At 42.8% G+C, this 72,089-nt stretch overlaps 1 protein-coding gene, 2 long non-coding RNA genes and 1 other non-coding gene across 5 annotated transcripts; 2 read left to right on the forward strand and 2 right to left on the reverse strand.

Annotated features, from left to right (window-relative positions):
• The first annotated feature begins 4,729 nt into the window (after window positions 1-4,729).
• On the forward strand, window positions 4,730-17,643 carry LOC116666502. 2 transcript variants are annotated; one of them, XR_004323401.1, is made up of 4 exons: window positions 4,730-4,832; window positions 6,228-6,384; window positions 14,494-14,686; window positions 16,333-17,643. It is a non-coding gene; the product is annotated as an uncharacterized LOC116666502 (long non-coding RNA). The 2 variants fall into 2 exon arrangements; XR_004323397.1 differs by lacking the exon at window positions 4,730-4,832 and having other exon boundaries at window positions 5,859-6,384.
• On the reverse strand, window positions 5,644-14,404 carry LOC116666506. Its single transcript, XR_004323403.1, has 3 exons — window positions 14,393-14,404; window positions 8,664-8,667; window positions 5,644-5,722 (listed from the first exon to the last, which is right to left on the reverse strand). It is a non-coding gene; the product is annotated as an uncharacterized LOC116666506 (long non-coding RNA).
• Window positions 17,644-30,070: 12,427 nt separating the features above from the next.
• LOC116665352 (coiled-coil domain-containing protein 201-like) lies at window positions 30,071-45,256 on the reverse strand. Its single transcript, XM_032484789.1, has 3 exons — window positions 44,995-45,256; window positions 33,087-33,352; window positions 30,071-30,154 (listed from the first exon to the last, which is right to left on the reverse strand). The coding sequence occupies exons 1-3, from the start codon at window positions 45,254-45,256 to the stop codon at window positions 30,071-30,073; spliced, it is 612 nt and encodes a 203-aa protein (XP_032340680.1).
• TRNAI-AAU lies at window positions 32,075-32,146 on the forward strand. Its single transcript has one exon. It is a non-coding gene; the product is annotated as a tRNA-Ile (tRNA).
• Window positions 45,257-72,089: the final 26,833 nt, after the last annotated feature.

Consider the following 72,089-nt stretch of genomic DNA (forward strand, 5'->3'; position numbering starts at 1 on the left):
CTGCGTGGAATGAGACGTTATGTGGCACTTTGTGCCGGGCTTCTCTCTCTGGCTGTAGTGTCTTCCGGGCTCATTCACGTTGTAAAGGTGTCAGCGTTTCTCTCCTTTTTATGCCTCAACAATAGTCCGTGTGTGTATTTGCCACATTTTTTTTATCCATCATCTTTTGATGGACAGTTGTGTGGTCTCCACCCTTTGGCAAGTGTGAATATGCTGCAGGGAACACGGGTGTGTGTGTACTTGTTTTGAGTCTCTGTTCAGGATTCTTTGGGAGTCGAACTGCAAAGTCACATAGGAGTTCTTGGCTTAACTAAAATTGTCGTCTTGAATCTTGGAAAACTGTTCTGGGCAGCACATCCTCATGGGTGCAGTTGTGCTGTGAATACCACATGCACCCTTCCCTGAAAGCAGTAGATGAAATCATGTGCAAGGGCCCCAAACGCTGGCTGCTGTGAGAAGGAAACGGGGAAAACCCCACGGGTAGGGGCTCGTCCTTACACTGGAGGTTTAAAAAAGAATGACAAGCTCCCTGTGAAGTAGTGTTTTCAGTGCCACCTGCAAAGGGAGCCAGGGCATCAACGCTGAGACTGCGGGACCAGGCTTTGGAGGGTGACAGCCAAGGGGGATCTTGGCGGGTGGCACCAGGCAAACCGTGCCTGTGTGCCAGCCCGCCGCCCCCGCCGGGGAAGGGCTCTCACCCTGGTGCCACAACATATGTAATCGGTGAGAGAATAAAGATGTTAAGTTATGTTCTTTTTTGAAAAAAAAGTGGATTTACAGATCATTGACTCCATTTCTCTGCTGAAGCCTTTGCCATTTCCTGTTGCAAAAGCTGCCCCCCAGAGAGGGCTTTCATTGCTTGTGAAAATTGCTTTATGAAATGAAGACCAGAGGAGTCTGGTTGCCTGACATCCGTCAGACCACAGCTAGAGGCAACAGGAACCCAGGAGCCCAGGCCCCAAGGACGATGGAGCAACTGCTGCTCAGCTGAATCCATCATTCCAGTTAAGATGGAACCTGTGTGCAAGAGTCCCCAGGACCCAAGTGACCCACCCACTCCCCTACCCTCTGAGGGGTGGGCCCCCACCGCGGATGCTCCCAGCTCTTTGTCCATAGCCTTTCTGTCGGGCAGCAGTGAAGAGTTACAGGTGGGAGTGACAGCGTTCCTGCTTTCCCTGGGCATCCTGGGTTTACTCATGGACCCCCTGCTCTGCCCTGCTGCTCTGGGAAGCACAGATCCTGAGCTTCTGGGGAAATGGGTGAAAGAGGTGGTTGAAGGGAGTGCTTCAACATAGCCATCCTTGAACTTGAAACCCCCTTCCTCGACTCTCCCCCCCCCCCCCCGGCCCCTCAACCTGCCCCAGACCAGCAATGTTTCCATCCTTCCTCTGATGGTCCATCTCAGGACCTGCACAGAAGGCACTGTTTTGGTGGATTAGTGTGTTTGTTGGGCTCTCAGGAGGGGGCAGCATTGGCAGCAATTCCACCCAATTAACATCAAGGGAGAGGGAGGCTCAGGGCTGGAGGCAAGCATTTCTTCTGGGCACATGCATCAGTTGTGTGTGTCCTGGGAAATGTGCGTGCCCAGGACAGGGCCTGGGGGCTGCCTCCTGTATCCCAACCCTCCCGGAACACTGGACGGCCAGTGGGAAGGAAGCATCTCCACACAGAAGCAGAATAAGAGGGCCATTCGCTGCCCGCCTTATTCAGTCCCCAGTAATCTGTCTTGCATCACTCACTTTTGTTGGGATTGACTAATAAGCACCATGCTTTCGCCCAGCCTGGTGGATATAAGCTGGGTGCTGGGGGCTGGCTCCCTAACCCAGTGCAGGAGGCCAGGCATGGGGCGGGCTGGGCACCAGTTCCAAGCCCTGCTCTGGAAAAACTGGCTCTGCAGAATCAGACACCCCGTGAGTGAGTGCAGCGTGTCCCACAGAGGTTGGGGATGAGAGGCTGGTCCCCACACTGCCCACAGGGAACTTAGGGGAGCCCGGACAACTGAAAGCCAGAACCCCCCCTCAGGGCTGGAGTAGCTGAACAACCATCATGACCAGCTCGAAATCAGGGCTGTGGCATTGGGTCAGAATAGGGCTAATTTAGAAAACCTCTTAAAAAAAGGGGAATTTGAACTTTAATAGATGTTTTGGACATCTGTTGTAAAAACTGAAGTGTGGATCTTCTTGAGGGGACAGGGAATGAAATGCATTTAATACAGAACCACAGCCTCACGGGGTGAGTTCAGTCCGTGAGGCTGCACAGTGTCTGTAACCGGAGGTGGTGTGAAGCGTCACTCAGTGTAATTCTTTGATGTCAGATCTTGAGTGTTAATGCACTTCTTTTGGAAACCATATGCAAATTGCAAACCGTATCCTAAGTAGCTTGGACTTGCTCAAACCCAGTGTGCACTGATGCTATGTAAATATTCTGTAAGAGGGTGTCTTAATGAAGTAGAAATCTTACTACTATGATTGGCTAACCTTTATTCCTAATGCTACTAGGTTAATATGAACACTAGTAAACGTCCTTTTCAGTAGAAGTAGCTCTGTCATTTCTGATGTTAGGGTCCACGCTTAGCTTATGGAGTTTTTGTTTGTTTGTTTTTTCCTGCTGACCCATTCTTCTGTTGAAAGAAATTCAGTAATTGACATTGAATTTCATTTTGCTGATTCTCATATGCAGGCTGTTCTTTCATCTTCAAAGTAAGGGAAATGTAAAAATGTAAAAAAAAAAAGGTGTTTTCTCTCATGCAAAGCTCTTCAGGATTAGAAGAATTTCAGTTGGAGATTTGCACAGAAGTTGTAAAGTCAGAAACTAACAAGTGAGATTTCTGCTGTTGCTGGATTGTTAGTGTGTTGGTGTCTTAAGTGTTTTTTCAATTTATGAACAGCATAATTTATTGATATACTGTTGGTTTTGGGGAACTAAGCCTATTTTTCTATGAAAGAATTTTGCAGGTGGAATTTAGATACCCAGGCTCCACTCTTTCTGGTTTTTTTGGAGAGGGGTGTTGTGGGTTTTTTTTTTTTTTTTTTTTTTTTTTTTGGCAGGGCGGGGAGGGAGGTAATTTGGTTTATTTATTTATTTTTAGAGGAGGTACTTGGGATTGGACCCATGCTGTGCATGCACTCTACCACTTGAGCTATACTCTCCCCCTCTTTCTTGTTTTTGTTATCAACTCGTTTAAACCTCAAACCTGCTGAGTGGGAGAGGTACCAGGACTGTCTCTCCTTTGCTATTGGACACTTGAATTGTTTAAATGTTTTCATGGTTATTAATGCTGCTGAGATCAACACCCCATCAGAAATATTTTATGCATTTATGAATTTGATGACCACTTCGTTAAATGGTAGCTCAGGCATTGCATCATTCTTTGCCTTATTTTTCTTGTTGGTATTTATCACTTCTGACATCACATGGATTTACCTATTAGTTAATTTCCTCTGGAGCTTGGATTCCTTAGGGCAGAGTTTTTTCTGGTTTGTTTACTAACGTATTCCCCAACACCCAGAACAGTGTCTGGAACCTAAGAGGACAGATGTCCAGTAGATACTTGTTGAATGGGGGAGAAAGCAAAGAATACAAGATTTATTGCATCTCTGCTGTGTGCTTGATGCTGGGTGAGCCAGCCAAATGCCTGCCCAGAGCTCCAGGCGCTGTAACTCAGGACAGAGGAAAGCAATGGGGTGTACACGTTCGTACTTAATGAACCTGCTTCTGGGTGGGGGGGGGGGGTCTGTCCTATGTGCGTCTCTGCGCGTGTGCGAAATGGTGTTTGCACCGGTAATTCGTTACAGCAAGAGAGAGAAAACGACCCGGGGGTTTGATGCTGAGACCTGGGAGCCCGTCCCCGACTGGACTCACGTCCCAGTTTTGCCACTTCCTTGGTGACTCGTGTGGGCAAGTTTCTTAACTTGGTTTTCTTCCCTGTGCAGTAAGATCGCTGGTAAGGATTAAACGAGTCTGTCGTGCTTGTAGTGTGAGAGCTGTTTTCTTACTTGGCCTCTGGCAGAGATGGGAGTGGTAGAAACAGGTGGTCTTGGGCGTCCACAGGGGCAGGAGATGGCCCCATGGAATGCAAGGAGGGGGACAGAGCCAAGGATAACTTACGCCCGTACAGATGGGTTAGAATGGAGCCCAGTGGGTGCAGGGATACAGTGTGGCTTCACATCTCCTCACGCTATTGCCTTGGAAATACTGAGGCCGGACCCCTCTGGGTGATGTCTTTGAACTGACCTCTTTATCACAGGTTTCTCCTGCTCTCCAAAGAGAACCTGTCCATTCTTTGTTTCTGCACGGCTGCTTCCCAACTGTGTGTGAAACGGGGTGTAGTCATAACTGGGGGGATAATCAGTCTGACCATGAGATTAAATGGCCTCAAAGAAATGTTCATTTAGTAAGTAAAAATCAAGCAGCATTTGTCAGGTGAGTATACCATTGAGGGAAACATGTTTCATTTCATATTTAATTAAGAAAACTCCATGTTATTATATTTTATTCCTATAGTTCCTGTAGAAAACCTCTTATTATGGATGGGCATTTCAGACAGAATAGTATGAGTATTGTAGAATGAATGAACAGTAACCATCACACTTGTATTCATACTTACTTAGCTTTACAGATTGTTGAAATTCTCTTATTCTTGGAAAAAAATTAAAGTAGAAGCATTTAAATGTTTGGGGGAGGGCAGGAGAAGGTAATTAGGTTTTTTTTATTTATATACTTTTATTTTTATTTTCTTAATGAAGGTGCTGGGGGTTGAAGCCAGGACCTCGTGCGTGCTGAGCCCGTGCTCCACCACTGAGCTGCACCCTCCCCCCTAGAAGCACATTTTTGTAACTACTTAAAAACTGCTTGTTTTTTTCTCTTGAATTTTGTTTATTGCACAAACAGCACTAACAATAAGGAGCATTTAAAAAATCATCTAAAATTGCATTATCCTAATGTGCCTGCTATTTTTGTGCTTTTTTTCTTGCTATTTGTTCAACTTTCGGCATCTGAAAAAAATTAAGGATTGGTTAAGTAAATAAATAAAGTCTCACAAGAAATAATAGAAAAAAGTCTCCAGTAACAATTTTTTTTCTTGTTTCTTGCTATCAAGAAAAACTTGATATTTAAACTGGAAAGGTAGGAGAATTAGCAACAAAAAGAAAAAAAATAACACCTAAAATGTCAGAAAGAAATGAGAACCCAGGTTATATAAAAAATTGCATCCTTAAGAACATACCTGATGTATATTTAGTACTAAAGGATTAAGGTGAGGTCTCAGAATCCTGTTCCGTGTCTTGAGAAATTCCTGTAGCCTGCAGGTGGGGCCAGTTTCAAAGGGAGGAAAACCCCATAAATTGCAGAATAATTGTGAACAGGATGCTAATCTCCAACATTAAATCATTAAAATGGTATTGTTAACCTGAATAAAAGAATGGGCATTGTTTGACGCTTTTGTAGGTTTTACTAAAAAATGAATTATGCTCTTTAAGCCAATTTAACTTTTTTCTTAAAAAAAAAAAAAGACATGAAGACTGGGGCTGCCAAAATGTTTATTTGAACTAAGTATTTGAAAGGTCACTGATGAACATGTAAATACAAAGAAAACACCTCCATCTTATATGCTCTAAACTCATTTTCTTCATGCCTCAGTTACGGGGCGGATGTCTGCTGACAAGAGTTTCTAAAACCCTACTACACAGACATCATATCTTCTGATTTAAGAGGATATATCTTTCTACCCAGGGACAAGTACCATAGATCGTATAGGAAAGGAACTAGACTAAAACAAAGAACTCGATCCGGCATGGTGCCCGTGCAGAGGGCGCTTTCTGGTTTTATGTTTTTGTTTTTTTTTTAACATCTTTTTATATAGAGCTTTCTGCTGTTGATAGCTTTTCATTCTCACTCTCACAAACAGGTATTTCTCCTGCTTTATGGAGGGGAATCAAAGCAAAGGAGCGAGACTAGGCTTGCCCCTTGTCGGGGGACGGCGGGGCTGTGGGCTGACTCCAGATCACATTGCTGCAAGCCCCGTCCCGGCCTGGACCCTACCCCGGGCTCTGCCCCTTAGATTACAGCGTCTTCAGAAGCCCCTGAAAATGTGCTTTGTCTTGAGAAAATCCTGCAGGATTTATTCAGTAAAATGTGCTTCTGCTCACTGAGTGAGGAAAAATAACCAGATGAACAAACGCTTTATACCGCTGAAGAAGAGGAAGGTGATTTTTCACTCTACTTTTCAGGTATGCGACTTTTCCTTGGATGTACCTGATCTCCAGAATCTTCTCCAGTTCCAACATTGCTTTCACCTCCTACAAGTCCTTGGACTTCATCTTTGGCCTCCGCACCTTGCTGATGACCGTCATGCTCCGGCTGCTGGCCACCACCTCCAAAGTCCAGGTCAGTGAGTTTCAGTACTGCCGCCCCCAGGGCGCAGGGAGAAGAGAGTGCTGACTCATGCCTGGTCTGTTACTTTCCAACTGAGATTAAATGAAATGTGCTAGTATCCACTGCCTTCAACCTCCAGGAAGAGAAATTGGCTCTAAGTAACAGAAACGTCTGTGTCATGGTAAGAGCCTCCCCCAGGCTGGTGACCACAGCCAAAGCACGAGCATTTGGTGCTGTTCCCTTCGTGAGGCCAGACCCAGAGGCGTGCTCATGGCCGCATCCATGGGTGCGTTTGTGGATGAGTCACTGATTGATGGTTGAAGAGTGGATGTGGATGTGAAATGTGTCCTGGCGAGGTGTCATGGGAGAGGGGTCAGATCTTCGTCTCTTTGGGGTTGGATGCTCCAGGGTCATAGGTCCTCGGGGTCGGATGCTTCAGGGTCATCGGTCCTTGGGGTCAGATGCTTCAAAGTGGGATTGGCCACAGTGGCAAACCACACTGTTGGACCACAGCAGGTCCAGATTATCTGGGTGATTCTGCCCTTTCTCCTCTGACCCCTGGAACTTATTTGGATTTGCTGCTTTCAAAATGTTGGAGCAAAGGGCTGCCCTGAGAAATGTCTCCTAATTAAGGAATGTGTCTCCTGGTGGGGAGGATGCCCTTCTCAGAGAACCCTCTCTCCAGCAGGCCATTGGCATCAGCAGGCCAGTTTGGGTATTATCCCAGCAGGTGTCTAGATCAAGTGGAATCCACTTGTGCTGACACATCCTTCTTGTCCCCTCCAGGCTCCTTCCGCCCATCTCCTCCTGGGAGGCCTGCCTAGGTCTTGCCTGCTTCAACTCACCTTCCGTTTTCCATCTTCCGCAGCCTACCCTGCGCTGCTTGTGGAGTAGACTCAGAGTTCACCCTCTCCTTTGCGTTTATGTCAACTTCTCTTTTACTTTCTCCTCTTGGCTCTGAGCACACTGTGCTCTCCTGGCTCCCTACTGTACAGACCCCCATTCCTCATGTTACTGAACCAAACTCAGGTCCACTGCCCACGAGCAGTGAAGCCAGTCTTCTGACCCCTGGTGGTGTTGAAGGAAAGTGCAGAGTTTATTGCAGGTGCCCAGCAAGGAGTCCAGGCAGCCAGTGCTCAAAAGACCTGAACTCCCTGGAGGCTTTCAGGGAAAGATTGTCTTTTAAAGACAGGATGAGGGAGGGGGTCGCTGGGGGCATGATCAGCTCATCGACAGTCCTCTGACTGGTGGGTGGTGAGGTCACTGGGAGTCAACATCATCAACCTTCTGGTTCCAGCTGGTCTGGGGTCCACGTGCTTGTGGGCAGCATGCACCACAAGCTTCTTCCACCTGGTGGGGGTTTCAGTGTCTGCAAAACAGCTCAAAGCCCTTTGAGCTACAGCCCTTGAGGAGGAACTAAAGATGCTTGACTTTGTTTAGTGGCTAAACTAATATTATTTTGTCTTGCTAGACTGTTTTCTTTCCATTCTGCGTTTTCTCACTTCTCCGATTAAATGTGCTCTTTGGAACTCAGGGCAGGCCTAGCAGGCTGATGTTTTTCTACAGACAAGAGGCAGGTGGAGGACATGGAGGGGGGTCTTTTCCAGGAAGGCCCTGTGGGGTCCTCAGTAGTCCCGGTGTGTGATTGACTCACAGGCTGAGAAAACAGTGTGGGAAACGCCCAGCCCTCCCAGTTCTGGCGGATGTGCTGCTGGTCGTGTCTCAGAGGGGTCCGGGACTGAGGCCTGCGTAAGTGGGGCGGGCTCGCTTCCTGACGCCTGGACTTGCCAAGACTTGGTAGGCTCTCCACTGATGGCTCCTATTAATTTTTGTGGTTATGCCTCATGTTTGTTTAGAAGCAGTGAGTTATGTAAACATCCATTATGCATTCAGTAAAAGGAACGATTTATTTTGGTGATTTTTATAGATCTGCTATTGACACTAATCTGGATTAATGTGTCTAAACTTTAAATAGAAAACTCGCAAAACCATTAGTTGGTTTTAGGTTGAGGAGAACGTTGAAGTTAGCAGAGGCAGAACACAGATTTCCTCGTCCCCAGCAGGTCCCTAATGTCATGGATGGGGCAGAGCTGAAGCAGTTGGCCTCACCACTGATGGTGACACAAATGAGAAATCAGTGCTTGGTGTAGTAATAAGCACTGAGATTTGGGGGATGTTTGTTACTATAGCAAAGCTAACTTATACATCATTAAACTGAAACCAGCTGCTGTCTTTAATAACAACAACAAAAAATCATGGATGTCAGTCATGAACTAAGATGGGGAGGAAACCAGACTCAAGGTAGATGGACCTTATCGTGAGAACCTCGCAGCAGGATCTGCTCCAGGGGTCAGGATCTCAGATGGAAAAGGAGAGATCTTCCAGACCCAAAGAGGATCTAGCCAGGAACCTTTGTGTGGTGAGATCCTAATGCTTAGGTCGGTGGGAGGCATTGTTCCCTTCTGTTGTAAACAGAGTTGCTCACTTGGAGAGAAAATCAGCAGGTAATAGGTTGTTTGCAAAAAAAAGGGTCAAGCTCGATTGTTAACAGATAATAAAAGGCATTTTATTGCTGTTCCTCAGGACTTTCTTTTCCTTTGCTCTTTATTTTGATGTTGTTTGCTTTAAAAACTCAACGTTATAAATAGGTGGTTTCAAATATTCATTTGTAAGTGAATGGAGCAATTGATACACGTTCATGGCATCAATAGAAGAATCCAAGAAAGGTGACTGGAGTGTCAGATCAGTGCCAAAAGCCAGTACAACTGGTATTGACCATTGCGTACACAACCTATAATGTTAATAAGAGCATTTTAGTTTTTACCACATCACAATTTATAAGCCAATGTCTATAGGAAATACATTTTGGGTTCTAACTCAAGGGCTGGGGCATCTGTCTCTCCCACTGGTGAGGCTTCCTTTTAAGTGGAGAGGGAGACTCACAGTTTCAGTAATTTATTTCTCTGGATACTCAATCTCTAAGTATTGTAAGTCAGACACTTGTGAATTGCTGTTCGATGAATTTGTGTAGCTGCCCGCCTCCACGTGTGGATTACTTGTCAACTCAGTGTCCATGCATCATGGACAGCTTTGTTCATGGCGGGGTAGGTACCTGGGGGTTCGTCACATTCAGATCTGAAGTCCTTATGGTTATTTCCTGAATTGTCACTTCCTGAGTTAAAAGCTACAAAAGTCTACCGTTTCCATCTTACCACTAGTAAGACAAAAATCCTTTCATGTGGGACATTATTTGATCCAGAGACTTTGTTTTATGAAAAGTTGGATTAATAGACCCCTTTAGGACTGGTTGACATCTGTAAATAGTGTCAATCAAGACAGGAATTGAAGGGAAATTAAATGAACCTTTTGTGTTCTTCCCTTGTCTCTACGCGGAAGACGGTAAACCATCGTATAATAATACACGCCCCGAGAGGCTTCATTGAATTTTCTGTTGTCCCCAGTCACGTCAGTTGAGACTACTAATTGTGAACACCTGTGAGTGTGCATTACAAGGGAAAACTGGACCTTTTTGGGTGTGTAATATATAATTGACACCTTTAATATTTTATTCTTTAATTTTCATATAACATACCCTGCTGTGTGTGATTAGGTACACATGGTGAGGATTTGACTTCCCTATAGAATATTATTGTTTGAACCAATTACTGAGTTTGAACATAGGGAGAGAAGGGCTCTAAAATGTGAGTCTGATTCTCAGTGATACTTGCATAGCATCATTTGTTAGTTGTGGTTCACGTAGCCTTTCTGGGTTAAACTCTTTAGCTATACCGTATCTAAAAGTCAGTTCAACAAACCACGTTTTGGTGAATTTTCTCCAAATGTTGCGTTCCTTGGTGGAAAAACCTTATTCTTTGGACCCGACAGGTGGGGGTTGAGTCCTGGCCTTCCCACAGTGTGGTTTGGACACATTAATCAGCCACTTGAAACTGTGTTTGCGAATTCGTAACTGAATTTACTTCTTAGTACCTTGTACATTTATTGAGAGAATGAAATGCAGTAAAATTCAGTAAAGCGGGGAACATACAGTACTTCACAGAAAGCACCTAGTAGACAGTGATTAACAGAGCAATAACTTGAATTTCATTATAAAACACCAGATTCACAAAACATCAGGTGGTAGAAACAATAATGAAATTTATGGCAGATTCGTTTTATATATATATATATTCAATTTCAAATTGTATTTTTCAAATATCTTCATACTTTTTGGTTTCTCTGCAATTACATACTAATTGTTCTCTTTCCATCTCCTTGGCCTTGTAATACTATTTAATTTGAATGTTAATGACAACTACGTATATTTAATATCTACTCTATGCTAAGTGTGAGCTATTTTTCATGTTATGGAAATGTTCACAGTCACAGCTGTTGACGAAAATGATTGACCTAAGAAAGAAATGGAAAATTTTATTTGAGCCAGATTTGAGGATTGTAACCTGGGGAGAGCATCTCAGAAAGCTTTGAGAAGTGTTCCACCCATTACAAATCAAGGCGGTCATATACGTTTTTTGAGACAGAGGGCTGTGCATCAAATGATGTATTACTGATAGTTTACATCATCCAGATCTATGCGTCATCCTGGTGGGTCATGTGACCCCTAACAGAGTCAAGAAGGAATGTTATCTTTTAAGGATTTGTCTTGTTGGCACTAGGAGAATGTGGCTCTTTATGGTTGACCAGGTGTCCCGATCGATGCAGAATGCAGACACATGGTGCACAGTGCCAGGAGAGGAGGTCAGAGGGCAGAGAAGAATTTTTTATGTTTCAATTTTTGTTGTCTTGCCATAACATACGAATTTTATTTTACGCGCAATTTTCTTGTCTTGCCATAAAATGTGAACTTTAATATTATCCACTCATTTAGACACTCATGTCCTCCCACGAAATTAGCTACTCAAGTTCTTAGTCAGTTCGGGCTGCTCCAACACAATGCAATAGACTGAGTGCCCAAAACAACAGACTTATGTTTCTCATGGTTCTGGAGGCTGGGGTGTACCACGGTGCTGGCAGGTTCCTTCTCGCTGTGTCCTCGCACCGCAGAGGGAAAGGATGCTCTGGTGTCTCTTCCTCTTCCTGTAAGAACACCGATCGCATCAAGGGTTGTACCTCAGACTTCCTCTAAACCCAGTCATCTCCCAAAGCCCCATATCGTAATACCATCACATTGAGGGTTAGGTCTTCAACACGTGCATTTGGGTCGGGGGGCAAACAGTCTATCAGATTCCCCTCCTGGCCCCCCCAAATTATGTCCTTCACGTATGAAAAATACATTAATCTACCCCAGCAGCCCCCAAAGTCTAAACCCGTTCTAGTCCAAAGTTCCATCTAAATATCATCTACATCAGAGATGGGAGAGACTCGAGGTACATTCATCTTGAGGCAGAGTTCCCCTCGCCTTGTGAACCTGTGAAACCAGGTAAGTTACGCACTTCCAAAATACAGTGCTAGGACAGGCATAGGTGAGATGTTTACATTCCAAAAGGAAGACGTTGGAAGACAGAAAGAGGGGAGGGGTCCCAGCGGAGTCTAAAACCGCGCAGGGCTGAACCCTTAGGGCTTCAGGCTGGAGAATACTCGTCTTGGATTTGATGGCTGTCTGCAGGTATCCTTGAGTGGCTGGGATTGGGAGTTCCAACAAGGAGAAATGGGAATTATGAAGCACTTTTCATTTGATTTCTCTGTCTTTCACTGCACAGAATTTGCAGAATATCTGTGATGTCTTCAAGTGAGTGTTCACTATTTTCCCTCAATTCTGCCTGGGCCAAGGATTGATAGAACTCTGTTACAGTCAGATCAAATATGATTTGACCCACAACTTCAGCTTGGATTCCTACATGAGTCCCTTTGAGATGAACTTCTGGGCTGGATCTTTGTGCACCTGGCCTCACAAGGCACAGTTGTGCTCCTCTTGAGGATTCTGCTGCACTGGGGCCTTCTGCAGTGGTCTAGGTACATCCCACAGGGCGCATCCTTGAGTGGTACCCACTTCTGGATGAAGAGGGAGGGGAAACTCCATCCTGGAGGTTGCAAGATAAGACGTGTGTCTGATCAGTATTACACACTGCTCTAATAGTTCAGATTTTATGTTTTCTTGGTTTGTTTTGTTGGTTGGGAAGTTCAGTGCTGATAACTTATATTAGTAATAATGCATCCCCTCATGAGCAGTGGCCCATGGTCTGCTCCTGGTGTGGAGCGGAGTGCAGGCCCAGAGGCCACTGGGGTGCCACCCTCACGTCTCTTGCACTTGCTCCCATCCCGCGGCCCTGCTGGTTGTCCTCTCAGCTCTGGCCACATACCAGTGAGGTTGGGTGGGTTTGGGGAGGTGCCCTGTTTATTCTCTGTCTGGTCTGGAGCTGGACTTTGTGCTCTGTACCCCAGATGCCGGCTGGGTCTGGGCAGTCCCATGGCCCAGGGCCGCATGTGCCTTCTGACCTTAGGTGTACTGACCCTCTGGAAGGTTCAGCCACAGCTAGTACCCATCAGGTTGCTTCCTTTGTAGAACAGTGACATTTTTTTATGGTTGCCACTGGAAGATGACTAAGGGGCACATTTCTGAGTGCAGGTGAATGGACTGCGTGTTGGATCATTGCAAGCCCAGTAGAAGTGACCCCTCCCATTGTCCTTCACCCATCAGAGTAACTCGAGATGTGAAGAAGCGTGCGGGACCCTGATTTCAGAGGCTCTAGGGGTGGGACCCAGGGAGGATTTGTAAGTCTCCGAGGAGAGTGTAACGAGGAGAGGGTCAGAACTGCTGTTGTGGGTGCCTTGGGGTGGGTCCTGGAAACAGGAAGGAATAAGGGAGTATGGTTTCCTGGTAGAGTGAGAAAAGACCTCTGGAAGGCAGGCCAGGCTGAAGGGTCAAGGAGTGCACTCTCAGCGGGGGAAGGGGAAGGTAACTGTCAAGCAGAAATGAGTAAAACTTGATGATTTTCCACAGCTTGAACACACCTGTGCTCCCTTCTTCCAGACTGAGCACTCTCAGCATCTCCGCAGCCCCCTCACAACCTGCTCTAGTCAATGACCGCTCCGCGGAGGACTGCCTTTCTTATTTGTGCCCCCGTCGGTTCCTGTCTCATGCTTTTGGAAACTATGTAGATTACATGGTATAACATAGACGCCAGAGGGTCTCCCTGTATTTTCTCATCACCTCTGTTGTGTTGAAAACATCATCTGTTTGTCCAGTGGTGATTTCAGGTATGGAAAAGAATAGTACAAAGGAAAGATCTGGGGGCACCTGGCTCTGGCAGTGGATGTTTTATTTTATTTTTAATCCTTTTTATTTTAAAATAGTTTCACTCACAAGAAATAGCAAAATAAGTACAGAGTTCTTATGTCCCCTTCACCCAGCTTCTCTCAATGATGTCATGATAATGTAATAATACGTTACATGACAATATGACATTGAGAAAGCCAGGAAATTGATGTTGGCACAACACTCTCGGTGATCTGTACTCATTTAGTTATTAAAATATTGGCATATTACAGTTTGCAGAAATGGAGATTTATGTGAAAGCTCAAATGCACCGGAATGAAAAACACAAGGAAGATTGAAAAGTGAGCAGCTCAGATTTAGAGTAAATAAATTAGACTTGAAAATTAAATTTGTATTTGTCCAACAGACATGTAAGTCTGTTGGGCCAGGCATTGAGCACAGGGCTTGCCGTGCAATCCTTTTATACAATCCAGCATACGCTATAGGACTATATAGTGTTTGGGTCCTTTTGTGTGTAACCTACTTTATAACATTACTGTTTGCTAAAAGTGCTTACATGAGTTGATCTCTTTTTATTCTAATAAACTATTTGTCCCTCCAACACGAAAGTCTGGCATGACTTTATTATTCATCAAATTGAAGAGTCATTCTAGTTTGGTGTCCATCCACGTCGCTTTCAGGCACACGCACATTTCCTTCACGTTAAGGGATGAATACTGACTCTGTGGTTATCAGTCACCAGGATGGCAGAACTGGGGTGCATGCACCGCAGCTGATACTGCAGACTCGGAAGACCGTATCTTCTGTTTGGGTGACCTCTGAGCCGCCCCCTCTCTGGATTCTTCCAGCCCCATTTCCCAGGAGTGAATTAACTCTCACTTCTCCAGGCGTCCTTCTGCCATTCAGGGCACAGTCACATTTTCTAAGGACATAGATGTTGGAAAGGAGTAAATGAGGGTGTTGAAAGGAAGAACCTATGGAGACATTCTCATGTTGTACAACCTTAGTAAAAGTTACAGAAGCTTTTTCAAGAGAAGCACCGCTGTGCAAGACATAAGCTTGGGTGTAAGAAGAGGAGAGGTAAAAAAGCTGCTCTTTGTTACTTTTCTGCTGCAAACCCCTCTTCCTCTTAATTGTTGACCTGCTTGTGTAGTCTCAGAATACCTAAAATCAGCTAAGAGCAGCCTTCACATTTCAGAAATTTCTGCAGAATCCGAGTAGAGAGTCAGTCGGCTCTTTCCTAGTGAAAACTTTGCTGGTTGATGGGGTTCATTCCATTTCATAATTTTTTTTTAATGTAAGTGATTCAGGAGTTTCAATGATTGGGCTAGGGGATTTTTCTATTGAGTGCAAATATTTTATAAATGCAACTAATGAAGGAAACCACATCTAACTCTTGCTTGGGCATCAGTACTCTTTAAGTGGCCAGTTCAACCCACCTAGTGAAATGCTGTTCTGCAAAGGTAAAAACGCTCACACCCTATAATAATAACTCAGAACTTTTTTTCATGAATACGACACTAATTCTAGTAGAAATATTCAATCTGAATGGACAGGAGCCGTATGAATTGTTTCTGACTTGTGCTTCATGCGTGAAGGAAAATAGTTCTGGAAATAATTACCTTGAATTAACTTAAAAATAAGAGAGTACCTTGCAGTTGTATTGTTCCAAGCTTCTGAGAAATTCAAAGTAGGTTATATCATCACTCTGCTGTGAGTGGCAAACAGGCATTTCAGAGCTGAGTATTCTTAGGTGAAGAGAAGCCAAGAGATTGATCTGAGTCAATCCAGGAACCCCCTTACATCCAGCACTGAGGTGTGTGGTCAAATGGGAGAAGATGCTGAAATTTTTTTTTTAATAGTTTACTACCCAACTTTAAGACCAGCTACACAAACTTCACCATCTTACTGAGCTATATTTTTTTAATCTTCGCTTTAAAAAAATAATCTTTAGTTTTGCCGCTACCTCTCCATGGTAATTTTAGACTCAAGGGTAAGAGAAGAACTTGGAAACCTTCGTAAGAGAGGTGCTCCAGTATCTGAAATGATCCAAGATGTCATTTACATCTGGGTTCTCTTTGCTAGACGTTTTCCCAGCATCTCAGTTTAATTACTGAGTTGGAATGGAAGAATCCGCAGAAGAGACAGAGATGGCTCAGATACGTCCCTGTCCCTCCAGGAATGAATAACTGTGTAAGATCTACAAAGCAGAAACAGGTTCGCAGACGTAGTAAACAATCTTATTTTTTTTTCCATTAAAGGTTATTACAAAGTATTGAACATAGTTCCCTGTGCTATACAGTAGAAAATTTTTTTAAAGTCTATTTTTATATATAGTGGCCAACATTTGTAAATCTCAAACTCCCAAATTTATCACTTCCCACCCCCTTTCCCTGGTAACCATGAGTTTGTTTACTAAGTCTGTGAGTCTGTTTCTGTTCTGTAGATGGGTTCGTAATTGTCTCTTTTTTTGTTTGTTTAGATTCCACAGATAAGTGATATCATATGGTATTTTTCTTTCTGACTTACTTCGCTTAGAATGACTATCTCCAGGTCCATCCATGTTGCTGCAAATGGCATTATTTCGTTCTTTTTTATGGCTGAGTAGTATTCCATTGTATAAATATACCACAACTTCTTTATCCAGTCATCTGTTGATGAATATTTAGATTGCTTCCATGTGATGTATTTTGCTTATTATTGTTTACCTTGTTTTCCCCTCTCAGTTCTTTGGGCTCCTGGGGTGAACGGAGCTGGGAAGACCACCACGTTCAAAATGCTTGAATGGAGACATCCCTCTGACCTCCAGACACGCCGTCATCAGGACACCCATGGGTAAAGTCCAGATTTAATCATTTTTGCTGCTTATTGAGTAACTGTCGGTCCCCAGCATCCCCTCCCAGCATCCTGTGCACCAGAGTCTGTGGATGTCATTGTCCTCCAGATTTACCTTCTGGTGAGCACTCCTCGGAAGGGGGAAAAGAGCCTCCAGATGCGAATGAAATGAACTTGGTGTTTCTGGCCAAAGGGTTGAGGAGGTGTTGGCAAGAAGCAGCCAAGGGCTGACCCCTTTCAGAGGCACCAGGTGGGTTTTAGGTGTCCAGCTGCTCCCTGCCTTGGGTAGCTCAGGTGAGCAGGAAGCGGCTGGGGCTGGTTATTCCTGCTTTTTGCCATGGGGTGGAGCGTCAGGTCCCCTCGCTAATGTGGAGGTGCCGGGAGGGGCTGGGTGCTTTCATTTGTCTGGCCACCCGGACCTGACTTTTGGGTGGTACAGTAATTCTCCAGCTCCTCCTCCACAAGCCACCCATGTGAGTCCCAATACTTTATTTGTTCCTATATTCCATCCTATATCCCACTTTTCTTATTTTCAGTATGCTATGAGAAGTTCCTGGCATTTTTTTTTTTCTTTCTTTTTAAATTGAAGTAAAGTCAGTTTACAGTGTTATGTCGGTTTACAGTGTCTTGTCAGTTTCTGGTGTACAACATCATGTTTCGGTCACACATCCGGCATTACATCTTTTCTCTTTGTCCTACTGAGTGAATTCACGGTAACTTGATAACAGATTTCCAGAGTCTGTTGTTGAACTGAAACAGAGAACGCTCCATGCCTGCTGTCTGCTCTCTAAAGGTCATTGTAGAAACAGCCATCGAGTTCTCAGCACTGTATTTGAGTTCAGTCTCTCTACTGCAGATCTTAGAGCTATTCTGAAATAGACTTGGAAATGATTTGCTTGGGATTATCGTATATTGGTGCCAATATAGTCATTGGAAAGAGTTGTTCAAAAAAATCATAATTACTCATTAATTAGCCAAAGTTCTGCATCGACAAATACTAATTGTCCATCTCTGATGTGCCTGGTGCCAAGAAGACGAAAAACTTTCCTGTAATCCTAAAGTCCAGTGTTAATATTTATGCCTCCTACTAGTTTAAACAGACATACATATCTGTGTGCATAGATTTAATTTGATCTGTTATCTGCTGTGTATGTACATTGCAAAATCCTCTTCAACAATACTTATTAAAAGGTTAAATTTTTTGCGAGTCTGGTGGGCATGCGATCGCATTGTTAAATTCATCTGTGCTCCCTTAATCACTCATGAACTTGATTACATCGAGTGCCTTCTCCACGTTTATTTGCTGCCCAGGATTTCTTTTGCCAATTGTCTGCCACATCCACTGTCCTTTTCCTATAAGGTTGTCTTTTTGTCACTCATTATGTACGGGTTTTTAATACATTGAACTGGCAACAAATCCTTTGTGTGTGTTAAGTATTATCTTTCAGCGGTACCCTGTGTTTTAACTTTGTTTTAAAAGTGTACGTAGAGAAGTTCTCAGTTTTGATAGAACCAGTTGATCATTTTTCCCTTTCGTATTTCTTGCTTTTCGAATTCTTGCAAATTCTTCTTTTTCTAAGGAGACAGAACTATTCTTCATATTTTCTCTTCAAAGGCTTATTTTCTACATTCATGTCTTTAATTTATGTGGAATTCATATTTGAATATATTGTGTAGTACAAATACAGTTTTCTTTTTCTGTCCAGAATTCCAGTTTGCCTAGTGCTGGTTTCTCAACAAATTATCTTTCACCCATCAGTTGGGAACACTTCTGTTGCACACGGAGCTCTCAGATAGACTGGACCATCTTAACTCCTCTTCCTTCGGGGTGCATCCTAGTGGTTTCCAAAACCTTCAGTCTTTCCAGCTCTTCATTTTCAGAATTGTTTGGACTATTCTGGGCCTTTATTAAGTACTATTTCTGGAATCATTTTGCCAACCTGCATAAAAATGTCACAATATTTGAATATTGTTGTCTGCCTTATCCTTAATTTAAGCTTAACTTTATACAGGTCACTTTAAAAACATCATTCAGTTGCGTTGCACTTTTCTTTCTAGAGTCCTCCCACATCTTTTTTTTTTAATTGAAGTATAGTCAGTTACAATGTCAATTTCTGATGTACAGCCTCATGTCCCAGTCATGCATATATATACATATATTTGTTTTCATATTCTTTTTCACTAAAGATTATTATAAGATACTGAATATGGTTCCCTGTGCTATACAGAAGAAATTTGTTTTTTTTAATCTATTTTTATATATAGTAGTTAATATTTGCAAATCTCAAACTCCCAGATTTATTCCTTGCCACCCACTCTCCCCGGTAACCATTAGATTGTTTACTGTGTCTGTGAGCCTGTTTCTGGTTTGTAGATGAGTTCATTGGGGGTTTTTTTTGTTTTTTTTTTTTTTTTAGATTTATTCATCCAGATGAATTAGGAGGGAGGTTATTCATCTCTTAATTGTTTTTGTTTGTTTGCACTTTCTTCTTCTTTGATTTTTTCCACGGCTTTTAGATTTTGCTGGCTCACCTTGCAGGTGAGTTTATGTGCTTTTGCTGTCAGTCTGTCTTTTTCTATCTTTCCCCTTCTGTGTTTCAGTTTGTTGCTCCTTCTGCTTCTTATCCCGTGGTCCAGGGCCAGGTCTTAATATGGACAGTTCGGGGTTCCCTTTTCTGGTCACTGCGGGCGGGCCGTAGTCCTGGTCTTGCACCAGGACCTGGCCAGGAAGATGAGCATCTTGGAGGTAGCCTGAGCTCCAGGCAGCATCCCTAGCCTCCTTCCAGGAGAGGCAGGGCTGGAGACCAGGTACCACTCACTGAGCTTGCTTTTGGTCCCTCTCCACCCATGTATGAGTGCTTTTAGTTCCCACCACCTCTCAGGGGCCCAGTTCCTAGCTGCTGTATGTAATTCAGGACCAGAAGATGGCAGCCAGTGGCTATAGACCTGCTTCCTGCATCCCCTTGTTTCTGCACAAAGATGCTTATTTTGGCGTGTGTTTTCTTATTCTAGACACTAGTCACAAAGCAGTGAATGAGGCAGATGAAAATCTATTCATCATTTTTGCTTGGAGAGGGAGAGAAATGTAAAGCCTGGTGGCCACAATTCTCATTGGAATTTTAATTGGTTTTATGTTGCATTTATAGATTAACTTGAAAAGAGCTGACAGGTTAATGTGTTTTCTCATCTGCAGACCTTGAATATTTTTCACAAACTGAAATAAATCTAACTCATTTAGAAAAGTTTTAATCCATCTAGAATACAGTGCATGTCCCAGGAATTCATGAAACAAGCATCTCCTTCTTCTCTTATGGTTATGGTTATGAAACCTCTGATTTCAATTCTCCTTTTTTGTTCTCCCCAGAACTATCAAAACAGTGTAAAAGGCTAGTGCATCCTATTACTCAGTTAATGGTAGTATTGTTACTGAGTTCCAACTTGTTCTGCTCGCTGCACAACAGGCCAATAAATTAGAGAGGAGGTGTTGGGGCAAGGAAAAGCGACTTTATTCAGAAAGCGGGCAGACCAAGAGGACGGCGGACTAATGTCTTGGAGAACCATCCTCCAGTCAGAATACAGGCTCCTTTAATACAAAAAACAGGGGAGGGAGTGTGGTTTGTTGCTGCAAACTTCTTGCTGCAGGAATTCTTTGTTCTTGCAGCTGTCCATGTAGGTCAGGCCATGGTGTCCCTGCAAACCTCCAACAAAACAAAGGTTATTCTCTTATCTTGCAACTTGTGTTTCTATCTAAGTGCAGAAGTGCTAACATCCTTCAAGGTCAGAGCTCCCAGAATAGGCTCTCCTGTGTATTTCAGGCTAAAGGCAACATTGTTTCATAAAAGGTGCAGAGCTGGCAAGAGTAGAAAACAGGGCACAATGGTCAAAACTAAAGGAACAGATCCAGTATGGAGCCGGATCTGTTCTCTGTTACAAATGGACGCTGAGGGATATTTAGGAGAAGTTCGGGACAGCTCATTGATTTGATATGGGGGGTGGGGTGCAGGCAAAGAGACCAAGACGATCCCTGGGCTCCCTTCTGATTGGGAAGACAGCTTTGTCTGGACTGTTTGAATTTGAGGTGGCCTGTGCGACCTCCAGGAGGGGACCCTGGGCTGAGGGTACTTGGCATTCAGGGTCACTTGACATCTGCAATCTTTACCTTTTCTATTTGTTTCTTTTCTATATGTAAGAAATGAATTTTCCTAAACCTTGATACTTTTCAACCTAGTGTCCCACTGTTCTCTGTCTCATCAGAAGCTTCCTGAAAGAGTGCCAGCGCCCCTCTCTATCCTGTGCCCCATCACGCTCTGACACTAGCCGTGGGCTCTTGCCACAGCCTCCAGTGGCCTCCTCCTGTGCCTTCCCCCTCCCCCAATTATTTGAGAGTCCCAAGCTCACCCTCCCCCTGGCATTCACCTGCCAACCCACTCCAGCCTCCACATCCCCACCCCGTCCTGACTCCCGCCCTCCTTTTCAAACCCCCCATCCTCCTCCCCTAACAATCCTCACTCTGTCTCTAGAGAGCATTTCCAGTGATTTTCTTTGCAGAGGACATGCTCTCTCTGGTCCAGTCCCTCTGGGTGACCCCTGAGTCCCTGACACATATAAGAGCTGCCTGGCTGCCCTGGACCTCAAACCCACTGTGTCGCCGCTCTCCAGGGTCCAAGTTTGCCTTTGAAAAGCAAATGTCACTCGCGTGGTCACCACCATCTACACCCGTGCAGCCTTCATCCATTTCCTCAACCCCTGGGGCTGTGAAGTTGGGGCAGTTTCACAGAACAGTGCAGTGGAGAAAGGCCCCTGGGGGGCTGGACAGCCTTTGGAAAACAAGTTAACCCAGCGGCAGTCATGACCCTGCCCCACCTGCCTCAATGTACCTCCCCTGACCACTCAGAGGGAAACATCCTGATTGAACTATTGTCTTAATACTTCCTTCAACAGAGGCAGTCTGTGCCGACTGAGTCTCCCCAGATGCCTGCAGCTGCCAGAATCCCGTGACCCTGCAGGTGGTCTGGTCCTTCCTTGAGTCCAAGTACGCCTGTGACTAGACCTGAATTCACCTGCTACCTCTGGTCCTTCCACAACCCCTCTCTCCTCTGCGCTCTGTCTAGCTCTCCTGGGTAGATAGCTCAGAAGCAACAAGGTAGCTAGTCAGTGTTTGCAGTATCTTAACGTCAGAGAACATCCAGAAACCACACACACGTGCACCAGAATTAGGATTTGTTTTAGCAATTGAGAGACTGATTCTAAAATTCTAAAATGTGGAAGTGAAAATTTCAGGAAGAGCCAAGATGAACAAGAACCAGCAGTGGACATTGCCCTCCTAGGTATTAAGACTTTTTATAAAGCTGTGGGTGGTCACCTGATGTGGTACCATTGGAGGCCGAGAAACAAACCAGACAGGTCAATGTGTACGGCCTTTAGCACCTAGCATGAGGGCCCTGCAGATTGGGAGGAGAGGCAGAGGAAACTGTCCACATGTAGAACACTGGCTCGAAGTCTTTGCAAAATAATCTCAAGATGGACTCAAATTTAAGTTAATTATGATCAAATATAGGGAAACCCTATGTTATCAAGTTAGGGAGGGATCATCTAAACATTTCAAAGAGCAGAAATCATAAAAAGTGTGATAAATGTGATTATATTCAAATAAAAAAAATTTTGCATGTCCATAACATAAACCAAGTTAAAGCACAGCCCACACACGTGTGGGCATGTTTGCAGCATAACTGCCGCGCACAGATGATTCGCATCCAGTGGCTATAAGTACCAGGAGTTAAGCAAAGACTGGAGCTGAGAAAACCCAAGTGGCCCACGAGTGATGTCGATGTGGATGATCTCTGAGCACCCACATACTTTGTCCTGTTTTCTCCTCACACGACACTCAGTGTGGGCACACTAAAACCTTCCTTTATGCCTGTAAAGAGGCAGTGCTCTTTGGAGACACACAGGTGAGTTGCTTTTTTCCTAAGCAGCTTCTGTTTCCCTCCCTGGGCTGGCGTAGCGCTGCCTGGCAGCCCTGGGCCCTGGGGTGGAAGAATGTCCCAGCCAGGCGCTTTTACAGATTCCAGCGGTGAGCCTTGCCAAGCTGGCGCTGGTCTCTGCTGGTGTAACTGTCAGAGAAGCAGTGCTGAGCGGGGAGGGTCTGGAGAAATGGGAAGGAATTTGGGGGCAAGTGGAAAGGCAGAGGAAGAGACACGACTGAGGGTTGCAAAGGTGCAGGAATGAGGGGACTTGGTGGTTGGGCAAAGGATCCGAGGAGAATCTGGAAAAACACCACTGATAAAAATCAAAGTATTTATACCCCCGACAGATACAGGTCATTTCCTAAACCTGCATAAAAAGAGCAAAGACAAATGGGTCAGGAAAGGAAAAGGCCAACAGAAAAACAGGCAAAATGATGTGAGTCAAAACTAAAAACAAAACAAAAAACACATACGTCCCCCTTTCACTTAACCCGATGGGTCCAAATCCCAGATTTCCATGGTGCTTGCAGAAAGCAGTGCTCCCTCTGGCTCTGGGGGCCGGAAGTCTAGACAGGAAGCCGATTCCCTGAGAATCCCGAGGACACCGGCCACCATCTCCTGCTTCCCCATGTGCTGTGGAGAAGTAGGACCCCTAGGCTCCGTGGCGGGAAACTTTGTGGGGGAGTTTGTTCTCAGGAAGTTTCTAGGGTCGAGTCTCTGCAGTGAGCTGAGTATGTCCTGTGCGCCTGACAGGTCAGGCTCACCCACCCACCATGCGCAGCACACTGAAGCCTTTTAATGTGGGAACACACATCCTTCCATTCTGAGAAATACTCTTGAATGATTTTATTGATACATAACTCCTCTCCATTCCTCTGTCCACCACTGTCCTGTTGGAGAGGTGGCATTGCTCTTCCAATTTCATTTTTTTTTCCTTAGCTTTTCTTTTTATTCTCTTTTGGGCAGTGTTTTCTGGTGATGCAATGGAATTATTTCTGTTATATTTTTAATTTCTGAGGTATCTTTTATTTGCTGGGTGTTTTCTTTGTGAGGCATCCTAATATTTCATCATTATTCCCTGAAGACATATTTCAGGTTCTCTGATGTTTTCTTCTACCTTCACAACCTGTTTGCTGCATTTTGTGTGTGTTTCAGTCTCTCTCTTTCATGTGATATGAAATTTTGCTGTCGCCTAAGAACTCTGCATCTGTAGGTGGGGCTCATTTCCTGTGGGACAGACTGGGCTGTTAATAGGTCAGTGCCAAGTCTGATGCTCTGGGGAGGTGTCCTGTCTCCTCCTGGGGCGTGGTCCTGGCTGCAGCATTCACGGACTGCAGGGAGACACCTGGACTCTGTGTCCAGTATGTAAATCTCCCTGTACCCACCATGCATGTCAACAGTTAGAACATCCTAGCCCCTCAAAGCCCCTCACAAGCCTCCCATGAGTATCCCCACCCTCTTCAAGGGCCATCAGCTATCTTAAAAATATCCCATAACTGAGTTAAAAAAAAAGCTAATCAAGGAATTCAACACATTTATTTTGATTATGCTAAATTGAAACTTGAACTGTATCACTTTTAGACTATTATGTTTTTCTTTTATTTTCTTTTTATAAATTCAATTTATGCTGCTTTTATTGACTCACTTTATTGGAAATACTAAGACAGAGGGAAAAGACATTTCATTATTCACAATATGAATTATATGTGATCCCCCATTCATAACGAACATCACTTGCCCTGTCGTCATTGCCCCGCCCCCACAATGTGTTACTCTTCCCATCATCATAGTCCTGCGCTTTATAAAATCTCAGAAAAAGATGCTAGTGTGAGCACACCTTGGAGTCATTGCGGGTTTGGTTCCAGGCCACCACAGTGAAACAAATATTGCAATAAAGCATCGTGAATTTTTTGGTTTCCCAGTGCACATAAAAGTTATATTTACACTATAGTCTATTAAATGCACAGTAGCATTATGTCCAAAAAAAAATGTATATACCTTAATTAAAAATACTTTATTTCTAAAAAATGCTAATCATCTGAGCATTCAGTGAGTTGTAGCAGCAACAAAGATTACAGATTACAGATCACCAGAACAAATACAATAATCACAAAGTTAGATATGTTGTGAGACTTAACAAAATGAAGTCGGCACATGTTGGGAAAATTGTGCTGATAAACTTGCCCAGTGCAGGATTGCCACAAATCTTCAATTTGTTAAAAATTCATTATCTGTGAAGCACAATAAGTAACGTATAATAAAATGCAGTATGCCTGTTTTATTTCAATAACTTCAACATTTTAATTTATCCTCCCCATCTTATTTTTCACCAGTCCTTCATGCTTCTTAGACTGTCCTGCTGGAATAATATTTCTTGTTTCATCTTTTAGAATTTCCTTAACTCAGGCCTCAGCAATAAATACATTTTATGTTCATCTGTAAATTGCTTCATCTCCCTTCTTAAAAGATTTTTTAAAAAAACTGTGTACATAACTATCAGTTGACAGTTATTTTCTCTAAAATATTCAAAACTAGTATCCCACCCAAGTTTAATTGATGGTGAGAGATGGTTTCAATCATTGTTGAGAAATATTCTGTCAATCAAATTGTTTTTCTTCTGTGTGTTGTCTAAGGGTTCACCAGAGAAATAGACCTAATGGGGGGGGGTGAGAGAGAATGAGAGAGAGATTTTAAGAAATGGGCTCACATGAATGTGTCTGGCAAATCCAAATTCTGCAGGGTGGGTCAGCAGGCTGAAGAACCAGGGAAGAGTTAAGGCTGCATCTTGAATTTAAAGCCACCTGGAGGGAGAAGTTCTTATTCATGGGACTCCACAGTCTTTTCTCTTAAGATCTTCAACTGATTGGATGAGGCCCACCCACATAGAGGGCCATCTGCATTACTCAAAATCTACTGATTTAAATGTAGTTTTCATCTAAAGAAAACCTTCATAGTGACATCAAGATTGATGTTGGACCAAATAGGCACTGTGGCCCATCAAAGTTGACACATAAAATTAACTATCACATATGTGACATATAGTTTTTCTGATTGTCTTTAATTTGAAATGAAATCAGTTCCTAGAGAAGAGATTTTAAAAGCACACCATCCCAAGAGAAAACATTTACAGAATTCTCTGAGAAAGACAAACAACTGACTAGAAAACATAGGGACATATGTTCAACAGAACTATCAATGAAAGAAATGCACATTTAAAACAATGATTTTTCATATCACCTTTCAATTTGGTAGATACTTTAAAAGACAGTATAACACTAGCAAAGCCACAGTGAGATCCCACTTGGATACTTCGCTTGGGAATTTGTACCAAGCTTGGTAACACATAACAGGGACCATAAAGTGCTAACATCCTTCCATCCAGTAAAATAACTTCTAGAGCTCTACCTAACAAAACTGGCAGACGTGGGCACAGAGCATTTTGTACCAAGCTTATGATCACAGTGTCATTATAATGATGAAAAATTGGGAACACACTGGTGGACGGAATTCTAAAGCTGCTCCCTGAAGATTCCATGTCCCCTAATCTCCAAACCTGTGAATGGGATGAGATAGCACTCCCACCCCAAGTCATGCAATTGGTTATGTTACCTGGGACACTGGACCAAACAAAACCCCTTAAAAGTGGGCAACTGTCTCTCTGGCTGGTGGCAGAAGAGGAAGACAAAGGGGTTTGAAGCATGATTAGGTCCTGTTGCACTGTTGAAGGCTGAAGACGGAGGAGGCCACATAAACACACGTGGCCTTTGGGAACTGAGAGCAGCCCTCAGCCAATAGCCAGTGACGAAATGGGGCCCCGAGTCCTACAACCATAAGGAACGGGGTTCTTCCATTCTTCCATTCTTCTCAGGTGCCCCAGATGAGACCTGCTTTGTTCTCACTAGGAGAGATCCCGGGCAGACGCCCAGCTGAGCCACCAGAGCTGAGATAATAAATGCGTTGCTGTGAGCTGCTGAATTTGTGGTCATTTGTTATGCAGCAATAGAAAACTAAAACACAGAGGAACTAAGATACACTAGAACACAAAACAAACATCCAGCAATGGGGAAATTTGAACATGTACGTCCACACATTTTCATGAAACCATCGCAGGCAGTCTCCTCAGATCAGGTTTCTAATCCACACTTCACGATGGGTGGGAATCCTTGGGCTCTGTGGATGTAAAATACACACACTGCATAAATACAATCTTTATGTTAGGCAAATGATGTCTTATTTAAATAAAGATTACAGATAACTTTTCACTTTAAGTTAAATTGAAACTGCACCACTTAGGTGTAGATTGACACACTGTCTGTGCTATTTAAAAAAAAAAAGACAAATGAACTTATTTACAAAGCAGAAACAGTCACAGAAGTAGAAAACAAACTTACGGTTCCCGGGGGAGGGGGGGTGGGAAGGGGTCAACTGAGATTTTGAGATTTGCAGGTACTAATTATTATATAAAAATAGATGACAAGTTTATACTGTATAGCACAGGGAAATATAGGCAGTATCTTAGAGTAACCTATAATGAAAAAGAATACAAAAATGAATACATGGGTGTGTATGTATGACTGCACTGCTATGCTATACACAGAAATTGACATAACATTGTAAACTGAGTATACTTCAATAAAAAAACAAATATATATAAAATTGCAATGTGCTTGGTTGATTGGTTGAAAAAAATCTGTATAAAATGCTCTGGAAATAGTTGGAGAAATTTGGGGGGAGGGTATATAGTTCAGTGGTAGAGTGTGTGCTTAACATGCACAAGGTCCCAGGTTTGATCCCCAGTACTTTTGTTTAATAAGTAAATAAACAAAAATAAATCTAATTGCCTCTCTCCCCCACCAAAAAAAAGTTTCATACTTAAAAAAATAGTTGCAGAAATTTGAATGTGGAATATATATATATATCATATGGATATACATATGATAAAATTATTATTTTTTAGGTCTAAAGCTGATAGTACAATTATACAAAGTCTTCATTCTTGAGGGATGCCAAGTTGGAACTAAAAAAATTTAGACGTGAACTGCCATGTTTGTATTTATTTTCCAATGATGTAGCCAAAAAAAAATTACGTATTTTTATAGTGCTTTATATACACACATACAAAGAGAGAAGAGGGAAAAAACAAGTGTAGCAGAATATTAACAAGGGTTAATCTAGCTGAAAGGCGTACAGGTGTTCATGGAACACTTCTCTCATCTTCTCTGTAGATTTGGAAAACTTCATAATAAAAGTTGGAGAAATGAAAAAAAAAAAACAAACCTGCACCAGGAAAAAAATGCGTTTCCTTTCCTCAGATGTTTTAAAACTGTATTTTCTGCAAAACATACAGGTTTGCATACACACAAGTCAAGGAAATACTTTATTCCAAATGGTGGTACAAGTCACCCTTGTGCTGGCCTCTAAATAAGACCATTGTAATTTCCCCAGGGTATTGTTGCAGATTGATCATTTCCCCCAAAGACACCCGTTCATTTGGAAATCTTGCAGTTCATTTTCCAACCTGAGCTGGCAGTACCCGGTGTCCCGAGTGCCTCAGTCTGAGAGGGCCCCCTCAGGTTCATTCTCAGCTTCTCCGGGGCCAGCCCTTCTCTGAGGACACAGGCAGCTGCTGGCAGCCAGGTGGACTCTGTTCCCTGTGTGTGTCCCCGCGCACGGGCAGCAGACTCATCGGCACAGGCTTGTTCCTTCCCAGTCTGCTTCCTGCCAGCAGCGTCCCGTGCATGGAACAATCAGTGCTGTTTCATTTGTGAAATATTCTCAAGAATTACACTCTAAACTTCAATTAGATGGTGTATGGATACTTGCATATACTCCAGTTGTATGACTTTAAGAATCTCCTTTGTTAATGCACAGGAGAGAAAACAACATAAATGTCTAGGAAATTATCTCTAGCATAAAACCTTCTCCCGAGCACCTATAATTCCCACTCTTTCAGGAAGAAGCTTTCCCAAAGCCCCTACATTATTTTACTTTCTCCCTGGACTCATTCTGAATCTGAATTTTTGAAAGGGTGAAAACAAATAGAGATAAAAGTCACTAGATTACACCTCTGAATCACTTTGCATCAGTCTGTGGAAACAGTTCTCGTGAAAACAGTTTATTTTTAATAAAGATGAGAAAGAGTTACACTGAATTTGCGTCTCCATGTTATGCAATTATAGGCAGTTTTTCTGCGTCTTTATACTTTTATTTTTTATTTGAACAATTAAACTTATTTTTACAATTTGATAATTGTTACAAAGGAAAAAGAACAAGTTGAATAGTCAGCTTATAAAGGAGGAACTAGCTCATAAAACTTAAATGTTTAAACACACTACACAGTAAATCAGTTCTTTGCACATACATAAGAACATAAGCAGATGAAATCTGAAGCAACTATCCCAATAATTACAGCCCAGCCTGCACCTAACCCTTCTTGTGAGGAATCTCTTCATTCCTTCTTTATTCAAAACCTCCACACACATGCACGCTCTTCTGGGGGCAGCCAGCTCTGACCTTGAATGCCTTCCACCCACCCCGCAGCTTCAGAGTAAGACCTTCCCCTCCCCTAGACTTTGCCTTGACCTTGCCTGCCCTTGGGATCTGCCATGTCCTGTTGGTTCATTCCGGCCTGAGACTCTGTTTAGGGGGCCCTGTCTGATTCTCCTCTAGCCGTAGGCTTTATCTGCATCCCTGAGAAAAGCCAGGTCACCGGTGATGGGCCTGGAGGAGGGGCTGTGGAAGCACAGGATGGCACTGGGAACATAAGCATTCTTTGGTTTTTAGAAGAAGAAAATTAAACATCTTTTGATAAACTAGGAGGCGAAAGCATTTACAAGAATAATATCTAGCTCCGTGTTTATAACCATAACATGTCCACAAACAGACGTGTCCCAGAGATGTCGGGACCCGGGAGGTTGACGCTGGGTTTTTTTCATTGACTGAAGCACCTGGGCGCCCTGTTCCTTTTCCCTTACAGTATAAGGGTCATAGCTACCTCCTCCTCCTTTTTGGTGGGATACTTAAGCAGTGAGCTCAGCTCTGGAGACTGATGGGGCAGGAGAGTCCCATGACACCGCAGGGGGGTTCTCAGCCTCCCCAACCCCCCACTAAACAAACCAGCACCCACAAACTCCAAGAACAACCTCCAGTTGAGAGCCACTGTTTTGGCCTTCCTGGAGTGGCATTCTAAGCCTGCCTGGTGTGAAGGACCAGTCCTCTCCAGCTGGGGGGGGGGGCTGTCTAGCTCCCTGTGTCTACCTGCAGAACTCAGTCCTGCTGCCTATGCTGTATCATCCTAGCATCTCGGGCTCCGCTACCTGTGCTGGGGAAGAAGGCAAGGTGGGTGGAGTTACATCTCATCTCTGGGTACCCCCAGGGTGACACTGGGGCATCCACCTCACCTGTCTGCACCTGCTCCCTCCATCCCCTCCTCCCAGTTGGCCCCTCTGAGCCACATTTAGGATCTGAGTAACAAGATCATCAACCAGTTCTTTCCATCCAACCCAGGAGGCACAATGGAGGTCAAGGACAGACCCAGGGCAAGTCCTGAGGAAGAGGTAGGATGTACAGACAGATGGATGTATGGATGGACAAATGAGTAAGTCAGGCCATGGCAGAAGCTCCTGAGCACAGTGTTGTCCTGGTCCCAGGGCTGGGCATTCACTCAGTTGTCGATGGTGAGTTCATGTTGCGTGGCCTCCTCGATGTTCTGAAGCTGACGGATTTCCCACTCCCTCACTCGCTCCATCTGTTTAAAAGAAAGGCCTCTCTGAGGTCTGCTCTGCTGGAGCACCTGCCTTTGCCAGAGACAAGCTGCGTAGGAAGAGCAGACGCCCATCCAGGGCTGTAGACTCTCACACAGGTTGGCTCTTGGGCACCATCCAGGCCTCACAAACGAGAGTCCGCCTGGCCAGTCTCCAAGGCTCTGCCTCCTCGTGCCCCACCATGATCCCATGATGGGCCTGGCAGCTGCTCAGAGGGCCGGATGCTGGTGTGAGGACAGGCAGCTTTGTGAGCAGATGTAGTTAGGACCCCAGGATCTGGGTCTGACAAGGGCACGGAGAGGTCACTGGGGTGGGGAGAGGAACAAGGAGGGGCCAGCCAGGTGGCGGCTGGAAATGTGAGGGGTGGGGTGGGCACCTGCGGATGGAGTGTCTGCCTGAGGCTGTCTAGAGAGGGATTTTCCCACTGTGTCCTCCAGGGGCTCTTCCAGGGCTGCTCGGGGGCAGCCGAGGGAGGGACTAACGCAGGACAGCGTGGGGAGGGTGGGAGTGGGATGACTCAAGCTGGTGAACAAGGCAGAGGCTCATAGAGACTGGTGGGGGGTGGGGTTCAGGTGGCTTAGCCAGATCGGGTTGGCTCAGGTGTGGAGATGGAAGGAAAGGCGGCTGGGGTCTGCCGGCCACTGATGGCAGGCCTGCTGTGGAGCAGGGTCCACCAAACACCCCAAAAGTGTAAAAACAGAAGCAAGCCCCATCGCCCATCCAGGGGCAAGATGAGGAGCAGGAGAGCCTGGCACCGTGGAGGAGTCATGTGCCTGTCCCAGTGATAGAGAAAGATGGTATCTGCCTGCACGGAGGGGCCCTGCTGCCTCAGGGAACCCAGGCTCAGCTGAGGGCATGTGGGGTTTGTTGCAATCTCCCCTCCCCCCTAAAAAGCCCTACAGTGAGACCTGCAGTCCCATTCTCTTCTTCAGCTCCAGAATATTCCAGCCCGGCTCATGCCTCTCCTGGCAGCAGGTGGGAATGTTAGACCGTAGGGAAACTGACCAGAGAAAGGAAGCAAGTTCCTGTAAGAGGAGGCAGCTGAGGCCTCGGGCAGCCCCTGGCGGACAGGTCCCACCCGGCAATGCACAGGGAACTTCTGATCCGCTGGTGAGTCCTTGCTCCTAACTCTCACCAGGCACAGCCTCCAGCCCAGCGAGATGTGGAGGGTGGGATTAGAAAACCCACCCTATGAGCAATGGCCCCAGAAAGTCAAGAGAAGCCAAGCGAAGGGGGTCTAAAGGCCAGCAAAGCAAACTTATGGGAATGAGGGAGATCCCGGGGAGTCAGGCTGTCTGGCAGCAGGTAACCTTGCAGGTAGAACGTGCTCTGAAGAAGCAGGGAGAAAAAGTAAGAGAGGAAAGAGAAAGCCACTAGGTGTTGGAGATGACACAAATCAATGGAAAGATATTCTGTGCTCATGGATTGGAAGAATTAATGCTATTAAAATGTCCATGCTACCGAAAGCCATCTACAGACTCAGTGCAATCCCTACCGAAATTCCAATGGCAAAGTTTTTTAAAACAAAAACAGATCCTAAAATTACAAACAATCCTAAAATTCATATGGAACCCAAATAGCCAAAGCAATCTTGAGAAAGAACAAAGCTGGAGGCATGATGAGTCCTCATTTCAAAGAATATTACAAAGCTACAGTAATCAAAACAGTCTGGTATTGACATAAAGAGACCCACAGAGCAAAGGAACAGAATAGAGAAGCCAGAAATAAACCCATGCGTATATTATCAATTAATTTATAACAAAGGGACCTAAAATATACAATGAGGAAAGGACAGTCTCTTCAATAAATGCTGTTGAGAAAACTGAATAGGCACATGCAAAATAATCTAACTGAACCACTATTTTACACCAGACACAGAAATTCACTCAAAAATGGAGGGTGTCGGGGATATAGCTCAGTGGTAGAGCATATGCTTAATGTGCATGAGGTCCTGGGTTCAATCCCCAGTCACTTCATAGGAAAAAAAAAAAAAGGATTAAAAACATAAGACCTAAAATCATAAAACTCCTAGAAGAAAATATGTGAGTAAGCTCCTTGACAGTGGTCTTTCTGATGATTTTTGTTTTTAATTTGACACCAAAGCAAAGGTAACAAAAGTAAAAATAAACATAAAACTAAAATGCTTCTGCTCAGCACAGGAAACCACCAACAAAATGAAAGGCAGCCTATGAAATGGGGGAGAGTATTTGCAAATCACATGTTGGATAAACAGTTAATATCCAAAATAGATAAGAATTCATATGACTCAATAGCCAAAAAGCACACAAAACAATTTAGAAGTGGGCAGAGGGTCTAGATAGACCTATGTGAGAGGCAAGGCAGAAGTGTCCCCAGTAGTGCCTGTTCCTGAGAAGCTCCTGGAACATGAGGTCACCAGAAAGACTGGCGGAGGGGCTGGGAAGCAGAGCCCGCAGCAGGAAGGGGCCGGGGTCCTCCACCCCCTGGGACTCCGAGCCAGCCAGAACAGGGGGGCAGGTGGACACCACAGGGGCTTGGACCTGAGAAATGAGGACAAAGCAAGGGGCTTTCCAGGGACTCCCTTCCACGTCCTGCCCATCCCTAGAGCACCGGGAAGGTTTACAGAGTATGCTAAGGGGTCTGGGGAGCTCATGGGAACTTGGGAGGCACATATTTTATGGCACAAGCAAAGGTCTCTCACATGGGGTCACAGGGACCCCTCAGAGATGGGGAAGGGTGGGGTAGAGACAGGGCCCCGAGCTGGATGATGTGCTCCAGTCCCAGCGACACCATGATGCCCAGGCCAAGGGCCCACCAGTGAGGAAAGGGCAGCTCTTGGTCTCTCAGTTGTCACTAGGCTACTTCCTGACAGGGCCTTGGGCAGGGACCCAGAGCTCCAGAGGGACAGGACAGGTCAGGGTCAGGGTCAGGTCCTACCGCAGCAGCCAGCTTCTTCAGGTCCCGTCGCCTCCTCCTGGCCGTGTTTGGGATCCCGGGCAATCCCAGGTTTGGTCCTTGTCTCCTTGTCCTGGGGGCCTTGCCCTGCTGCTGCTTCTGCTTTTGCCCGGTGGTCGAGGCTGGCATGGGCGGGTCTTCCTTAGGAGGCCAGGGGTCTGAGTAGGACCCTTGCTGTTCACTGGACACCTCAGAGTCCTGGATGGTGGAGAGCTGCCTCTTCCTTATGGGGCCCATGGGGCTGAGCCCTGCCAGGGAAGATGAGAGGTCCCAGGAGGAGTGTGCAGGCAGTGGGGACCCACCAGCAGGGCCCTCTTCCTGGTGGGAGGGGACATGGCCTGGTGTTTCCATGCGCCAGCTGAGGGTAGCTCCCTCTGGGGTGCTGTGCTTTGGGACATTTCTCAAGGATGGCCGTCTGGTCACTGAAGAAATGCTCTCATCTTCAGAGGAGCTCAACCTAGGAACCTGTCAAAACAAAGCACAGAGGTTGGTGTCCTAGAAGGTCACAGCAAGCTGAGCCTCAAGATGGGCACCACACCCAACTGGGCACATTGTCCTGGAGGTACAATCACCACGAGGCAGACCCTCCAGTCTGCCCCCTCGAGGGGCGCCTGCAGCACCAGGATGAGACCCAGCACGGAACAAGACCACACTCATCTTGGGCCTGTCTTTTCCCTGGTTGTCTTCCCTTGGTCAAAATTTTAACTTTTTGTCATCAATCAAAATGTTTAAGGATAGGACTGAAAAACAGATAACTTTCAGGTAACATTTTTTAAGAAAAAAAGTTTACAATGTTAATGAAATCATCTTAACATTGAAACTCAACATGAAATAGCAAAACCATGGATTAACACTGAAGTTTTTTTGCACAGAAGTAAACTGTGTTGGGCAGGTGAGGGTTCTGAGGGTGGGGTGGGGTGTGATGTTTTCGAAAAGCTGGATAATGTCCCAATCCCAAACCCGATGACAGATGGTAGCAACTCCATCATAGACAATTTTGTTTTCTTCTTTCAAAATAAATCCTTGATTAACCCATCAGAGGTGCTGAAAATACAGTCTAGGGAGGGTTCCCAGGGATACATTCATTCCATGGAGTGTGCTGGAATATTCAAAATCTGTTCACCTTAATTTCTCACAGCATTCTCGTGAGGTGAGTGTGATCATCATCAATGATCTGAGGGGAAGTTGAAGCCCAGGTGGGGTGAGTGACAGGAAGCAGGTGAGCAGAAGGGACAAGCTACAGACCAGGGTGGGTGGAGCTGACATCTGTGCAGGTCTGGCTTCACACACCAGGACGCCTCATGCTCGGTCAGAAAGCCAGGAGGAAGTGTCCCCTCCTCCTGGGAGGAGAGCTGATCTTCACCGTCTACACAGCTTCTACTGTGTAGCCCTCTGGGTCTTTTTTGAACATGTTTCCTTTGGCAAAAACTCTTTGAAATGAATTAATGTAACTATAAATAACCTGAAAAATAGGATTTACTTCAGAGGATGAGTTGGTATCAGAAACTGCCAAACCATTTTCCAAAGCGGCTGTGCCATTCCTCCATCCCACCAGCAGTGTAGGAGAGTTCTAGTTCCTCCACATTCTCATGCATTTAGTATTGTCAGATTTTAATTTTTTTAAATTTTAGTTTTCCAATAGGAGTGTAGTTGTATCACATTTGTATAATGGTTTTAATTTGAATTTTGGTAATGATTAATGCTATTCAATATCTTTTTGTTTATTTATCATCTATTTACCATTTATATATCCTGTTTGGTGAAGTAAAGCTCAAACAGCTGCCACGTCAAAGGTAAACAGAATAAACTCACCTATTAAAAGACTCTCAGATTGGATTAGAAGGAAATCCAGCCCCACACTGTACATAGTAGGATGCACTGAAGACTAAGTGCTCAGAAGTTTTCAAAGTAGATGATGGCAAAGACAGCCAGGGAATTACAAGTGAAAAAATGTAGGGACTTTACTATTTATATGGGGAAAAGGTGAATTTATGGCAAAATACATTAAGACTAAAAAACAAAAGTGCAGTGTAATAAAAAATAGAAGGCAAAATGCTTTTCTGTTATAATTATCTTTGTACCAGATAGTACAACATCAACATTCAGAGAGCAAAATCCAAGGAGAAATAAGAAGAAACAGAAACACATTAGTGAGGATAATTTACTTAAAAAAAAAAAAAATCCCCTAATAGATCAAGGAGAAAAATAAATGATCCAAATCCCATGGGAGGTGATCAGCACTTGTTAAAGGAGACTAAGTCGTTCTACTTCAGATAGAGACCAAGATCTCAGAGTAAAGAAGTAGGGGGAGGGGAAGACTGGGGCTTTTACAGAGAAGAAACTTCAAGGTAAATATATTCTCTCAGGAACAGGAGCTATTTTAACTAATGTGTTTATGAAAGGGAAGAACAATGAATTCAGTGTTGGAAATTTGATTTGTTTTTAAATAAAATAAAATGATATTATAGCATATTGAAAGCTTACAGATAAAACAATTTATATATTGTTTTGCAAATATGTATACAAAACTTACAGATGAAAAGTGCAGTACTGTTTTACAGAAGGTGAGCACTAGACACAGACATGGGGATGTCCTGCGGGAAAAGATGGGTTTTCAAACGGGAAGGGAAGAGAGGTTTTTTCTTTCTCATTACGTGTTGTTCTGAGTGGTAGGTCATTTGGAAAAAACCAAAAACAATCCTAAAACCATCTCCCTACCTCATGCCTTATGTAAAATGAATTACAAGAGACTGAATTGTATATTCTTTAAAAACTCACATGTTACTACAACAAAACAGAGTAATTTTTTAAAATTTGAAACAAAGTTGGATTCTTATTCACACTATTGGCCAAGATAAATTTTGAATGGATATAAGATTTAAATGTAGAAAAACAAAGCTATAAAAGTATTGGAAGGAAATAGTGATGAGCTCCTCTGTAAACTTGTCAGAAGGCAGGCTTTCTAATGCTAACTCACAACACAGAAGCCATAAAAGGAAAAAAATATGTTAAACTGACTATAATTTTTTTGTAAAAAAAAAAAAAGAAAAAGATGATGTACTAAGTGAAAAAAGAGAACCCACAAGTTCTAGAAAAGGTAAATAAGGGCCTCCTAACATCCAGGAAGAATCCGACTACCTTATGGATAAACGTGTACGGACCCTTAACAGTGTTTTATGTACAATTTTTAAAAATACACTGATAAGGGAATATCTCTATATTTTAGGTAGAATCTTTTTGTGCAAACTGAGAAAAAAATAAGAATCTAAAGAACTTCTAGAAGTGAACAAACATGGTTTACTCATGGTGCGGGCTGGACAGAGGGCGGCAGGGGGCCCTGTGTACCTGCTCGTGCTTTTTTATATTTTCAGTATAAAATCTAATTTGTAGATTACCTGTCTACAAATGAAAAAGAGAAAAAGGAACCTGTACTTGTCTGGTGAAGAGACCCAGGCACACGGAGACTCAGAAATCACCCAGGACCCCCTGGTTGGGGAAGTGTTTGGAGAGTCCTGAGCCAGCTCGTGCTACTGGAGCCAAAACGCCAGGTTATGAAGAGCAGGTTTTAAACTTCACCTGAGGCCTGTTATCTAATTAGTAGCCAGGATTTTCATTTCACGTCTGGAGCAGGGAGTCAGATGGGTTCCCCCAGCCTCTGGCTCTGGGCCCCTGGTCCCCTGGCCTCCTGGCTTTCCCCAGAAGGGCTGAGACCCAGGACAGAGGCCTAAGATGATAAGGACGTGTGGAAGGCAGAGGACAGAGGGCAGGAGTGTCAGGTGTCCGGGCAGCAGAACAAGGGAACCCCCTGGTGTCCCTGGGGTGGCGCATTGGGTTTGATGCCAGGCCAGTGGGGCCTTTGAGCACAGGTCGCCGGAAGGGGAGAAAAGTGGGCAGGGGGCTCCGGAGGAGGGGAGCTGTGTAGCGACCTGGGGCCAGGACCCAGATGCCAGAGCTGGGCCTGTCTGACAGGGAGCTCAGGAGGGACTCAGCTGCTGCTTTGGGCCCTGGCCGGAGGTGGGGGGTAGGGGGATACTCAGACCTGGGCTCCTGGAACACCCCTCCCCTCCTTTCCCTTCCTACTTGGGTCCCAGCGCCCCTTGCCCCATCCTGCCCTGGCCTTCCTGTGCCCCACACACACCCCGATGCTTCCCTCTCCACTGCCCCACCTCGACCCTCCCTGCCTGCCCAGAACCACCCCTGGGCACCCCCGACCTGCCCTAGCCTACCTGCACCCCACATACACCCCGATGCTTCTCTCTCCACTGCCCCACCTCGACCCTCCCTGCCTGCCCAGAACCACCCCTGGGCACCCCCGTCCTGCCCTGGCCTACCTGTGCCTGGGGCTCCATCCTGCTTCCCTGCTGGGGACTGGACGCCTTGGATAGCTGCAGCTCTCAGCAAGCCCCGGAGCCCTGAAGTACCTGTGGAGTCCGCACCACAGGCCCAGGCAGGTGTGTAGGAGCTCACCTGTGTGTGGTCTTCATCTGATGACCTCGTGGTTGCACAGGCGCAGGGTGGCTCAGTGTGGGGGTGGGGAGCTTGGCCTCCAGCCTTGAGGGTCTCCACCTGGCCGGTTCCTCTGTGTGCATGTTCTAGAAGTCAGGGACCCCCAAACAATGAACCAGTGGGGTGCTCTCACTGTGTGCCAGGTGGTTTACGGACATCACCACAACATCATAAAGGATTGGAGATCATCACCCCAAATTAGTCCCTATGGCATCCGAGACCAGAGACATTACATGTCTTGACTGGAGCACGGAGTCAAAAGGTAGGAGACCTAAGAGTGACCACAACAATTGGACTCTGAAGTCCCTTTTGATGTGAGAACTCCTTATCAGCCTTCATGCAGTGTTCCTTAAACTTGAGCTGATTGGAACCTCTGCAGGGCCTGTGGGAGCCCTGAGCTGGGCCCGGCCCAGATTCAGTCTGCATGGGGACCCATATTTGGTATTTCCAGTGACTCCCAGGTGACACTGAGTTAAAATGGTGATACCACCACAGAGTACTGGTAACTTAACCCACTAATATTCCATCTTGCCTTAAGCATCTGCGGGGAGTGGGACCAAAATGAGGAAGCAACAGCTGCCACCTGAGCCCCACTGTCTGAGAATGTCTTTATGTGAAGGAAAAGCCTGGTTGGGCTAACTCGTAAATCTAAGTGTAACAAGTGTCGGATTACTGATCTGAGCTCTGCTGGGCTAACTCCTAAATCTAAGTTAATAAGCGTCAGTTTGCTGATTCCCTGCTCACATTTTCTTTGCTAGCCAGTTGGATTTTCAGAGACATATCTGGCCTTAGAATGTCGGTTTGCTGCCTCCCTGCCTCTGCTTTTGTGATAATGATGCTGCTAAAGCTGTTCCATACCTATTGGCCGAATACCCCAGGCTTGTAATTAACCCCATAAAACCTGATGCGCACGTCTTGGAGGTGCTCAGAGCTTCGGAGCAGAAGCCCCTCTGACCCCGCCGGCGTAATACATCTGAGTACTCCAACCCTCCGAGTGGTGCTTGTTTCTTGGCTGGCCTGTCATTTCCGTAACATTTCGACTTAGAGTACTTAGTGGCTCACTTGGCTAGCATGGAAGGAAATCACAGAGAAATAGGAAAGACGTCACCTAATGTATTCTGGAAAAAGATGGCTTTTTGTACAAGTATATACTCTATCCCCCAAATTCTTACATGCTGCTTTTATGGAATAAAAAATCGAATGTAAAGAGATAAATATATATATAGAGAGAATGGAACATATATATATTCCATTCAGTATATCACAGTAATTAATGACCATGGAGAAAATTAGTATTCTTAAATAAAGATAGCCTATGAATAGCTTTCTTTTTGGAATAAAATGTTGAAAATGTTTAACCTTAATTATGTCACTAAGTGTGGACTGATTGATGATTACAGAAATCTTACCAGCAATGATATAGACCAATATCAAAAAGGCTAATTGCCTTGTATTCATTCTAGATCAGATAATTTGGTCCTTTCACAGTTTATCAGTTCCTAGGATCTTTCCTAAAAATTAGTAAATTAACTTTCTCAATGAGGTATTATGCTTGAGTGTCCTGAGGGTAAAACAAAACATTGATGAACTATTTTCCCATGGCAAGAATATGCTGTAGGAGTCACATTTGAAAAATTAGTTGAAGTTCAGCTTTTCTTTATCGTTCTATCTCCTTTTCGGATTCGAAGGACTTTTGCAATTCCCAGTGGGATAGTATAGGAAATAAAGATAGAGGAAGGGTCAAGTGTGATTATGGACATTCGAATCTTCAGTGACTTTGAAAATTATAGGCAGGCACCTGGGGGGACCCATGCTAGATAGGACCTTGGCATCCTTCTGCAGTTGTGCCTTTTTGTAAATCACTATCCGTCTGACTGGCTTCCCTCACGTGGGGAAGCACCAAGGTAGGTCAGGAGGCAGAGGGAGCGGGGAGATCATGAGCAAGAACCTTTACTGCCCATGGGCAGCACAGCTGAGGCAGTGTCAGCAGGTTTAGGATGGGCTAGTTTGAACAATTTCAGCAGCATCGGGGGCACAGGGCTTCATTACCTCGTACCCAGCCTTTGGGGTGATTGGGACAAGGGAATAAGGTGTGGCATGTAAGAGCCCAAAAGGAGGTGATTGGAGGTATGGGCTCTGGATCACTTGGTTTACATTTGAAAGACACACATAAGGGGGAGTTCTTTATTATCTCTAAGAATTGGCTGACACTGGCAGGGGCAGTTCTTTCAAGCTAGCAAGTTCTCAGATGTCAGAGGGTCAGGATACAAAAAATAAGATGGTGAATACAATCATATGATGCTGCAGGTGTGCAGTAAGGAGCTGTGACTACCTAGTGTATAGCTCTGGTCTGCTAACTAAGGACAAGAAAATCTTAAGATGTTATAAATAAACATGAAAGGAGGCCCCAAACATCAAAAATCTGCCCAGGGAGGGAACTGTTTATAAGGCGGGGAGCAGACTTAGCCTTGAAGCCTTGGGACTGACTCTGAGATTCCCGATACCCATGCCGATCAAGCTCTGGGTGAGTGATATAAACCTCTTTCTCTAAGTGAGTAGCTCCTGGGGATTAGATGGGGTAAGGGGAAAAGCATTAAATGAGAATGGCAAGGGCAGAGAAAGAACTTTGAAAAAATCTTTTCAAGATGAGCCATCAAACTAAAACAAAATATATGAGAGATATGAAGACAGTGAAAAAATGATGAGTTTTTTTCATTTTTCAGTCAAGTGAAAAAATGACCAGTCAAGAGATGAGTTTGTTTCAGATAAAAATGAAAAAAAAAAAATCAGCAGTCTTAAAATGACTTTAAGTCTGTTTAAAATCCTGTCTTTGTCAGCTTGAGCTGCCATAGTGAAATAACGTAGTGTGGGTGGCTTAACAACAGAAATTTGTTTTCTCTCAGTTCTGGAGGCTGGGGTGTCCAAGATCAAGGTGCTGGCAGTCTGCTTCTGGTGAGGGCTCTCTTCCTCCCTGGCAGAGGGCCATTTTCTCACTTAGTCCTCACTTGTCAGGGAGAGAGAGAGCTCTGATGTCTCTTCTTCTTTATAGGGACACCGGTTCTAACATATCAGATTACCACACTTCTGACTTCATTTAACCTTCATCATTTTCTTAAAGGATCTTTCTCCAATATAATCACGTAGTAGATTAGGGACTCAACATTCAAACTTGGAGTGGGGGACACAATTCAGTCTAAAGCAATATGACTCTAGCTGCCCCAAATTCATGTCCTTATCATGTGCAAAATACACTCATTCTATCCCAAAAGCCCCCAAAGCCTTAACTCATTCTAGCCTCAACTCTAAGTCTACAGTTCAGAGTCTAAGTATCATCTAAATGAGATATGGCTGAGACTCAAGGTACAATTCATCCTGAAACAAAATTCCTCTCCAGCTGCGAACCTGTGAAATTAGAAAATTCATATGCTTCTGAAATTCAGTGGTGGGACAGGCATAGACATTTCCATTCCAAAAGAAATAAATAGGAAGGAAAAGATGAGGTGACAGTTAAGAAGCAAGTCCAAAACCTAGTAAAGCAGATTGTATTAGATTTTAAGGTTTGGGAATAATCCCTTTTGGCTCCATGCCCCACCTTCTGGACCCACACAGGTGGCAGTCCTCTTGCTCTGCCAGGTTGAGGGTTTATCCCCAAGGCTTCAGTTGGAGGTGGTATTGAGACAGGATGGAAGGGGGCATGGCACAGCCATTCAAGGAATGCCACAGCAATTAACATAAAAATGGTGGAAGATTCAACACCCAGTAGACCTTGAGGCTCAAGATGAAGAGAGATTTAACTTCTAGTAGACCTTGAGCTTCATTATACGCTCATTGTAATATATTAACATGGTGAATAACATGCCCACAGGCACCATGGCAGTCCCAAGGCTAGCCACGAAAGGTCAAAGGGTAGGAAATAGCCAACTTCCTGGGAATCCCAGCCCCTTCCCCAGGCTACCTAGACTGGCCCTTCCATTTATTAGCATATGAAGCTACCAAGCCCATAAAAACTGGCAACAAGGTGCCTCGAGGCTGCCTCTCTCTCCCCCTCTTCGGAAGCGGCCCACATTCTGTCTATGGAATGTGTACCTACTTTTAATCTGAGCACCCAACCCCCACAGCTCCTGGCCTTTCTCTTGCCTTTCAATCTATCTGAATAAATCTACCTTTACTCAACTGTGGCTCCCTCTTGAATTCTTTCCTGTGTGAAGCCAAGGACCCACACTTGGCGAGGCACGTCCCAGGGGCTCAACTGAACCCTGGGACACAGCTCTTCTCACACCCCACATCTATTTTCCTGCATCAGTATGGCCTGTTGAAACTGAGATCATGGTCCCACTCCCTTGAAGCTGAAGAGGCAGACCTGATGGTCTCTCAGTGGCCTTTGGAGTCATTCTTCCCTTTTCTTAAAATATGGTGTATATTGGCAGCCAAACAGCTCTGTGGTCTCATCCTGCAGAATGTAAGATATTTGACAGCTTTGATTTCATCCTGTCTCAGTCTCCTTAACTGGCAGTGTTTCTGACAGTATAATCCCATCTGTGTTCCTGGCTTTTGTGGAGGTGGCTGATTACATTTGTGGTTCTAATCCTTGTTAATGTTTCTTAATATTATTCTAAAATGTATTTATTAAAGCAGGGATAGAATGTCATATACACAAAGATTAAACCTAGCACTGTAGTGTACCTTAATTCACCATGATGAGTACAGTTACATTAGATAGTATTAATGTTTATTTTCACATGCTCAGATTTATCATTTTATTTACTATATAAAAAAATGAAATGATATGCTATGATTGGTTACTTGCTTAAGCCAGCTGGAAAAGTTTGAGGACCAGGCTCCAGATGAGAAACATAGGTAACTTTGCCTGTCATAGCACACTCAGGAGCCCACACTCTGAGTAGCTGAAACACACAGGTAAGAAATGACTTTGAAAACATGAACACTTTTGTGACCTCAGAATAACTCAGTAAAGAAGCAAGTTGTGAAACTGGATGCAAAATGTGATCCTGTATTTGTTAAAACAAAATCATATGTCTACATATGCATTCAATAACTTCTAGAATGATACATTCACACATTTGACAATGGAATTCTTTTTCTCTCTTTCCTTTTTTTAACTGAAGTATATTTGATTTACAATGCTAATTTCTGGTGTACAGTATAGTGATTCAGTTATACATATCTATTTCTTTTCATGTTCTTTTTCATTATAGGTAACTACAGGTATTGAACAGTTCCTTATGCTATGTAGTAGGACCTTGTTGTTCAGCTATTTTTTTCTGTTCAGCTAGCTTTTTTTAAAGCTATTTTATATACAGAAGTTAGTGTGTACAAATCCCCATCTCCAAATTTATCCCTCCCCACCCCCTTTCACCCATGTGAGTCTGTCCCTGTTTTGTAAAAAAGAAATAGAGATATGCCAGGTGTCGACTGAAATAAATGTGCAGCCTAAAAGTTGAGAGTTATGTTTTATTTGGGGGGAGGACTTGACCTGGGATGACAGCCTCTCAGATCGCTCTGAGGGACTGCTCCGAAGAGGTAGGGGAGGAACTAGGATATATAGGAGCTTTACAACAAAGACCAGGTAGTTGGAACAATAAAAGATTACTTGTTATCTAAAGAAAGCCAGGTATCTCAAGTTCAAGAGTTTAGTGCTTTTCTATGTATGGGAGGGAGCAAACACTTGGGCTCACTGAATTCATTCCTTTGACAAGCACCTAGCTATCTAGCGTGAGTATCCAGTCCCTTCTTATTCTGAGTCCCCTCAGAGGGCACCATTGTGAGTGGCTGCAGAGGCCAGGCTTCAGGCTTGTCTGCACTGTGGGGGGTGGCAGCAGCCACTGATGACTTGATGGTTTCAACATTCTTTGTTTACTGATATAGTTGGCAGTATTTTTCGGGTTCACACAGGCATATATGGAGCAAAAAAGTGCTGGTGTCACAGTATCCATCAAAATAGAATATGAAGCAGAAGCATTAACATGAATAAAGCATATAAGCCGCAGTCTATGAAAAGATAAAAACTATAAATTTATGTATACTTAACAATAGAAACTTAAACTGTAAAACATCAAAAAACAATTATCAAAATCTCAGAATTATAAAATAAAATTGAAATACTCATAATCCTAATGGCAGAATTTAGCACCTCCCTTAGAAAGTACTTATTTGGAGAATATACAGAGAGGATTTGAGTAACACACATAACATGATTGTAAATATATATATTTCTGTACCCAAAAGAGAACCCAACATAGAATCCACATTCTTCTAAGGCATGCATGCTACATTTTAAGTGTTTACATAACTTACTGTATACTTTCAGTCATAAAGAATCACCATAATTCAAAACATTATCTGATCACTATGCAATTAGAAATTAACTATTAAAAATGGTAATGAAAATCATACAGGTTGGAACACCTGAAAATACAAAAAGGCTAAGGAATGAATGGGTTAAAGTATAATTCACAAATAATATTATAAAATGTTAATCACTGAGTTATAATTTGAACTAAAATAATAAAAAATAAAAATGTGTGAGATATAACTAAAGCAGTGCTTAGAAATAATGAATAGTCTTAAATATATTCATTACAAATAAGTGAGCTAGCATTTAATCCAGGAAACTAAACGAAGAAATCAAAAGAACAGTGGGAATGCTGAAGCAACAAAATCATAAAAACAACACACAAATTAATAATCTAGGAAAAATATTAATAGAGAAAATAAAACTCCTTTTAAAGCTAGTAACCTCGGCAAGCCTCTAGAAAGTTTGATCAAAATAGATATAGTGGAATATAATACAGAAATTAGAATCAGGCCTACATGTATCAATATATGGAAATTTTAAAACATACGTTAAGGAAAAGAATAAAGTTGCTGAATGATAACAAATTGTATAATTTTAATTCATTGAATAATGTTTTATGTGCTTATATATAAAAATATGTATATCTGTGCATATGTATGAGTATATTGTGGGTATTTATGGAATAAAATTACCTATTAACGTTTTATCTTAAAGTTTGAAGCACTGTGGTAAAATGCTAGCATTTAAAAATCTAAGAAATAAAATAATACACAAACGCTTGAAATTTTTCACCTTTCCTTTATCCATCCCATTCCCTTCCTTCCTTCCAAAGACATAACCATTATCCCAAAGTCAGTGTTTTATTTTACTTTCCCAACTTTTTTTTTCCCAGGCCCACGGCCTGGGGAGGGGCTCCGGCGAACGGGCCCGGGGCGGGTTCCCCTCCCCTCCCAGGTTTTGGAAAACCTCCAAACACCTCGGCGGCAACTCCACTAGCCGGGCGCGCAGGTGCCGCCGTGGCCATCCTCCCGCCTCAGGCGGCCCGGGAACAGGCCACCGCGCCCTCACCCGGCGCTCGGGATGGGCTGAGCGGGGCCAGCGCCCGCGGCGGGGACCCAGCCCACAGGCAGCGGCCGTTTTCCCGCGCCGCTAGTGCGCGGGCGCGCAGTCCCCACAGGAAGGCGGGTGCGCGCTTACCCGCCGCGGCCCCCGGCGAGCGCGTCAGCTGGGAACGCTTCGGGAAGGCAGGCCCCTCCTGGCAGCGACGCAGTAGGCTCCGCGGCCAGCAGAAGGCGGTGCGGACCCGAGGCCGCTGCGGTGCTACTGGCATGTGGACTGTGCCAGCCCCCCGGGGGCAGCTTAGGATTGCAGCTCCGGTGAAGGCCAGCCCCACCCCCACCCCCGGCTCCTACCTCCCCTGCCACCACCCTGTAACCGCTCCCTCCCCCGACGTAGGGAATAATAGGATGGAGACGTCTGGGGGAGACTAGGCCGACAGCCGGCGGCGCCGGGTGGACAGCCGAGGTGAGTGCAGGTGATGACAGCGGAGGGGGCGGGGAAGGAGGGGGAATGCGGCCGCCGCCACCGCGCGGGGCCTGGAAGCCCCGAACTAAAGAGGAGGCGGGGAGAGAGCGAGGGAGCGAGTGCTGGGAGCGGGCGGGCGGGCGGGCGCGGGGCCCCGCGGGGGAGGGAGGCCGCGCGGGCGCCGGGGCGAGGGCTGTGGGCGCGGTGAGCACTCTCCTCGCTCCCAACCCCACCCGCAGCCTGGAAAGTTGTGCCACCGCTGCTCCGGCGCTCCAGCGACGGCGCGGAAACCTGTGAGGCGCTCAGGCCGCCGCGCCCCCGCCCCGGTCCCCGCGCCCCCCACTCCTCCGCACCCTGCCCAGACGCTCGGACTCGCCCGCGCCCCGCAGGGCCCCGGAGCAGGCAGGTGCCAGTGCCTCCCGCAGCCCCCCAACTGATCTTATTCCTTTACAATGTGGAAAAACTCCCCATTCTCACAAAGGAGTTTCTTTTTTCCATTTTAGGAAATTATAATGCTCCTTTGACAATTTTGTTTTCTAGTGGTTTCTTTCACGTGACAAAGGTATAATTTTATTCTTTGGAAGGACTAAGGCAACCAAATGAATACTGACTTTTACGTCCAAGGCCAAAAAGAAATCTAGTGGCTTTATTCCTTCCCTGCCATTCTCAGATTGATGGAATCACTTCACTGATCTGTTCCAAGTTGAGGTGCAGGAAATTGTGTATGACTCTACAAGGCCCTGTCTTTCTTAGAGATGTCATGTCGCTGTTCTGTGAAGGTTTCCTGATTCCTCTTGTTTTTTGTTTTGTTTGTTTTGTTTCCTTTTTTTTTTTTAAATTGAGTTATAGTCAGTTTACAATGTTTTGTTGTTTTCTGTTCAGGAAATGGTGCCCATGTCCCATACACCTCATTGTTTTGGGCTTTTCCCCTGAGATTCCCACCTAAATTTTATGCCATGAATTGTTTTTGTTTACTAGGAAACTGAATTTTTAAAACTCATAAACAGCAAACAGCTCTCTTTTTCCTCATATTCTTCTGTAATTTCTGTTCCCTGAGGAAATGATCTGTCTCTTAGGACAGATTGAGACAGGGAGAAAGATTGAGGCAAGAAATACCTGGGGAAAACAATGATTATTTCAAAGATATTCCCCACCAGACTTAATACCCTATGGAAAATGCTGGTCTAAAGAAAGGAGGGATAGCAACTCAGGAAGAAAAGTAGGTGTGTGGTAGGAATGCTGTCTCGAGTTTTGAGCATCACGTGTGCTCGGTGACAATCATAGCCGTCAGTAAATCATGAAAACATTGTCTTTGTTGTCCTTTGTGCAGTCCTCTCCTACATGGACTCTTGAAAAGCCTCTTGCTGTTGGGAAGTCTTCCTCCAGCGTATGAAGAAGGCCGGGCTCGCTTGTTGAAGAGATGGGATCAACCTAGAGCCAGCGCCAAGCAACAGACATGTAAGTCAGCCCCAGCTGAGCTGCCGGTTGACTGCAGGTGCAGAAGTGACCTTAGCTGAGACCCAGACTGCCCCGATGAGCCTCCACCAAGGTGTTAATATGGACCATAAGCAACTAAAGTGGTTATCTAGCCCGTTTTTATTGAATCAATGTAAAAATGCAGAATACAATAGGAACGAATGTTTAACTATAGGAGGAATGGAAGATAGAAGAGAGGAAGGGTCAAATGTGATTATGGCGATTTCTAATCTTCAGGGACTTCAAAAATTGTGGACAGGCATCTGTGTAGACACATGGTAGATGGGGCCTCAGCCTCATTCTGTCCTTGTGCCTTTTTCAAAATTATTTATCACTGTCACTGGCTTGGATTCCAGGGGTTGTTTTGAGGTCTGATGAATTGAAAGACAGTTATCTTAGTAAAGCACATTTTCAGGTATTAGACTCATCTAAATTCCTGATTGAGTAGATTTTCCTAAAGATTTCCTCAAAGCAGTGAGATAAATGTCATAAAACCAAAGTGTCAAAAATGCAAAGAGGTTGGGAGACTGTTATAGCTCAGTGGTTCAGCACGTGCTTACTACACATGAGGTCCTGGGTTCAATCCCCAGTACCGCCATTAAAAATAAATAAAATAAAAATAAATAAACCTAATTACGCTCCCTCCTAAATACAGAGTCTCATGATACATGTCCCCAGGTTCTTAATCTAAACTCTGCCTTATAAAATGGACTGCTGCAAGTTAGCTGTGATTCCTTATGCTCAAAAAATACTAGCTCTAGTCTCAGAAGAAATTCTAGTAGCCCTAATAATTACTTTTTTTTTTACAAATTAGTTTACATGCATTATTAATCTTTACAATAATCCTAAAATTTAAATATTGCTTTTATTCACACTTTAGAGAGGAAGAAACTGAAACTGAGCTAAAATAATTGGCCAAAGTTAGAACAGCTACTGAATAGTGGCCCAGGAGTTCATAGTCTGGAAAGGTGGTTTGATGTCAAGTCAAATCCTTTTTTCCTCAATGACACTGCTTCTTTTCAGCCTGTTTCAAAGGCACTGGAAACCTGTGGTGCCTCAGGGACCACAGAGCAGGAAAAAAAAAGGGGGGGGGGGATAAACCAGGCAGTGCTCTGGGCCCCTCAGTCTAGTTTCAACCAGAGCACATCTGATATATATGAGTCCCATTTAAAGTTTTGTTTAAAAGAATTCCCAAACACTGTATTTTTTTAAAAACATTTCCCAAACACTATATTATACCATAATATCTCCTAATGCTATACTAGCAACTTCTTGAAGTCAGACCTGTCTTATCCTTTCTTTGGTCTCTCAGTACTGTGAACCCTCCCCTGACCTGGAGCATCATTGCTCTTGGGATGTGATTTGGGCTCCAGAACTGCACTGACTAAGGATCTCCCATGACCCCTGGCAGCCTTGCTGTCTTTGTCACCAAAGGCAGTTAAATTATTCACATGGCCTGTAGACTTTTCAGTGTTTTTAGTGACATCACCTTTATCAGAACTTACTGAGCTCTATCCCAGAAGGGAAGTGATATTTTCTCCCAATAGCTGGAGGCAGTTTTCCAGGAAAAATTGTACAAAAGCAGTCTGCAACACAAAAGGGCAAAACAGGGTGCTATTTTACATATGGCATTGTTACAAATCACATTTCCTATCTAATTCTTTGATCTAAAAATTTGAAGAGAATTCTGAGAAAAATTCAGAGTTGATTTAGAAAATGTGTATACAGATCAGTTTTCTCTAAGAAATAAGTGATACTTTCAAGAGTACTTTGGGTACAGATTTTAAAATTCGTTTCATCAGTGAGCTATAGTTATAATTTGTGGCGTAGTTCAGTAGCTAACATTTTTGTAATGTTGGTTACATCTTCAAAACTAGGATGCAAGTCACTCATGAAGGATACTTGGGGTGAAGATGTATATTCCCTTACTAAATTTCATTTATTTGTTTTTATTTTATTTTTTCCAGTTTTATTGAGATAAATTGGCACATAACATCTTATGAAAATTAGTAAGGCATCCAATTGACAAAACTTGTGAAATTCACTTCTTAAATGAAGAAATGTGTGAACTTGAGAGGTAGAGATTTCTGTGTTTTTGTTGTTGTTGTTAAGGAAGGAAGCAGCTGGAGAGAAAATGTGTTTGTTTAAGTGCATTGCCGTGTCTCCCGTTTGCTGTCTGGGTGAGCTTGGGGCAGAGCTGTGAACTTATCAGGCCTGTTGTGGCTCTGTTAGGATGTTCTGGACACTTTTACTAGCCCCCTCACCCTGCAGTGGGGGTGACACAGGAACTGAGTATCCTACTGAGGGACCACAGCTGGCAGAGGAAGGCCAGTGTGTGTGGAGTGTGGGTGCTCATACTGCCCAAGCCACCGAGATGAGCCAGCAGTGACCAGAGGAGCTGGGTGGTGTTGTCACTGTGTGATGATGAAACCATGGGAACTTCACCCTAGTTCACACTCCCTCAGTGATTAGGCTGAGAGTTGAACCCTGGCTGCCAGACCCCAAAGCTCAGGTTCTCTTCTGTCCCATCATCCTGCTCTTATCTCTCTGTGGTTCAGTCTCCTGGATGGGAAAGCAGAAATGCCTCCACTGCTCTCAGTTTCCCACTTGATAACCCACCTTCCCACCCGCCAGATCAATGACTCTGCCACTCCAGGGGAGTGTATTTAAAATGTGCACTTGAAAAAACTGGTCCATCACGGTTAGTACCACAGATTTTAGGTTCAGAGTGGGGACTGGGCTCCACAAGGCATAAAAACGAGAGGTCTCATTACCTCTTTTGTGAAGTCCTTTTCTTATTCTGAGCTGGTGGCATGAGGTGGACCAAGAAGACTTGGGGCTGTACACAGTGATAAATTGTAAGCTGTCATCTGATTGGTTGAGGAATGTTGTTCAGTGTTGTGCAGCACTGCAAAAAGGTACTGCAGGAGAACAATGTTGGCTCTTGGCAGCTGGTCTGAGAGCCTACAGACAAAAAAATGCACTTCAGAATAAAGCAAGTCATTTCTCATAGGAAGAGGAAATACAGAGACAGAGAACAGAGTACTTTGTAAACCATGTACACAGTCTCCTCTCACAGAGTTCTAAGCATGAATGCATACAGAAATGTTTCATTGATTTTAATTCCTGAACCAGATAAGAACTTCTCTTGTTGATTAAGTGTTTGACAAAGTTAAGATCATATCACTGGCAGATTCATTTTCTGGCATCTCTTATTAGGCCAGTGGATTGCATCTCCAGCAGTCCCATGTCTTCAGCAGGTGTAAAATGGTCATGGATTCCATATTAATAAGATTAGGAGAAAAACAGAATTCAGTAACAGCAGTAATGCATGCTGCTCTTTTTCATCTGGCCTCTATGGGTAGCAAATGAAACCCTTTGACATTGGTCATTAGTGTAGTGGACAAAGTGGTAAACTATAAGCTGATCTTTTCCTAAGAGGATGTTGGTTGTATTTTTGAGGTGTGACCAGAGTAGAGGAATTAACTGCATCATTACCTCTGGGTTGCAGTTATTTTTTCCTCCTCATTCCCTTGATCAAGAACACAGAGCCATTTATCGTAGAGACTGGCTGGAAATACACTTCCTTGGATATTTCGAAGAAAATCCTTACATAGGTAAAAAAAGATACATATATATCTTTTTAAAAAGATAAAAAAGATATACACACACATATATACACACATACATATATATATAATTACGATAAATATATATTGGAGAAATAACAGAGAAAACATTTAGTTGAAAAATTCAGTTCAGGCCCCACTTCCTTCACAACTGCCAAACTGGTAGAGCCTGGCTCTGACTTTGCAGACTTGCACACCCAGAAGCAGGAGCTTGGATTTTCTCTGTCTAAAATGAGAAGCATCAAAGTGGAGTCTAGACCGCAGTGAGAATGACGAGAAAGCCCCTACCAGCACCTGGACCTTACTCTTTGTGTCCATTTTAGCACAACAGTGCAGACTGACCAGGTCTGGTGACAACTCGTCCTAAATCCTGTTAGTGTCTTGAAAAGCAATGCGCACACCCATGTTACTTGTTTACGTTAGACACGGTGCTTGCTCTTAATTCAAGTAAGAGAGGTTCTGAAACAGAACACACCCCCCTCCACTCTTGCACACATACTAAGAGAGAACTGGGCCTTCTGACTTGAGGTATGTGTGCTTCATGGGGAAAAATACTCATAATAGCTTCAGTCTTCCTTTTTAAAACTGTATAAAAGTTCATTTTGCAGACTTTTAAGCTGCAGGTGTTAGAAACATATCAAAACCCCCAATGGGTACCTACCTGTTAACCCTTATAATTCCTTGAATGAATCATATCCTCTGAAATGGGAAACTTAAAATTTAGATATATTGCAACTTCAGGCCTCTGAGTGTCAGGGCTAGAGGTACGCAAATGTAAGCTTCCTAAGAGGAGGCCTGGAAAATTCCTCACTTCAGAGGGCTGATGAACAAGTCGTTTTTTTTTTTTTTTTTTTTAACTAAAGTATAGTCAGAGACAATATGTCAGTTTCTGGGGTACAAGCCTTTATATCACAGAATTGGAACTATTAAAATTTATGAAGTCGTAGTTTTCTTCCCTGGGGGATAAGGTGGTAATTGGGTTTATTTATTATTTATTGATGGAGGTTCTGGGGAATGAACCCAGGACCTCATGCATGCTAAACATGCCCTCTACCATTGAGCTATACCCTCCCCACCCCCAAAGTTGTCATGTTTTGTGCAAGACTGAGGGGGAATTTTTGCACCACCTTGCTAGTTTCAAAGGCACACCATGCTTCCACTGGTCTCACTCCATAGCCCCAGGCTTCTCTTAATGGTAGCTTGTTCAGGAAATGCCTCTAGGTAACTGTCATGATTATAGTCCTGTAAGTGTTCACTTGTTCCAGTACTTACTGAGCTGCTGTGTGTGCCAGCCTCTCCTGAGCTCTGCAGATAGAGCAGTGACGGCAGTGGACAAGGTCTCCATCCTCTCGTACCTCTACTATGTTCTTGGTGTGCAGCACCCTCTCTTGTCATTGGGGTTTTTCACCGTGTTTCCAGTGTGTGTGGAGGGAGGAAGCGTTCCAGCTGTGGCTGGTTCCGGGAGTCTGGGAAGGGACAGCAGGGCCTGTGCCTCATGTGTACAAACTCCATACCCTGGGAGCATGTGTCTCGGCTTTCCTGGACCCTGTGCTGTGGAGCCCATGGGTGAGGCTGAGTGTGGTTGAGCCAGAACGTGACTCAAGTCAGCCTCTTGCTATTCTGTGCTTATAATGGGAAATAGGCAAGAGCCTCTTACTAGATGATCAAATTAATTCCATGTGCATTTACATAGGGCAACGCTCACCTTGCTATTTGCATACCTTGTGTGTATTATTATGGTGCGAGTGTGGTAGGCATCATCTCTGAGTCATTTCTGAACTGTTGCTATTTATCCCACAATTGAATTATGATCAAACATTATTAGTGGACAAGGAAAGACCAAATGTAATGGAGTTTCTAAGATAACTTTAAAACCTGTTTGTAGTCATTACTACATGAACAGATTTTTGTTCAGAGCTGCTAACAAGTACCAAGATGGATTGAGTAAATTATTTTTCTGGTCTATGATTCCCTTTGTAGAAATGTAACTGGATACCTGACTTAGCTGTATCATTTCAAAATCAATCTGTTTCTTAAATAAATCCAATGAATTTTCAGAATTCCAAACTAATTTTGACTGCTGTGTCCACTTTAAAAGACAGATTTATAAGAAGAGGCCTGTGGTAGGAGCTGGTTACCATGTAACTCTAACCCTGGGTGGTGGGTGAAACATAACAGACATTAACAAGGGAAGCCAAGGTGGGAAAGGAGGTGAAAGGAAGCACACATGGTGCAGCCCTCCCTACGCTAGCTTTAAAGTAAAAGGCATTAAGAGATGGGGAAGGGAGGGTGATGAAATGATGACAGATTTCGATGGCCTTCCTGAGCAGGTTTTGATTCATTGTAAGGCAAATGTTTACTTACTTTGGTAAGCTGCCATAACTATTTCCAAAAGCTTAATATGAATTTTCTTTTGGAAACTTTGCCTTCATTAGGAAGACAGTAAGGAAGTCCTCAAAAGCAGAAAGCTTGTTTAGGTACACTTTGTACAGGTGTGTGTGTGTTTTGAAATTTATTATTTATTTATTTATTTATTTGCATGGAATGTTCAGGAGTGAACTTGGGGAGAGGGTTGTGATGAAAAAGGAAACTATACCTAACATATGGGACTTTAACACCCAAAGGACTTCCTTAAAGTTGACTGTGAGGTATTTTCCAGTTTTTCAGCTCCTTCATCTATTACATCTGTTGCTCTGGGCAGCCATGACCAAGGAGCAGTCACAGAGCTCCAGAGTCACTCTGTGTGCGGATAAGGCTAGAACTTTCCCTGCCTTTAAGACAGATGCCACCACAAGAACACACTCATTCTCCAAGTTCACTTTGTTCCCCAGAGTTCAGCTTCTCCTTTAGGGCTCTGCATGATTTTGTACTGGCTGATTTTCTGAAGATGCCTTCTGTCAGTGGCCCTTTTTTATGGATAAACTTAAGCATCTCCTCAAGGGAAGAAAAGAAAAGAGTATGGCATTTCACATCTCCCAGCCCGGAGCACAAGCTTGTCTTCTTTTTGAGAGACCTAGAGCTGGAGGGACTAAAGCCAATTTGGAATTTTTTTTTTTTTTTTTTTTTTAGTGTCTCTAAGTGTATTTTCTACCCAGCAATCCATTTTAAATTGATACACTGAAATATTTTAAACATTTTGTGTAATCCCACTTGAGGGAGAGAGGGACAAGTACTCTGACCTAGGGAACAAATCAGATACGGAAAACAATCTCTCCCAGCAGAATCACTGCCTAGAAATACTGGAGATTTCACTTGAAACAAGTTTAACTTAGAAGGACTGCTGCATTATTTTAGAGTCCTCCAGGAGAAGATAAAGCAAAAAATGTTTGAAATAGTGTTGCTACTGGCAGGTACTATGCTTGCACTTGACTCCTGGTTCCATGGAGGAGGCAGGGTCCCAGGTATGTAAACACACACACACACACACACACACACACACACACACACACACACACACACACCACACACACACACCACACACACACACACACGGAGCTAAATCTGTTCAAAATTGTATTGCAGATAAGAAAAGAGAGTTAATAAAAATCTTTTAAGGTTTAAGATTGGAAACACTTTGTCAGTGTCCCTTAAATAGGCATACATATGTAGGCAAATAACCCCAGTTCTACATTAAAATAGAAGTTTTTCTTGTTTAGTGAGATTGATCACCTTAAGCAAAGGAACATTACAAAAATAAAATAAACTGAGCTCTGTAATTAATTAGTATCCCCACCTTTATCCTAAAACTACTCACTCTCTTTCAATATTTAATTTTGATTCAGGTCATATATATATCATGTAGGTTAGAAATCAGTGCAGAGGTGTGCTTTACTCAGTAATATAAATTCAATTGTATTTTAAGTGTATATTAAATTTGAATTGCTCAGTAGTCAAATGAATTTCTTATACCATATTCTGGTTTCCCTGATTATTTAAGGGGCTTCATTATACCACTGAGTCAGACAAAACTTAAATACAAATATTGTAATTATGGCATGTCACAATAGCAAGATGTTTTCCCATTTACAGAGAATTTATATAAGCAGCTGTGCTTTCTCCAGTTTTGTCATCTGAATGTCAGTCTCCCTCTCTTTTCCTTTGCACAACCTCACCTTCAAATATAGCCACCTCCTTCACCAAGAAATTTTCCAACAACTCACAGCAGCCCTGGCAAAACATAAAGGAGCAGACACTTGAAAGCAAAAAAAGGTGAAAGTGATGTGTACACAGATGTCCCCAGATCCATGGTCTTATTCACAACTTTCCCCTTTACCAATTCACAATAGGCATTAGCTATCTCATTCTCAGGACCTGCCTCAAGGGGATGTAGCTTCTAGCCAGCTGGCTTTATGTCAAAATTTAGAGCAAAACACCTCATTTAGGATCTATCATACCAAGATTGAGTCCTCAGGTGACAATCAGGATAAATGGGGATGGGATGGGAGGTATCAAGGAAGAAGATACAGAAAGAACAGTCCAATGGAGGAGGGAATATTTAGAATCTTATAAATATTGTGTCATTTCTTGTATAATGTATACAGTAAAGAGGATGTTATTAGCACTCTAAAATTACAGCCTGAATTCATTATGCTATCACTTTCAGCTTGCACAAAATTTAAAATGGGAATACAAGAATAACACTATTGTATAGGCTGATAACCTAGCTTGCTGCTTTCAGTTTCCAAATTCAGGGGGACTAAATATGACTTACCTGTCCGTAATAGCTGTCTCATGATGGGAGGTACATCATACACATATGCACACATGCACACACACGAATCTCAAAAATTAAAGTTGATTTTTAACTAGAAAGAACTAGCAGGTAACTTACAGTTACTCCTAGCATTGAGAGTGACATGTTGATAACATCATTCACTGTGTCTGAGTTTGTTACTGTGATAGTTACAGACTGTAAAAAAGAAATGAGAAAAATTGCTATAAATTAAAGAAATTAAAGGTGAGTAAATAATTACTGTCAAATTATTTGTATTCTAAAGGCAAAGCTTGTGTTCAGGCAGTGACAAAGTACAGCACATGTAGAGCACAGCCCCCTACTTACAATTTATTTTCATTTCTTTATATAACATGAAGCTAGTAAAAAGCATTTCAGTAAATCAGGTGTTTCTCCTAAAGGATTTGTGGCACACAAAATATGATAGCTTAAGCTAGAGAGGAAAAGGCTGAGAATTCCCGGAGGGCACGTGGCCTGTTCCTGAGCACCTCAAGGCTGGTTCAGTTAATGACACAGTGGGGACATGAATGGTCAGTGTTAAATTTACTAAATGTCATAGCTGCCTGCTGGTTATATGAGAGAATATCCTTATTCTTTGGACATACCTAAGTGTTTTAGGATAAAGGGCCATGGTGTATATGTGACCATCAAAAATAGTTAGACACACACACAGAGTAATAGAGGGGACAGCAAGAAATAAGGCAAAATTTTACTAAACAGGTGAATGTAGGTAAAGGGTAAATGGGGTGATCTTTGTATTATTTTTTTTTTTAACTTTTCTGCAAGTTTTCAGTTATTCCAAATAAAACGTCACAGGAAGAAATGACTGTAAAACAACCCAAACCACAATGTATGTAAGTAGTGGTGACAGAATAAACGTGTTTAATTCCAATAGGAAATGCCTGCTTGTGAAAATCACTTTATTACAAGCCAGTGTAATTGCTATTAGAAGGATCCAGAGACATAATACAGACACTTTACAGGCACTTTCTTTCCATGCTTAAGCGCTGTCACTGTGGTGGGTTCTTCTTGCTTCATTTTGCCTAGGATTCACTTTTTATAGATGCAAAGACACATTTTTCCAGGAAAATACATGCTCCCATGTAGTACTTTCTAAATACTCTCTCCTTCCCCTCCCTTCCTTTCTCCCTTCCACTCCCCCCATCTTCTCTTTCTCTATTATCAGTTTCATTTTGCTAAGTCAGGAACCTGGAATTTAAGTTAATGGTCCTAAAATCACTCACACAGGCACAGTTCTTGATGTCCTCAGTGCAGATTTTGAGGGAGATGCATTTTGGCTGGTCCTTCTCTTTGGCTAGATTGATGTACATAATCAAATCCAATAATAACCCAAAGTGGAGTCAATGAATTAGCTATTAGCTTATTTTAAATCAATGTATATTGCTAATATTTTAAATATACTTTGTTATCTTTAAAGCATATGAATAGACTCAGCAAAATCAAATCAGGGGCTGGGAGAAAATATGCAGAAATATTTCAGGAAAATAAGACATGACCCAGAAAATAACAGGTTGCCTTGTCATGTAAGATTTGAGCAGCAGGTCCAGTCCTCAAAGCTTCTCCTGCCTAGATTGGAGGGCCCAGCACCTTCCTGGGTGCCCAGGGAGGAAGAAGCAGTTGCTCTGAGAATCACTCCGTACAGTAAGCAACCTGCACTTATGGATGTTTAATATATATCTTGAGAGTAATGTTAGCTCTAAGCATTAGGATGGAGAGAAGGGGAAGAGGAGAGTGATATCCAGGAAAAGCAAAAATAAGCAGAACATAAATGTAAAAAAGAGCATATTTGCAGTAGCAGCCAGGGTAAATCTAAAGTTACTTGAGGGTAGTCTCTCAATTCCTACCAAGAAGAGGAATAAAAGTTTGGGGGGCACTGCTTTTGAAAGATTTGCACTCTTACATCATGGATTAAAGATTTAAAATATGTACACTGACAAAATACCTTTGAAGTAACGAGCACCATTTTCCCTTTAGTTCTGAAGAACTGCATTATTAAAAATGGAGAGAGAAAAATTAAACTATATAACATACTTATACTAACATAGTAAACACTGTTCCAGATACAAATATTAGCACCCAGTTGTTACTGATGTGAACACATGTGTAAGTTATACCCTCCTCATAACTGGGCTTGTGATGGACCCCACTCTCATAAGCAGTATTACAGCGATGGGAAGTAGGTCTTAAAGTGGAAGAGCAGTTGGTTTGCAATCTAAATCTTCTATTTGTTACTTATATTTGTTATTATATATAATTTTTGTAACTATTACTATTAATTTATTCACTTATGTCTTGCTGCAAAAAAGTATTGGAAAAACTGAACAATGTTACATGATACATGATTTATAAAAACAGTTAATGCAATTTTTTCTTAACAGAGAGAAAAAAAGATGCTTACATTTTTGACCTTATTTTTTAAGAAGAGTTTCTAGTTTTAAAGCATAGGTTTTTTAAAATTTCCTTTCTTAAGATTTTTTCCATACCATTTTGTCTTAGATTCTAACTAAAACTGAAAAATTGTTAGTGTACAGAGTAAACACAGTTTAAAAAACAATCAACCAACCAACCCCAGGCTAGTGGCCAGGGTGTCTTATACGTAAGTGAAGGACATACTTTCCATTTATCTCTGAGGAGTCAGAAGGTGATTGTCACCAGTGGAATTGCTTTCTGACAGGCTCTGCCTGTTCTGACTTCTGACATGAAACCACCATATCTCGTGGTTAATTCACAGATCTAATGTCCTTGCAGGCCTAGGATTTAATCACAGCTACACGTCCTATGAAGGATGCCTAGGGAGCTTGGGCACAGCGCTCTGGAAAGCCCTGCTATTCAGAACCACATGTAGAAACACTCAAGGTTAAATTAGATCAGAGAACCTGGTGCGGAAATCCCTTCACTGATTCATGGAACAGTTAAGCCACACCTCTTCAGTGGGGTTTATGAAATGAAGATAATTTTTCAGGAAGCCCACCTGAAAGAAAATCTAGAGGATTTCATTCATTCATTCATTAGGGCACCATGAGTATAAATATGATGGAAACTTGCTTCTGACACAAGATGGGTTTTTGCTACATTCTGTGTCATCAGTTTTACCCTATGTTGTGTATTTGAAGATTTTTATGAAACAATCAATTATCAGATAAAATTATTTTTCTAGATAGGAACTGTAAAGGCATTATCAAGCTAAAAATATATGGCTGGTGGGAATGACAGACACATATCTTCTACTTTTTACACATTTTTTTCCCTGATGTAGGTGTCTATGTGTATAGACACTCAAGGTACCATGCAGAAACTTTCAGATAGACTGACCTGAAAAAAGTCACTTCAATAATTCTCTCTTAGTTCAATGAAGTGCCAAAATTATGCACTCCCTTGAAACTAAACCAAGAAATTATCCAAAAATCCAGAGCATGGTTTCCACTCTCCTATAACAATGAGCACTTACAATATGCCAAACACTGTTCTAAATATTTTATTAACAATATTTCATTTAATTGCCAAATAGCTGCACCATATATATATTAACCCATTTTATAGGTGAGGAAACTCACAGAGAGGCTAAGTAAATTGCCAAAAGCAACAAAAAAAGTGGTTTGAACCCAGGCAGCCCATCTCATGAGCCTGTGCTCACAACCACTTGGCGTCCACGGGTGTTGTTGACCTTTAGTTCCCTGAAGTACCCACCTCCTGTTTCCCCAGAGACACCAGGCTTTCTGATGGAACTGTTCCTTGATTTAGGGAGTGAGATGATAAATCTCATGGTATTACATCAACAAAGCCAGACATTATGTCGGAAATGTTTAAAATGTATCAAAATAAAGCTATATCCTCCAGGGGATCCTCCTAGGGGTCACTGTGTTTCTTTACACCCAGTCACCTACTCTGAGATTTTCTTAGTAAAAGTCAGTGAATGAATCTAATGTTGTGGCTCAAGGAGAAGGGAGAGGAGGACTGAAGTTTCCATTTCTATCATGTACCCTTAATGACCTATTAACAAGATGGATACCCCTCCCTTTTCCTCCCCCTCAACCTTTATACCAGAGGGAGAGCCCTGGTGAACTGTGGAATTTATAAGATCCTAGGAAGATTCCCCTATTCTAAGACAGGGGTGTTCCCTCAGATGCTTGGGAGTTGGGGTTGTGGTATATTTTACAAGTATGTGTCATTTCACTGATAACAGTAATCTTCGTCTTTCAACTTAAATAAAACCCATCTGTGTCTCTGTATTCTTTAATAATTAAATTTGAGGATAATGATGTCTAAAGATGGTGTGTGCTATGTGAGGTCCCCATTTACAAATTCTTCATGGGCCTCTACTAGTATTAATATGTTAATATTTATAATGTAGATTGTGTTCTAAAAAATAAAATAATTTTGTTTGAAATATAACTTACTAAGCATTCCAGTGGATATCAAAAGTGATATTGAAGGCTTTATCTGACTTTAATTCTTGAGAACAGAAGCTTCTAATGCATGTAGTATGAAAAAAGTGACAAAAATCTCAAAACAATTGTCACTGAATATTAGCATCTTACACAACTCGAGAAATGTTTGTGAAGAAACAAACATTTAACATTTAATTATTACATACAAACTGAAATTTACTTACTCTGCCCAAATACATAAGTAGCAGTTAGTCAACTATTCCATTTGTGCTGGCTTATACAGTATAAATCTGAAGAGGAGTGAGTTTGCAGCTGAAGCCCAGGTGAGCTGAGGCAGAATGGAACCTCAGTTCCCCCACCCCCACCCTTCTTATGGCTAAGTGGAAAAACTTGGCGCCAAACTCAGATTGTTAATTTGAACAAGTTGATCAGGACATAGCGCAATACTCCATCTAAGTGAGGCATGGCAGGGAAGAAAGAAGTTTATCATCACAGGTGCTTGTTTCTGGAGAATAAATTTTTTTCATATTAACAATGATTATGAAAATACTCAAATGTTAATATGAGAGTGATCTTGTAGGTGGTTTTCTAAAAATCATTGTGAGAACTTGTACAAAGTGGCAGCATTCGGTCCTGCTAGTTATTACCACCTACAGAACTGTGTCTCCCTCATCCCCGCTAACACCCCGTTTTATGCATTGAAGCCCTCACTGACAGTATGGCTGTATTTGGGGACAGAGCTTTTAGGATGTAATTAAGGTTAAATGAGGTCATCAGGGTAAGATTCTAATTCAGTAGGATTGGTGGGCCTCTAGAGGAGGGCGAGAGATCTCCCCACGTGCAGAAAATTTTGCTAGTGTGAACCAGATATGGTGACTGGTGGTGAAAAGCCCTTCAGCATAGTATTTCAGCTCTTCCTATGGCCTGTGGAGACCCCGTGTGACTGGGCCCCCTGAACACAGTATCATATCTAATATGCCCCACGCTGTAGGCTCCAGTCATATTGGCCTTCATTGATCTCCTCCCTCCCAGAGGCCAAGCTGCACCCACCTAGGCCTGCTGTCTCTCAGCCTATAAGGCGCAGACATCTTGTCTGGGAATGGTGGCTGCTGCTTATCCCAGAGGTGCAGTTTAAAGGCTGCCACTTTGAGTGGCCCTGCTGGACCACTCTGTAATAGCGGCCTGTCATCTTCTTTACGTGGCATCCTGTCTACCTTGTATCACAATCGTTAATAATAATCTGTAGTTTCCCCCACCCCTTAGTTTTATCGTCTGTCTGAAAGCCCCAGACAAGACAGACCCTGCCTGTCACATTTTCTTATAGTAAGGGTTAGTGGACATGCAACTTTATGATAATCGAGAGAGTGTAGGATATGCATACTTGACATTAGATGTAAGCAATGTATCACTGGGACAAGTTGCCCCTTCTGCCTCCTCCAGCCTCTTACGAGCTCTATGGGGCCATTGAATCAGCACGGTATGATTGGTGTCCTCAGATGATGTATTTTCACTGTGGGTGTCCACTGCAACAGAAGGGCTTTTCCTGCAAAACATCAAATGCCACAGAACAGCCAGTCACTGGTCAAGTATATGACGGAGTTTATGTTAAACGTCAAGGTTGACACTTAGCCTCAATCTCCCAAACAGGGCTTCACAGCTGAAATTCATGAGTTAGCAAGTTATAGAAAGCTATAGAAAAAAATGAGGCCACTTAGGGGGTTGATGTGGATAGACAATGGTTTCAGGGACAAAGCACCAGGGTGTGCCACTCTTAGAGGTGGGGAAAAGGAGAAGACAGCAAAGTTGATCATGAACTATAGGGAAGGGGGGAACCAAGAGGCTTAAGGCAGAGTGTATTACAAGAAGGTAAAAACAAACAAACGAAAAAAAACCCGTGTGATAATTGTGGCCTAACAGATAAAATGATATGGAGATTTGCAGAGAAGTAATTACAATTTGGTTTCATGTTAACCTAAAAATGTAGATAACAGGATTGTGGTAAATTGACTTCAGTCTCATCTAAATCAATATTCAGATATTGGGGAGAAATTCTCAAAGATCAGCAAATAATACTGGAAACATTAAAAAGTTTCTAAGTATGAGGAAGTGCTTAGCTGTTACTTGGTTGAGCTACAGCTAAGCTGTAACAGAACTCTCTGGTCATAATAGATAAAACAACTAAGTTGAACTGAACATAAAAATTCTTGATAAATAGACCAGGTACTTTCATAGAGCTACAGAAAATTCTTTCCCCTGGAGTCAAGAAAGTGACCCGCTGCCTCCCAGACAAGAGTGTAAAACCTGCTCATTTGTGCTCAGCAGCACTGAATCTTATAATTATAAACATGAGTAGTGTTTCATGAAACCGATGCTGAAGGTAAAAATTTCATTTTTTTTAGAGAAAACAAAACACCTCCTGTGACCACCAATCTGCTTTGATGATCAAAAATAGTATATGTATGACTCAACTACTATGCTGTACACCAGAAATAAACACAGCATTGTAAACGGTCTATACTTGAATTTTAAAAGTTGCACATAATATGATGCAATTAAGAGATATGACAGTGTTGGCAGTGAAAAAATTAGTAATTAAGGGATTACCTTATGCAGTGAAGCTTTGAATAACCACCTAAAATCTCAAAATGCTTTTTGAGTGAGGCGAACATCCTTTTTTCTTTAATTCTTGGCTCTGAAAACCGAGTGTGTCTACAGCACTTGGCAGAGTGCTGTGAACTACTCCAGAAAGCCTGAGGCTTCTGCAGCAGTCAGGGTCACTGGCCGTTAGGATGTCAAGGTTCTGAGGCTCATGCAATAACTGACAAACTGACATACTTGTTTCCCTGATTTTGCCTCCACCTTTTGACTTTTAAAAATTAATCTTTTTTATTTTGAGATAACTGTAGATTGACATGCAGCTGTAAGAAATAACAGAGGGTCTATAACATTTTACCCAGTTCCCCCCAAAGGTAATCTCGCTCTAAGTTATACTGCAATATCACAACTAGAGTATTAACATGGATAGTCAAGATACAGAGCATCCCCTCAAGGATCCTTTATGTTACCCTTTCACAGCCACAGAGACTTCCCTCCCACTTTATCATCTCTTAATTCCTAGAAACCTATAATATGTTTTCCATTTCTTTAATTTTGCCATTTCTAGAATGTTTTATCAGTGGAATCATACAGTATATACTGTTTGGGGTTTGCTGTTTTCCACTCAGCATAACTATAGATTCATCAGGATGGTGGCAGGTATACATAATTGGTTTCTTTGTAACTCTTAGCAGTGGTCCACGATAATGGTGTGTCACAGCTTGTTGAGTCAACTGTTGTGGGACCTCTGGGTCTTTCTTCATTTTGGGGCTGTTAAAAATAAAGCTGCAACAAACGTGTGTGCAGGGTTTTGTGTTAACATATGTGTTCACTTCTCTGGGCAGATGCTGGGTGGTGTGGTAGCTGTGTCTCTTGTTTTTTTTTTTTTTTTACGAAACTGTCAAATTGTTTTCCATAGTGGCTATGCCATTTCTCATTCTCACTAGCACTGGATGCCTGATTCGGTTTCCCCTCCTCCACACAAACATTTGGGGGTGTCTTTTTTTACTTTAGGCATCTGATTGCTGTGTAGTGTCATGTCATTGTGGATTTAATTTGCATTTCCCTCATGGTTAATGATGCTCAGTATCTTTTCATGTGCTTATTTGCCATCTGTGTATCTTCTTTAGTGTTGTGAAATCTATAGTAATCTGCTAAAAATGTATGTAAAGGCAGCATTCTCTCTCCACTAGAAAACTGGCCCATGTGCAGACAGGGAGGCTGCTCCACAGATGGTTTAGATACTGTCAAACCAGGCAGCTGTGATGGAACCAAAGGCTTCAAATCCAGCTGTCTCAGGAGGTCCCCTAACCTCTTCTCACAGGGACAGTCACTTTCCTTTGACAACTGTGGAGGGCTGAAATCCAATCACACTAACAAGAGTGTGGCTTCCCTTATAGGCTTCTGTAATAGTTACCTGAATGCATATCTTTTATTCCTCACTAATCTCTAAGAACCTGGAAGAGAGAGCCTATATCTGATTTATCATTTAATTCTCACAGGCATTGGCACATGGGAGGAATTCAAGACATTTTATTGAATAAATGAATGAAACAGCTTTCTGCCATGGATGAAGAAAAAAGGGCTAACCTGAAATAGTCTGTCTGTCTTTAATTTCATTCATTCAGCAGAGAGTGTTTGAGTGTGTCTTAAAAGAAAGGCACTTGGTTAGGTCTGGACAGCAGGGAGGAAAAGGGACTCAGATCCAACTGTCTCACAAAATCTAGTTTTGAACAGCAGAGACAGAAGTTAGAGCCCCACCAATAACTGTATTAACACCATACTGGTAGGTACAAAGGAAAATTAAAGAGTGAGATGAGCAATTAAAAGGACACCTGACTGTGGAGAGGACCGGCAAGGAAGGCTTCTTCGACGAGCTCATTTGAAATGAACTTTAAAACATAATTTGGAATTAATTGGAGAGGAGAGGGGGAAGACATGGGGAGAGGAAGAAGAAGAAGGAGAAGAAGAGTGTATGTTGAGAAAGGATTTTCATATTAAGGAGATAAAATTTGAGCATATTAAATTTCAGAGAGAAGAAAAAGTTTGTGAAATTGGAGACACTAAAAGAAGGTACAAGAGAGTTAAATACGTCTGAAAAGATAGTTGGAGTCTGGAAACATAGGTCTTTTTAGTCCTTTGGACCTTCAGGCCTCTCATTTTAAAACCCAACTAGCTTAAGTGGATCTAGATAGTGGCCTGCAGACCCTTCTCCCCAATCTTAAAGGGACAGTGCTGGTCTGGGCATGCTTGCCTGTCTTTACAGCTGTGGGGGCTCACGGGGCAGCACTTTCTGGCCTCTCATCAAGCGTCTGTCAGAATCTATTTAAAAAGGCAAGAAATGTAGGCAGATGTATCTCTGCACCTTTCCCAATTCCCAGATCATCTCCCCTCTCTGCCTCTCCCTTTGGGAGAGGGAGGTTAGAGGCCAGGAGACGTCGCCCCATCTAGGATCCAGTCACTGGTCATCAAGTCTGCGATGTGCATCAGAATTGCTCTGGGGAGCCTTTCAGGCAGTCCTTCCCCAGAGGTTCGGGGTCAGCAGATCCAGAAAACCAGGGCTGTGATTGTGTTCTAGGCATCCAGTGAGAAAGAAGTGGGGTTCTTATGCCATCTTCCCCTTCAGTGTGAAGCAAAGGAGAGAAAACTCGTCCCAGAAAGACCAAAGGAGCTTTCCTGTAACTTTCATGTGATAGTTACTTTTACATGTAACCGCTAAAGCTTACTTCCTTCCAAAACACCATTGTTCCTTTCCTTTTATGAAAGTGCTGTGAGTGAAGTAACAGTGACAGGGGCTGTTTTTAAGTATTTCACTGAACACCGAACTTTTGCCCTAAATTTCAAATAGAAGCGATTATCCTGTGTCACTAGTACCAACACTGAAGCATGTTTCAAAGTCAATTTTCTTAGTTCTGCTTTCTCCCTTAAATGATTAAATATCTGTATTGGAAAACAGATTGTGTGGTGTCAAGAGTGTAAGTTCTGGAACCCAGTTACCTAGTTTTGAAACCCTCTTCATTATTTACTATCTACCTGAGAAGACTAGGAAAATCAGTTACACTTTTAAAGCCTCAATGTCCTTATTTGTAAAATAGAGATCGTGATAAAAGTACCTTCCTCATTGGGTTGTTAGGAGAATTAAATGAGACAATACTTCAGAAAACTTACTATGGTACCTAACACAGCAGTCCCTCAGTTAATGTTAGTTACACTTTTAGGAGACAGTGACTTTATATTAAAAAATAACAAGCGACATCATGGGTAGTGTTCCCTGACCAGAGAGGGAGACAGAACAGGGAGTGGTGTTGACTGAGTAACTACAAGGTGCTAAGCTCTTTGCCAGGCAGTTTAAGTACCTCGTCTCATTTTTTTGCAGCAGATTTGTGAGCAGTTTTGCGAATCCTTATTTCTAGTTGTACTGATGGAGAGACTAAGGCTTAGTAAAGTTAAGTCACTGAGAGCCACATACCTAACAATTCCTAGAGTCAAGTTTGTCTAATTTCAAAGTCATATAGTGTTTCCACAGCTAAGCAATGTTTCCCCTAGGAAGAACAGAAGAAGTGTTTCCCTTCTGAAGGAGAGAAGAAAAATACGAAGCCACACTATGTTTAGGCTGGCTCGGAAGGTGTTGAGTTGGCAAGTATCTGAGTGTTCTCACTGACTGTCAGTGTTTGCCTTTGGTGCCCAGACCCCACTCTCTCCTCCTCAACATGGCTGGTTGTGGAACCCTGAGCCACTGCTGGTTGCATGGACCAACTCCCAGACTGGAAGTTTTATCAGCTCCCAAAGTGGATAGTAGACACTTTTTTTTCTTCTTCCATTTTTTTTATCCACTGATATGTTTACTCAGTCTTTAATACTACTATGGCCATTATACCTAGTGTATTTGATGTGTATACGTGCTGGAGGGGCCACATCTCATCTAGGACACATTGAGTCAGTCAGGTTTCCATATTACATTGATCGGGTCTCCCCATTTCTTCCCAAGTGGCCCATCACTTAGGGCACAGCCACTGATAAAATCCTGCAGCGCTGGTCTCCCGTGTCGCCTCATGTCTTACCCTCTGCACTTTGCTCAGGCTGTGTGCCTAATCCCGTTTCAGTTAGACAGTGGATCAGTTCAACCATCACCACCAGCAAGTCTTCTCTAAAAGCAGTTGAGGAGCTGAATGAATTGTTCTTTTGACTGAGCTGGTCAGTCTTCAGTTGAAGTAGAAAATTCAGTTGCCCACTGTAAACCTATTGTATTGGCCAGGTAATACAAGCAGTGGTAGCCAGTAAATCCTCAATCACGGTGGTTTAAATACACTTGAAGTTTATTTTTTGCTAATGTAAAGCTCATTAGGTAGCCAGTCTAGGAATGGAGGGTTTTCTGCCCTACTTATGGACCCAGGCTGATGGAATTAGCAGGTGGTGCACAGAATTGCCATGGGCTCACCATCTCATTGGCAAAGGGGAAAAGTGAATGTGAAAGATTCGTGGGAAGTTTTTATGGGCCAGGGCTAGAGGTGGCTTAATCATTCCTCCCCACATTTCACTGGGTAGAACTTGGGTACATGGCCATACCTAACTGTGCGGGAGCCGGGGAAATGTAGTCTCTGTGTTTGCCTTGGAGGAAAGGAAAACTTAAGGAGCCAGCGTCTGAGACACCGGTCACTTTAAGGAGCGAGACCTCGGGCTTCAGACAGGCTGGAGGAGCAGTCAGGATGTGACTGTGCTCTCATGATGAGTCCCCTCCTGAGTCTAGTTGCTCACGTCTCTACACAGATACCAGGCTGTGAACTGTGGCTAAACCTTTCCACTGTGGCCTCAGCCTAATTTTCATTCTGGGTCACTGTCCCTGTGAGTAATTTCTCTGCTGATTCTGGCACTCTGGACCTTCTACTACCTGCTAACTCATTTTTACCTCCACAAAGATGGACAAGAGAGGAATGCCCAGGCCTTCTCAGTGAGCTCGTGCTCCACTACCCTTTGCTGCCCTCTGCTGACCAGACCTGGAAATGATGAGTTGTATATGAAACAGCTCCCTCTGAGAAGGACCTGAGAACTAGCTGAACAGCTACTCCACAACAAAGAATAAAAAAGCCACATTAACATAGGTGGGAGAGGAAAAGACACAGTTGCACCAAAAACCCTGCCCCTAGCATGGAGACTCACAACTGGGAGGGATCTCACAGTTACAGAAATTCTCCTGGGAGGGTGAGAGATGATTCTCCACCTGAGCCACCCAGCCCTTCACACCTGCACTGCAGAGACAAACCCTCAAAACATCTGGCTTTGAAAACCAATAGGGGTTGTATCCTGAGGAACCACAGGGCTGTGGGGTATGGAGATTCTGCTCCTAACGGGCCCATGGGCAGATTCACTCACCCAGCATCTGGGCCCATGGGCAGATTCACTCACCCAGCACCTGGGACAAGAGCAGCAATTTAAAAACAGCATAAGCCATATGTAAAGATTTATCTGCCATTCTTAAAACAAGTGCTAGAGGAACAGAAGCTTGTTGGAATTTTCCCTAGGGACGGAGGTGCCAGCTGGTGCCATTTTTGTACTCTCACGTTAACTTGCTAGCACTCACAGCCCATGCTGCTGCCACAGCCCACCAGAGGCCATGGGCACACATCCCACCCCACCTGCACTGTTGCTGCAACCCTGCCAGAGGCAAAGGGTCAGCACCCCTCCTGCATGCTGCTGCCACATCCTTTATGGAGGTGGTAGGCAGGGGTCCCACTCCTCCTTCCATGTTCCTGTTGCTTCACTGGAGGTGGCAAGTGAGTACCCTCCTTCCCCCACAAACCTCAAAGCCAGTGGGCAAATGCAGCCAACACAGGGGATGTCCTTTGAGTGCCAGGCTCTGATAGATGGCAGGATTACAGTTCTGATCCATGGGTCTGAAGCAGGGAAACAACAAAGAACTAGGGCAAGGTTAAAAAATAAGGCTCAATGCCTACATGGAGTCACCCCTTCAAGACTGGGAGAGATAGCTGTTTTACCTAACATCGAAACAGACACAAAGAGCCAAGAAAAAGGAAAAAAAAAAAAGAAGAAAATATTCCATATGAAAGAACAAGATAAGTCCAAGGTGGGAGGGGCAGGGGGAGACCTTAATGAAATGGGGGAGATAAGTAATTTACCTGATAAAGAATTCAAAGTAATGATCATAAAATTGCTCACTGAACTTAGGTGGAGTTTAGATGTACTTAGAAATTCAACAGAGGTAGAAAATGTAAGTACCAAACAGAAGTCACAGAACCAAAGAATACAGTAACTGAACTGAAAAATATGCCTGAAGGGTTCAACAACGGGCTTAGATAAATCAGAAGGAAAAAGAAACAGTGATCTCGAAGACAGAGCAGTGGAACTTACCCAAACAGAGCAGCAAACAGGAAAAAAAAAATTAAAAAAATAAAGATAGATTAAGGGACCTGTGAGCCAAAATCATGCTAAATAATATTCATATGGGGTTATAGAAGCAGAAGAGAGGGAGGGGGCAGAAAACTTATTTGAACAAGTAATGGCTGAAAACTTCCCTAACCTAGGTAAGGAAACAGATATCCAGATCTAAAAAGCCCAGAGAATTTCAAACAAGAGGAATCCAGAGAGACCCAAACCAAGAGAAATTAGAGTTAAAATGCCAAAAGTTAAAGATAAAGAGAGAATCTCAAAAGCAGCAAGAGAAAAACAACTTGTTATGTATAAGGGAACCCCCATAAGAGAAGCAGCAGATTTATAGCTGAAACCTCGCAGGTCAGAAGGGAGTGGCAGGATATATGCAAAATGGTTAAAGGGAGTATCTTCCAACCAAGAGTACTTCACCCAGCAAAACTGCCATTCAGTTAATATTAAAGGAGAGAGCAAGTGTTTTCCAGACCAGCAAAAGCTAAGGGAGTTAATCACTGCTAAACTGGCCCTGCAAGAAATGTTGAAGGATCTTCTTTAAGCTGATAAGAAAGGACACTAACTAGTAACTAGAAAGCATATGAGAATAAAAGTCTCAGTGTTAAAGGTAAATTTATAGTACAGGAAGTTGATTAATCACTTATAAAGCCAGTATGAAGGTTAAAAGTCAAAAGTAGTGAAAATAACCATAACTATAATAATTAATTAATAAGTAAGTTAGTTAGATTACACCAAATTTTTAAAAATGCAGACTTGTAGAATATGTTCAAATTTGCTATCAACTTAAAATAAATTGTTATGTATGTATAATATATAGACTATTATCTGTGAGCTTCATGGTAACCATAAAGCCAAAACCTATGATAGATACACAACAGATGATGAGAAAGGAGTGTAAGCATAACACTAGAGAAAGTCATCAAACAACAGGGAAAGAAAGAGAAGAAGAAAGAAACAGAAAGGAACTACAAAACAACCAGAGAAGAGATAACAAAATAGCAATAAGTACATACCTATCAATAATTATTTTAAATATTTTAAATATAAATGGACTAAATTCTCCAGTCAAGAGACATAGAGAGGCTGAATGGCTAAAAAACAAGAACCAATTATATGCTGCCTAATTTGGTAAGAAAAATAATGATCTGGGCAGATTATACAGAAGGTAACAAAACAACTATGTCTTCTTAAGAGCAGACTGAATACTCCTACACCAATTTGTCATTTTAATAGAGAGAAAATGACATTCTAGTGCTGTGTCAATGTAATATTTAACACTAAGAATTCATGAAGTTTTTCTTTTGGTCTTACAAATACAGTTATAAAAACGGAGTCTACTCTGCAAACATTTTAATGGCTTTCATTGCTTCTCTGCAGGTTCTTTATTTGCATTATTACAAATTAAGACAAAGTTAATTTTCTGCAAGCCTTCTAAACTGTCTCTGTCCATACAAGATTTTTTTATGTCACTATCTTCTTCAACTTGTTGTACAGAATCTTTGCTTTAAGAAGAAATTACTGTCATTTCATACATTCCATTACTTTATCTACACATTTAGTCTTTTTCTGAAACCATTGTTCCTAGGATAGCTTCAATACTCATTTTAAACCAAGATACCTAATTTATTTTTCGCATAAAATGTTGAAAGGTAAGTAATAACAGTTTCATACACAATCTTGTTAGTTTACCAGCAAATTTCATGAGCACATATAAAACAATTATCTATAGCTACACAATCACTACTTTTACAGCTTCAAAGTGGCAAAAAGAAACATGTTCAGTAAAGAAAAAGCATTTCATAGCATTTGAAAATAATAAGCAAATATTGGTGACCAGGATTTCAAGTATTTTATTTTATATAGAAATCATCCAAGCGTTCAGTGATTATCCATTATTTAATAGAATGTTACATTAATACACAGTTTTAAAGTTAACTGAAAGACTTGAAAATTATGTCTAAGCAGACTTGCCAATGAGTATAATTACTATTGATAAAATAAGTTTGTCAGAATTATATGTCAATTTAGTTGAATAAAATTTTAAAACTTTGGTTTCACTACCCCCTCCCACATGCTCCTCACATGTTATCTCAGAACTTAGGACCACAAAGCGAAGTAGTCCCTGTCAGCCCTGTTTAAAGATGAACTGACCGAAATGCCTGCGTGTTAAGTGGCGGAAGCAGCCTTGCCCACCAGTTTGCTGAGCTGCTTCTGAGTGTCTGTGTAACTTGAGAGCTCACACTCCACATTTCACACTTCAGCACTTTATTATATATTCTGCCTTTTATTATTCACTGATTCACATGACCAGTCTTGAACAAGTCAATGCTATTTAGTCTTTAGAATACATTAGGATCACTTAAGCAAAATACAATTTTTTGCTTTCCCCACCACTCCCAAGATTTGGGTTAGTAGGTGTATCGTAAAGCCAAGGAATATGCATTTTAGCAACTTCTTTCCCTTTCCCAGCCCCTTGATACTAATTCAGTTTCTTTTTGAGACACACTGAATTAAACTAAATTTGAGGGACAGAACCATTATGCATTGTGCATGGTCTAGAGTAAACTTTTGGCAAAGTATTTGCTGATAGATTTCTATTTTAACTGACATTTTTATTGGTAAGTTTTTAGATACAGTGTAGCTGTACGTAACAGAAATACCAGCCAAAATGGCTTAAACGTAAGGACATTGATTAGCTCACATAAAAAGAAAAATCTAGTTGGATTAATTTAGAAGCTTAACCACATTTCCTTCCTTCCTTCCTTTTTTCCTTCCACATTTTCACAGCCTCCACCCATTTCTCCCACTGAACCCCCACCCCTACTTTGGCAACTGCCAATTTATTTTCTGTATCTATGAACTTGGTTTTTATTTTTTAACTTTTATTATTATACTTTTTAGATTCTACATGTGAGAGGTCATATGGTATTTATTTGCTTTTATCTGCCTAAGTTATTTCACTTAACACAATGCCCTCAAGCTCAATCTGTGTTATTAAAAATGGCAAGATTTCATTCTTCTTTATGGCTGAGTAATATTCTATCATAGATATGAATTATATATATCTATATGATATATATAAAATACCTTCTTTCTTTATTTATCCATCTGTGGACACCCAGGTTGCTTCTTTGTCTTGGCTATTGTAAATAATGCTGCAGTGAACATGGGACTGCAGGTACCTCTTTGAATTCGTGTTTTTATTTCCATTCAGATAAATACCCAGAAGTGGAGTTGCTGGATTATAGGTAGAGCTATTTTTAATCTTTTGAGGGACATTCATACTGTTTTCCATAGTGGCTGCATCAATTTACATTTCCACCAACAGTGCACAAGGATTCTCTTTTCTCCACAGTCTTGACAACACTTGTTATTTTCTTGTACATTTGAAAATAGCCA

This window comes from Camelus ferus, chromosome 1 (genome assembly GCF_009834535.1).
Source record: "Camelus ferus isolate YT-003-E chromosome 1, BCGSAC_Cfer_1.0, whole genome shotgun sequence".
NCBI classification, from domain to species: Eukaryota; Metazoa; Chordata; class Mammalia; order Artiodactyla; family Camelidae; genus Camelus; species Camelus ferus.

Excerpts from the sequence above, each read along its gene's own strand:
- LOC116665352 (XM_032484789.1), bottom strand. The coding sequence starts at position 45,256 with ATGCCAGTAGCACCGCAGCGGCCTCGGGTCCGCACCGCCTTCTGCTGG. Across the intron at positions 33,353-44,994 it reads CAGCCCATCCCGAGCGCCGG|GGCTCAGCCCCATGGGCCCC; the intron begins GTGAGGGCGCGG and ends CTTCCCTGGCAG. Across the intron at positions 30,155-33,086 it reads TGAAGAAGCTGGCTGCTGCG|ATGGAGCGAGTGAGGGAGTG; the intron begins GTAGGACCTGAC and ends TCTTTTAAACAG.